The sequence below is a fragment of the Leptodactylus fuscus genome, unplaced genomic scaffold (genome assembly GCF_031893055.1).
Source record: "Leptodactylus fuscus isolate aLepFus1 unplaced genomic scaffold, aLepFus1.hap2 HAP2_SCAFFOLD_635, whole genome shotgun sequence".
NCBI classification, from domain to species: Eukaryota; Metazoa; Chordata; class Amphibia; order Anura; family Leptodactylidae; genus Leptodactylus; species Leptodactylus fuscus.
Window position 1 is genome coordinate 11,553 of NW_027440668.1, and position 61,230 is coordinate 72,782.

Consider the following 61,230-nt stretch of genomic DNA (forward strand, 5'->3'; position numbering starts at 1 on the left):
CACACAGTATTATCCCCCATATTGGCCCCTGCACACAGTATTATGTCCCATAGTAGCCCCTGCACACAGTATTATCTCACATAGTGGCCCCTGCACACAGTATTATGTCCCATAGTGGCCCCTGCACACAGTATTATGTCCCATAGTGGCCCCTGCACACAGTATTATCCCCCATAGTGGTCCCTGCACACAGTATTATGTCCCATAGTGGCCCCTGCACACAGTATTATGTCCCATAGTGGCCCCTGCACACAGTATTATCTCACATAGTGGCCCCTGCACACAGTATTATGTCCCATAGTGGCCCCTCCACACAGTATTATCCCCCATAGTGGTCCCTGCACACAGTATTATGTCCCATAGTGGCCCCTGCACACAGTATTATGTCCCATAGTGGCCCCTGCACACAGTATTATGCCCCATAGTGACCCCTGCACACAGTATTATGCCCCATAGTGGCCCCTGCACACAGTATTATGTCCCATAGTGGCCCCTGCACACAGTATTATGCCCCATAGTGGCCCCTGCACACAGTATTATCCCCCATAGTGGCCCCTGCACACAGTATTATGTCCCATAGTGACCCCTGCACACAGTATTATGTCCCATAGTGGCCCCTGCACACAGTATTATGTCCCATAGTGGCCCCTGCACACAGTATTATGTCCCATAGTGGCCCCTGCACACAGTATTATCCCCCATAGTGGCCCCTGCACACAGTATTATGTCCCATAGTGACCCCTGCACACAGTATTATGTCCCATAGTGGCCCCTGCACACAGTATTATGTCCCATCGTGGCCCCTGCACACAGTATTATGTCCCATAGTGGCCCCTGCACACAGTATTATGTCCCATAGTGGCCCCTGCACACAGTATTATCTCACATAGTGGCCCCTGCACACAGTGTTATGTCCCATAGTGGCCCCTGCACACAGTATTATGTCCCATAGTGGCCCCTGCACACAGTATTATCTCCCATAGTGGCCCCTGCACACAGTATTATCCCCCATAGTGGCCCCTGCACACAGTATTATGTCCCATAGTGGCCCCTGCACACAGTATTATGTCCCATAGCGGCCCCTGCACACAGTATTATGTCCCATAGTGGCCCCTGCACACAGTATTATGTCCCATAGTGGCCCCTCCACACAGTATTATGTCCCATAGTGGCCCCTGCACACAGTATTATGTCCCATAGTGGCCCCTGCACACAGTATTATGTCCCATAGTGGCCCCTCCACACAGTATCATCCCCCATAGTGGCCCCTGCACACAGTATTATGTCCCTTAGTGGCCCGTGCTCACAGTATTATGTCCCATAGTGGCCCCTGCACACAGTATTATGTCCCATAGTGGCCCCTACACACAGTATTATGTCCCATCGTGGCCCCTGCACACAGTATTATGTCCCATAGTGGTCCCTGCACACAGTATTATGCCCCATAGTGGCCCCTGCACACAGTATTATCCCCCATAGTGGCCCTGCACACAGTATTATGTCCCATAGTGGCCCCTGCACACAGTGTTATGCCCCATAGTGGCCCCTCCGCACAGTATTATGCCCCATAGTGGCCACTGCACACACTATTATGTCCCATAGTGGCCCCTGCACACAGTATTATGTCCCATAGTGGCCCCTGCACACAGTATTATCTCACATAGTGGCCCCTGCACACAGTATTATCTCACATAGTGGCCCCTGCACACAGTATCATCCCCCATAGTGGCCCCTGCACACAGTATTATCTCTCATAGTGGCCCCTCCACACAGTATCATCCCCCATAGTGGCCCCTGCACACAGTATCACCCCCCATAGTGGCCCCTGCACACAGTATTATGTCCCATAGTGGCCCCTGCACACAGTATTATGCCCCATAGTGGCCCCTGCACACAGTATTATCTCCCATAGTGGCCCCTCCACACAGTATTATCTCTCATAGTGGCCCCTCCACACAGTATTATGTCCCATAGTGGCCCCTGCACACAGTATTATGTCCCATAGTGGCCCCTGAACACAGTATTATGTCCCATAGTGGCCCCTGCACACAGTATTATGTCCCATAGTGGCCCCTGCACACAGTATTATCTCCCATAGTGGCCCCTCCACACAGTATCGTACCCCATAGTGGCCCCTGCACACAGTATTATGTCCCATAGTGGCCACTGCACACAGTATTATGTCCCATAGTGGCCCCTCCACACAGTATTATGTCCCATAGTGGCCCCTGCACACAGTATTATGTCTCATAGTGGTCCCTGCACACAGTATTATCCCCCATAGTGGCCCCTGCACACAGTATTATCCCCCATAGTGGCCCCTGCACACAGTATTATCTCACATAGTGGCCCCTCCGCACAGTATTATGTCCCATAGTGGCCCCTGCACACAGTATTATCTCCCATAGTGGCCCCTCCACACAGTATCATCCCCCATAGTGGCCCCTGCACACAGTATTATCTCACATAGTGGCCCCTCCGCACAGTATTATGTCCCATAGTGGCCCCTCCACACAGTATCATCCCCCATAGTGGCCCCTGCACACAGTATTATCTCACATAGTGGCCCCTGCATACAGTATTATCTCACATAGTGGATCCTGCATACAGTATTATGTCCTATAGTGGCCCCTGCACACAGTATTATGTCCCATAGTGGCCCCTGCACACAGTATTATCTCACATAGTGGCCCCTGCACACAGTATTATGCCCCATAGTGGCCCCTGCACACAGTATTATCTCCCATAGTGGCCCCTGCACACAATATTATCTCCCATAGTGGCCCCTCCACACAGTATTATCTCTCATAGTGGCCCCTCCACACAGTATCATCCCCCATAGTGGCCCCTGCACACAGTATCACCCCCCATAGTGGCCCCTGCACACAGTATTATGTCCCATAGTGGCCACTGCACACAGTATTATGTCCCTTAGTGGCCCCTGCACACAGTATTATGTCCCATAGTGGCCCCTGCACACAGTATTATGTCCCATAGTGGCCCCTCCACACAGTATCATCCCCCATAGTGGCCCCTGCACACAGTATTATGTCCCATAGTGGCCCCTGCACACAGTATTATGTCCCATAGTGGCCCCTCCACACAGTGTTATGTCCCATAGTGGCCCCTGCACACAGTATTATGTCCCATAGTGGCCCCTGCACACAGTATTATGTCCCATAGTGGCCCCTCCACACAGTGTTATGTCCCATAGTGGCCCCTGCACACAGTATTATGTCCCATAGTGGCCCCTGCACACAGTATTATGTCCCATAGTGGCCCCTGCACACAGTATTATACCCCATAGTGACCCCTGCACACAGTATTATGTCCCATAGTGGCCCCTGCACACAGTATTATGTCCCATTGTGACCCCTGCACACAGTATTATGTCCCATAGTGGCCCCTGCACACAGTATTATGTCCCCATAGTTGCCCCTGCACACAGTATTATGTCCCATAGTGGCCCCTGCACACAGTATTATGTCCCATAGTGGCCCCTGCACACAGTATTATGTCCCATAGTGACCCCTGCACACAGTATTATGTCCCATAGTGGCCCCTACACACAGTATTATGTCCCATAGTGGCCCCTGCACACAGTATTATGTCCCATAGTGGCCCCTGCACACAGTATTATGTCCCATAGTGGCCCCTGCACACAGTATTATGCCCCATAGTGGCCCCTGCACACAGTATTATCCCCCATAGTGGTCCCTGCACACAGTATTATGTCCCATAGTGGCCCCTGCACACAGTATTATGTCCCATAGTGGCCCCTGCACACAGTATTATCTCACATAGTGGCCCCTGCACACAGTATTATGTCCCATAGTGGCCCCTCCACACAGTATTATGTCCCATAGTGGCCCCTGCACACAGTATTATGTCCCATAGTGACCCCTGCACACAGTATTATCTCCCATAGTGGTCCCTGCACACAGTATTATGTCCCATAGTGGCCCCTGCACACAGTATTATGTCCCATAGTGGCCCCTGCACACAGTATTATGTCCCATAGTGGCCCCTGCACACAGTATTATGCCCCATAGTGGCCCCTGCACACAGTATTATCCCCCATAGTGGCCCCTGCACACAGTATTATGTCCCATAGTGGTCCCTGCACACAGTATTATCTCCCATAGTGGCCCCTACACACAGTATTATGTCCCATAGTGACCCCTGCACACAGTATTATGTCCCATAGTGGCCCCTGCACACAGTATTATGTCCCATCGTGGCCCCTGCACACAGTATTATGTCCCATAGTGGCCCCTGCACACAGTATTATCTCACATAGTGGCCCCTGCACACAGTATTATCCCCCATAGTGGCCCCTGCACACAGTATAATCCTCCATAGTGGTCCCTGCACACAGTATTATGTCCCATAGTGGCCCCTGCACACAGTATTATGTCCCATAGTGGCCCCTGCACACAGTATTATGTCCCATAGTGGCCCCTGCACACAGTATTATGCCCCATAGTGGCCCCTGCACACAGTATTATCCCCCATAGTGGCCCCTGCACACAGTATTATGTCCCATAGTGGTCCCTGCACACAGTATTATCTCCCATAGTGGCCCCTACACACAGTATTATGTCCCATAGTGACCCCTGCACACAGTATTATGTCCCATAGTGGCCCCTGCACACAGTATTATGTCCCATCGTGGCCCCTGCACACAGTATTATGTCCCATAGTGGCCCCTGCACACAGTATTATCTCACATAGTGGCCCCTGCACACAGTATTATCTCCCATAGTGGCCCCTACACACAGTATTATGTCCCATAGTGACCCCTGCACACAGTATTATGTCCCATAGTGGCCCCTGCACACAGTATTATGTCCCATCGTGGCCCCTGCACACAGTATTATGTCCCATAGTGGCCCCTGCACACAGTATTATCTCACATAGTGGCCCCTGCACACAGTATTATGTCCCATAGTGGCCCCTCCGCACAGTATTATGCCCCATAGTGGCCCCTGCACACAGTATTATGTCCCATAGTGGCCCCTGCACACAGTATTATGTCCCATAGTGGCCCCTGCACACAGTATTATCTCACATAGTGGCCCCTCCGCACAGTATTATGCCCCATAGTGGCCCCTGCACACAGTATTATGCCCCATAGTGGCCCCTGCACACAGTATTATGTCCCATAGTGGCTGCTGCACACAGTATTATGTCCCATAGTGGCCCCTGCACACAGTATTATGTCCCATAGTGGCCCCTGCACACAGTATTATGTCCCATAGTGGCCCCTGCACACAGTATTATGTCCCATAGTGGCCCCTGCACACAGTATTATGTCCCATAGTGGCCCCTGCACACAGTATTATGCCCCATAGTGGCCCCTGCACACAGTATTATGTCCCATAGTGGCCCCTGCACACAGTATTATCCCCCATATTGGCCCCTGCACACAGTATTATGTCCCATAGTAGCCCCTGCACACAGTATTATCTCACATAGTGGCCCCTGCACACAGTATTATGTCCCATAGTGGCCCCTGCACACAGTATTATCCCCCATAGTGGTCCCTGCACACAGTATTATGTCCCATAGTGGCCCCTGCACACAGTATTATGTCCCATAGTGGCCCCTGCACACAGTATTATCTCACATAGTGGCCCCTGCACACAGTATTATGTCCCATAGTGGCCCCTCCACACAGTATTATGTCCCATAGTGGCCCCTGCACACAGTATTATGTCCCATAGTGACCCCTGCACACAGTATTATCTCCCATAGTGGTCCCTGCACACAGTATTATGTCCCATAGTGGCCCCTGCACACAGTATTATGTCCCATAGTGGCCCCTGCACACAGTATTATGTCCCATAGTGGCCCCTGCACACAGTATTATGCCCCATAGTGGCCCCTGCACACAGTATTATCCCCCATAGTGGCCCCTGCACACAGTATTATGTCCCATAGTGGTCCCTGCACACAGTATTATCTCCCATAGTGGCCCCTACACACAGTATTATGTCCCATAGTGACCCCTGCACACAGTATTATGTCCCATAGTGGCCCCTGCACACAGTATTATGTCCCATAGTGGCCCCTGCACACAGTATTATCTCACATAGTGGCCCCTGCACACAGTATTATGTCCCATAGTGACCCCTGCACACAGTATTATCTCCCATAGTGGCCCCTGCACACAGTATTATCCCCCATAGTGGCCCCTGCACACAGTATTATGTCCCATAGTGGCCCCTGCACACAGTATTATGTCCCATAGCGGCCCCTGCACACAGTATTATGTCCCATAGTGGCCCCTGCACACAGTATTATGTCCCATAGTGACCACTGCACACAGTGTTATGCCCCATAGTGGCCCCTGCACACAGTATTATCTCACATAGTGGCCCCTCCGCACAGTATTTTGCCCCATAGTGGCCCCTGCACACAGTATTATGTCCCATAGTGGCCCCTGCACACAGTATTATGTCCCATAGTGGCCCCTGCACACAGTATTATCTCACATAGTGGCCCCTCCGCACAGTATTATGCCCCATAGTGGCCCCTGCACACAGTATTATGCCCCATAGTGGCCCCTGCACACAGTATTATGTCCCATAGTGGCCCCTGCACACAGTATTATGTCCCATAGTGGCCCCTGCACACAGTATTATGTCCCATAGTGGCCCCTGCACACAGTATTATGTCCCATAGTGGCCCCTGCACACAGTATTATGCCCCATAGTGGCCCCTGCACACAGTATTATGTCCCATAGTGGCCCCTGCACACAGTATTATGTCCCATAGTGGCCCCTGCACACAGTATTATGTCCCATAGTGGCCCCTGCACACAGTATTATGTCCCATAGTGGCCCCTGCACATAGTATTATCCCCCATAGTGGTGCCTGCACACAGTATTATCCCCCATAGTGGCCCCTGCACACAGTATTATGCCCCATAGTGGCCCCTGCACACAGTATTATGTCCCATAGTGGCCCCTGCACACAGTATTATGTCCCATAGTGGCCCCTGCACACAGTATTATCTCACATAGTGGCCCCTGCACACAGTATTATGTCCCATAGTGGCCCCTGCACACAGTATTATGTCCCATAGTGGCCCCTGCACACAGTATTATGCCCCATAGTGGCCCCTGCACACAGTATTATCTCCCATAGTGGCCCCTGCACACAGTATCATCCCCCATAGTGGCCCCTGCACACAGTATTATGTCCCATAGTGGCCACTGCACACAGTATTATCTCTCATAGTGGCCCCTCCACACAGTATTATCTCTCATAGTGGCCCCTGCACACAGTATCACCCCCCATAGTGGCCCCTGCACACAGTATTCTGTCCCATAGTGGCCCCTGCACACAGTATTATCCCCCATAGTGGCCCCTGCACACAGTATTATGTCCCATAGTGGCCCCTACACACAGTATTATGTCCCATAGTGGCCCCTGCTCACAGTATTATGTCCCATAGTGGACCCTGCACACAGTATTATCCCCCATAGTGGCCCCTGCACACAGTATTATGTCCCATAGTGGCCCCTACACACAGTATTATGTCCCATAGTGGCCCCTGCTCACAGTATTATGTCCCATAGTGGCCCCTGCACACAGTATTATGTCCCATAGTGGCCCCTGCACACAGTATTATGCCCCATAGTGGCCCCTCCGCACAGTATTATGCCCCATAGTGGCCCCTGCACACAGTATTATGCCCCATAGTGGCCCCTGCACACAGTATTATGTCCCATAGTGGCCCCTACACACAGTATTATGTCCCATAGTGGCCCCTGCTCACAGTATTATGTCCCATAGTGGCCCCTGCACACAGTATTATGTCCCATAGTGGCCCCTGCACACAGTATTATGCCCCATAGTGGCCCCTCCGCACAGTATTATGCCCCATAGTGGCCCCTGCACACAGTATTATCCCCCATAGTGGCCCCTGCACACAGTATTATCCCCCATAGTGGCCCCTGCACACAGTATTATCTCACATAGTGGCCCCTCCGCACAGTATTATGCCCCATAGTGGCCCCTGCACACAGTATTATGTCCCATAGTGGCCCCTGCACACAGTATTATCCCCCATAGTGGCCCCTGCACACAGTAATATCTCACATAGTGGCCCCTCCGCACAGTATTATGCCCCATAGTGGCCCCTGCACACAGTATTATGTCCCATAGTGGCCCCTGCACACAGTATTATCTCACATAGTGGCCCCTGCACACAGTATTATCTCACATAGTGGCCCCTCCGCACAGTATTATGCCCCATTGTGGCCCCTGCACACAGTATTATGTCCCGTAGTGGCCCCTGCACACAGTATTATCTCCCATAGTGGCCCCTGCACACAGTATCATCCCCCATAGTGGCCCCTGCACACAGTATTATGTCCCATAGTGGCCCCTGCACACAGTATTATCTCCCATAGTGGCCCCTGCACACAGTATTATCTCCCATAGTGGCCCCTGCACACAGTATCATCCCCCATAGTGGCCCCTGCACACAGTATTATCTCCCATAGTGGCCCCTGCACACAGTATTATCTCCCATAGTGGCCCCTGCACACAGTATCACCCCCCCATAGTGGCCCCTGCACACAGTATTATCTCCCATAGTGGCCCCTCCACACAGTATTATGTCCCATAGTGGCCCCTGCACACAGTATCACCCCCCATAGTGGCCCCTGCACACAGTATTATCTCCCATAGTGGCCCCTGCACACAGTATTATCTCCCATTGTGGCCCCTCCGCACAGTATTATGCCCCATAGTGGCCCCTGCACACGGTATTATGCCCCATAGTGGCCCCTGCACACAGTATTATGTCCCATAGTGGCCCCTGCACACAGTATTATGTCCCATAGTGACCACTGCACACAGTGTTATGCCCCATAGTGGCCCCTGCACACAGTATTATCTCACATAGTGGCCCCTGCACACAGTATTATACCCCATAGTGGCCCCTGCACACAGTATTATGCCCCATAGTGGCCCCTGCACACAGTATTATCTCACATAGTGGCCCCTCCGCACAGTATTATGCCCCATAGTGGCCCCTGCACACGGTATTATGCCCCATAGTGGCCCCTGCACACAGTATTATGTCCCATAGTGACCCCTGCACACAGTATTATACCCCATAGTGGCCCCTGCACACAGTATTATGTCCCATAGTGGCCCCTGCACACAGTATTATGTCCCATAGTGGCCCCTGCACACAGTATTATGTCCCATAGTGGCCCCTGCACACAGTATTATCTCCCATAGTGGCCCCTCCGCACAGTATTATGTCCCATAGTGGCCCCTGCACATAGTATTATCCCCCATAGTGACCCCTGCACACAGTATTATGTCCCATAGTGGCCCCTGCACACAGTATTATGTCCCATAGTGGCCCCTGCACACAGTATTATGTCCCATAGTGGCCCCTGCACACAGTATTATCTCCCATAGTGGCCCCTCCGCACAGTATTATGTCCCATAGTGGCCCCTGCACATAGTATTATCCCCCATAGTGGCCCCTGCACACAGTATTATCTCACATAGTGGCCCCTGCACACAGTATTATGTCCCATAGTGGCCCCTGCACACAGTATTATGTCCCATAGTGGCCCCTGCACACAGTATTATGTCCCATAGTGGCCCCTGCACACAGTATTATGTCCCATAGTGGCCCCTGCACACAGTATTATCTCACATAGTGGCCCCTGCACACAGTATTATGTCCCATAGTGGCCCCTGCACACAGTATTATGTCCCATAGTGGCCCCTGCACACAGTATTATGCCCCATAGTGGCCCCTGCACACAGTATTATCTCCCATAGTGGCCCCTGCACACAGTATCATCCCCCATAGTGGCCCCTGCACACAGTATTATGTCCCATAGTGGCCACTGCACACAGTATTATCTCTCATAGTGGCCCCTCCACACAGTATTATCTCTCATAGTGGCCCCTGCACACAGTATCACCCCCCATAGTGGCCCCTGCACACAGTATTATGTCCCATAGTGGCCCCTGCTCACAGTATTATGTCCCATAGTGACCCCTGCACACAGTATTATGCCCCATAGTGGCCCCTGCACACAGTATTATGTCCCATAGTGGCCCCTGCACACAGTATTATGCCCCATAGTGGCCCCTCCGCACAGTATTATGCCCCATAGTGGCCCCTGCACACAGTATTATGCCCCATAGTGGCCCCTGCACACAGTATTATGTCCCATAGTGACTCCTGCACACAGTATTATCCACCATAGTGGCCCCTGCACACAGTATTATGTCCCATAGTGGCCCCTGCACACAGTATTATGTCCCATAGTGGCCCCTGCACACAGTATTATCTCACATAGTGGCCCCTGCACACAGTATTATGTCCCATAGTGGCCCCTGCACACAGTATTATGCCCCATAGTGGTCCCTGCACACAGTATTATGTCCCATAGTGACCCCTGCACACAGTATTATGCCCCATAGTGGCCCCTACACACAGTATTATGTCCCATAGTGGCCCCTGCACACAGTATTATCTCCCATAGTGGCCCCTGCACACAGTATTATGTCCCATAGTGGCCCCTCCACACAGTATTATGTCCCATAGTGGCCCCTGCACACAGTATTATCTCCCATAGTGGCCCCTGCACACAGTATCATCCCCCATAGTGGCCCCTGCACACAGTATCACCCCCCCATAGTGGCCCCTGCACACAGTATCATCCCCCATAGTGGCCCCTGCACACAGTATCACCCCCCATAGTGGCCCCTGCACACAGTATTATGTCCCATAGTGGCCACTGCACACAGTATTATGTCCCATAGTGGCCCCTGCACACAGTATTATGTCCCATAGTGGCCCCTGCACACAGTATTATGTCCCATAGTGGCCCCTGCACACAGTATTATGTCCCATAGCGGCCCCTGCACACAGTATTATCCCCCATAGTGGCCCCTGCACACAGTATTATCCCCCATAGTGGTCCCTGCACACAGTATTATGTCCCATAGTGCCCCCTGCACACAGTATTATGTCCCATAGTGGCCCCTGCACACAGTATTATACCCCATAGTGGCCCCTGCACACAGTATTATGTCCCATAGTGGCCCCTGCACACAGTATTATACCCCATAGTGGCCCCTGCACACAGTATTATGTCCCATAGTGGCCCCTGCACACAGTATTATGTCCCATAGTGGCCCCTGCACACAGTATTATGCCCCATAGTGGCCCCTGCACACAGTATTATGTCCCATAGTGGCCCCTGCACACAGTATTATGTCCCATAGTGGCCCCTGCACACAGTATTATGCCCCACAGTGGCCCCTCCACACAATATTATCTCCCATAGTGGCCCCTCCACACAGTATTATCTCCCATAGTGGCCCCTCCACACAGTATTATGCCCCATAGTGGCCCCTGCACACAGTATTATGTCCCATAGTGGCCCCTGCACACAGTATTATGTCCCATAGTGGCCCCTGCACACAGTATTATACCCCATAGTGGCCCCCGCACACAGTATTATGTCCCATAGTGACCCCTGCACACAGTATTATGTCCCATAGTGGCCCCTGCACACAGTATTATGCCCCATAGTGGCCCCTGCACACAGTATTATGTCCCATAGTGACCCCTGCACACAGTATTATGTCCCATAGTGGCCCCTGAACACAGTATTATGTCCCATAGTGGCCCCTGCACACAGTATTATGCCCCATAGTGGCCCCTGCACACAGTATTATGTCCCATAGTGACCCCTGCACACAGTATTATGTCCCATAGTGGCCCCTGCACACAGTATTATGTCCCATAGTGGCCCCTGCACACAGTATTATGTCCCATAGTGGCCCCTGCACACAGTATTATGTCCCATAGTGGCCCCTGCACACAGTATTATGTCCCATAGCAACCCCTGCACACAGTATCACCCCCCATAGTGGCCCCTGCACACAGTATCATCCCCCATAGTGGCCCCTGCACACAGTATCATCCCCCATAGTGGCCCCTGCACACAGTATCATCCCCCATAGTGGCCCCTGCACACAGTATTATCCCCATAGTGGACACCCATAAACAATTATTATACTCTGGGGTCTTTTCAGACCCCAGAATATAATAATCGGAGACCTAGGGGGAGAAAAACCTAAAAAAAAAAACACTCTGTTACTCACCTATTCACCGCCACTACATACAAAAAAGAACAATTGTTGCTTACCTCTCCATGTTCTCCGGTGTTCTCCATGTTCTCCGGTGTTCTCTCCATGTTCAGACGTCACGTGGCCGGGCCGGCGTCATTGTGCGTTGTGAGTCCGGAGTCACAATGCACACTGACGCCGGCCCGGCCACGTGACGTTATGAAACAGGCCCAAAGCCTTCCGGAACCAGGAAAAGGTAAGAAAGTGGTTTTTGGTTATGTTCCTCACCTTCCCTGGCCCCCCGGAGTACAATGACAGCAACAGCCTCGGGACAGCAGCAGTCAAGTATAGCATCGGGAATTACAAATACATCCGAGGACTGCTGGCTCGATGCTTGTGCCCAGTACATCAATGCCCCCCCATCCTCCTCGTGCTGCCCCCCTGCTCTCCTTACATCTGCCCCGCACCCTCTCCCCGCCACAGCACAAGCATCGAGCCAGCAGTCCTCGGATGTATTTGTAATTCCCGATGCTATACTTGACTGCTGCTGTCCCGAGGCTGTTGCTGTCATTGTACTCCGTACTGTTATTGATGTGTTTCTGTCCGGAAGGAGTCCGCATGAGGACCCACCGGGACGGAATACAAGCACAACTGTAAGCGCTGTGCAGTTCAAGCGCACAGACTATAATGGAATCCGTGTGCTTGCTGCCCACTGCCCGCATGAATAATTCATGGGGCAGTGCGCGGTAAGCAGACGGACTCCATTATAATCTATGGGGTCCGTGCGCTTGAACTGCACAGCGCTTGTATTCCAGTCCGGGAGGGTCCTCATGAGGATTCCTTCCGGACAGAAACACATCAGGGTATGTGAAACTGCCCAAGAGGAGTGATCACTGCTTTACCATTATCACTCTTCTATTCCGTTGACAGCTTCTCCCAGGGCATCGGGAGCGCGCACGTCTTACTAATAAAAGCGTCAAGTAGTCACATGACTTATGGACGCTAGTACCGCCCACAATACTCCTGTATTTGGCGGTACTAAGTCACGGATCTTCCTCTATGATTAAAATTGGTCAAGGATAGGGACTATATATATATGCTGATATATTCCTATTAGTGAGTGAAATTAATTTATAGTAAAAAAAAAAATAAACGTCCAGATGGGAATACCCCTTTAAGCTGTAGCTTCATTTGTGATTGGTCGTCCTTATACTAACAAATACACATGCGTTATAGTAGATGTGTCTGCTGTAGCGGAAGATAATGCTTTTCAAGGGTTGAAGTAGCTCATGCTATGATTGGTCGCTTATAGCTGTATAAATACGCATGCGCCAAAAAATACCCTTGTTCAGCAAAAAGCCAAGCGAGTATAAGTGACGTATGTCAATTCAGTTTCCATTCAGGTCCGCTCCTTGCTATGAGAGGAAGAGGCGGTACTTTTGACTTGAGGACAGAGCTCTGACTGCGATTGGTCGCTCTGTTTTCAATAAGTGCGCATGCGTCAAAATAAAATGGAAGGCAATGCTTTTCAATGGTATTCGTAGCTCGTGCTGCGATTGGTCGCCTTTGACGGAGACAGTGCGCATGCACCAAGAAATATCTCTTCTCAGAGAGTAGCTAAAGGGATACGAGTAATGAGAGTGACGTAGGTCTATTCAGTTCTCATTCAGGTCCGCTCCTGTTTTAAGAGGTGAGAAGGGCGGCACGTGATTGGTGAGACACACCATGTGCCAATTTTGATCAATTGTGTTTAAAGATATTTAAACTTGGAGTTTGATACTATTTGATGTTGCATTTAAGGCTTGAGAAACGCTTCTGATAGCGCGAAACGGCTGTTGCTTCGATACGCCTGTTCATGCATATTCTCCCTTCCTGAAGAATGTTTTTATGAAAATACTGCAATAAAGAATGATGTTTTAAGAAAAAAATTCATCAACGTGGTGAGTGCCCCCCTTTATTTTCTTACCTATTGAAGATGTTCCTGAAAGTCTTTTTGGGTTAGCACCACCTACGATAATGAAACATCCATAGTGATTCACTGTACCGTCTACTCTTAATTGAGTTGCGTGTTCCTTTAAGAAGGAACAGCAGTGCCATCTTTCATCTCCATACTACGACTTACCTGGCTGTGGTCCGTCCGAATCCAAGCCTTAGTGTGAGGCGATATATCGCGCATGCGCGAACTGTGCTGAATGGTTATAGGACGCATGTGCAAGTCATACTTGCGCTTCAACAACCCTCCAGACCTCCATATGGAATAGGAATAACACGATCGTGTCAGTACCTATGATCTAGTAGCGGAATACGCAATACAAGACCCCAAACAGAATTGATTGAGATAGGATTGTTTTAAGAATGTATGATATATATATATATACAAAAAATAATACAATAAAAAACTATAGCCCCATCTTAAGATCATCTGCTAATATACATGCGCAGTGGGGTCTGGGATGCTCGCGGTCTTTTCCAAAGATGCAAGTTGTATGTAGATATATAGAGCACGCGGACGCTATGCAGCACAGACACACTTCTGAGCATTGCAGTCCTGGTGACCACTGAACCACAGCTACAATTTTTACTTTACCACAGAGAAGTTTGTTGAAATATGAGATGTTGAGCCAGGGGTGAACCTACCTGTTTCGCCGCCCAAGGCGGACGACAGAAAGGGGGCGGGGCAGGGCGGAGTGAAGGGGGCATGATGGAGCGGCGTTAGCAGGCAGGGAGAGGACCTGCTATCTGCCTGAGCGTGAGGGGAGGCTCCAGCGGCCTCCCCAATCCACTGCTCGGTGACGCTAAGCCTGGATTAGCCTGGTAAGCAAAAATGCTGCCCTCCCCGAGGCCCTGGCATAGCGCCGCCTGAAGCAGTCGCTTCAGGTCGCCTCATGGGAGGTGCGGCACTGCAGGTCCCCAGGGAGGGCAGGATTTTTTCTTACCTAAGCCAGTCCAGGACAAGCTGTCCTGGACTGGCTTAGCACGGAGCGGTGGATTGGGGAGGCCACTGGAGCAGCGCTGCTCCAGCAGTCTCCCCTCACGCTCAGGCAGAGAGCAGGTCTTGTCCGTGCCTGCTCTCTGCCTGCGAACGGTGCTAAGCCCTGCCCCCTGCGCTAAGCTTTCTGTTGTTCGCTTCGGGCGGCGAAAGGGGCAGGTTCACCCCTGGCGAAGGGACCTGGTCCTTCTACTCAAAACTGTGTATCTCTAGGGGGCTGAGGGACCTGGTCCTTCTACTGAAAACTAGCTATATCTAGGGGGCTGAGGGACCGGGTCCTTCTACTGAAAACTAGCTATATCTAGGGGGCTGAGGGACCGGGTCCTTCTACTGAAAACTAGCTATATCTAGGGGGCTGAGGGACCGGGTCCTTTAGCCCACTAGGATTTAGCATCCTTATATAGAGCCGGCTAAATTCTAGTGGGCGAAGGGACCTGGTCCATCTACTGAAAACTAAGTATCTCTAGGAGGAAATTACAGATTGTCAGGAGTCCAAAGTGGATCAGTGTTCACGTGAACTGGGACCGAGTTGCGATCAAGTCATGCGTCATAGGGCCAATAGATTGGAAACGGTTTCCGCGAACGTCACTGCAGCTCCAAACTGCTGATTAGAGATGAACGAACACTATTTGGAACAGCTGTTCCGAATAGCACGCTCCCATAGAAATGAATGGAAGTGGCCGGCACGAAGACTTTGCCGGCGGCCAGTCGCTTAACCCCCCGCGTGCCGGCTACGTCCATCCACTTCTATAGGAGCGTGCTATTTGGAACGGCTGTTCCGAATAGTGTTCGCTCATCTCTACTGCTGATGAAAGCCCCATGGAATATAAATTGATCAGATAAGGCATCAATAAAATGGACAAAGAACCTGAAAAATGTGTTGGAATACTTTGGCGCTATCCAAAAATATAAATATGAAAATAAAACATTTTTATATTTAATTTAAAAAAAAATTAGATTTCTGTAGATATTACATGTCCTTTAGCCAAATAGGATTTAGCTTTCTTATATAGAGCCGGCTAAAAGCTAGTGGAGAGAAGGAGCTGGTCCCTTAGCCCACTAGGATATAGCCGGCTCTATATAGAACAAGCTAAATCCAAGTGGCCAGGGTTAATTCCAGTTCCTAAACTGTAACTTAGAAAAATAGAGAAAAATAAGCTAGCCACTAAGGGGGCGTTCACACTACCATCGGTGTCCGACAGGTAGTGTCCGCTCCTAGTGTCCGCTCAAAATCTGGCATGGACATTAGGAGCGGACACTCGCTGTGTCCGTGACACCTGTCATTTATTTAAATGGTGGCCGGGTGCGTTCTTTTGCACTCCGTGCCCTTCCTTCTGCCCACATCCCAGACTGGGAGAAGAGGAAACTCTACATCCTACTGGGAGAAGAAGAGGCCACTGTGGAGATCGCTGCCCAATACGTGTCCAGCTGTCACCAAACCAGAGGAAGATGAGACTCCATGGACTGTTATATTTATCCCAATACACCCACCCCACCCCCACCTCCCCATATAGCGGTCACCAACGAAGAGGAAGATGAGACTCCATGGACTGTTATATTTATCCCAATACACCCGCCCCACCGCACCCCCACCTCCCCATATAGCAGTCACCAACTAAGAGGAAGATGAGACTCCACGGACTGTTATACCCCAAACGTCTCTGCAGGAAGACGTTCATGTTGCCGTTGTCGTATAAGCAGCCCCTTTTGGGTTTCATACGTGTGATGTCCGTGCCTTAGAGTCTGCGGTTTTCCCTGTGTTCCGCAGGCATGGTGTGATACGGTTCAATGATTTGTCCTGTTTCCCTTCAGGTCTGCGTTACGAACCTGATGCAACAGATAACTCAGTAAGTCCTGGGCAACTAGAGTCCCCAAGCGCTGAGACAAAAACAGTCCTGGGTGTGCTACGTTACCCTAACCAAAGTGGAACCAGGCACCGGAGTTCTTCACCAGAGGTCGTGATGGTGGGGTTGGACTCCACAAACTGCAGTGAAGGCCTCGGTCTACCCCACACCAGAGCCAGCAGCCATAGTGGCACTGGACACGGAGCGGGCCGGGAGCAGCACAGCGGAGGCCCTGATCCCTCCTAATAGTATGCATATGATTGGCAAGGTCCTATAGTATTAGGATATTGCAGTGAGTCAGATGTTTATGTAGGTGGGGCCTAGCTCCTGTGGGCGTGTATCAAGCCTCTGCCACACCTTTGGGAGACACCAAGGGAACGACGTTTAGGTTTTGTATACTTAATCACCTATTTACTCAATGATTGATTAGCACATACAAGGTTGAAGAAGCACGTACAGTGTGAAGTGCGACATGAAATTAAGGACAGTTTTATGATTAATATTCCCTGGTGAGTGCCCACCTCTTTGTCCATTTATATGTTACTTGCTGTTCTTATATGGGGTGTTGAGCAGGAGGCAGAGTCCTATATTATACGGGGTGTTGATTAGGAGGCAGAGTGTATATTATATGGGGTGTTGATTAGGAGGCAGAGTCCTATATTATACAGGGTGTTGAGCAGGAGGCAGAGTCCTATATTATACGGGGTGTTGAGCAGGAGGCAGAGTCCTGTATTATACGGGGTGTTGAGCAGGAGGCAGAGTCCTGTATTATACAGGGTGTTGAGCAGGAGGCAGAATCCTGAATTATACGGGGTGTTGAGCAGGAGGCAGAGTCCTGTATTATACGGGGTGTTGAGCAGGAGGCAGAGTCCTATATTATATGGGGTGTTGAGCAGGAGGCAGAGTCCTGTATTATACGGGGTGTTGAGCAGGAGGCAGAGTCCTGTATTATACAGGGTGTTGAGCAGGAGGCAGAATCCTGAATTATACGGGGTGTTGAGCAGGAGGCAGAGTCCTGTATTATACGGGGTGTTGAGCAGGAGGCAGAGTCCTGTATTATACAGGGTGTTGAGCAGGAGGCAGAGTCCTGTACTATACGGGGTGTTGAGCAGGAGGCAGAGTCCTATATTATAAGGGGTGTTGAGCAGGAGGCAGAGTCCTGTATTATACGGGGTGTTGAGCAGGAGGCAGAGTCCTATATTATATGGGGTGTTGAGCAGGAGGCAGAGTCCTATATTATATGAGGTGTTGAGTAGGAGGCAGAGTCCTATATTATACGGGGTGTTGAGCAGGAGGCAGAGTCCTATATTATACGGGGTGTTGAGCAGGAGGCAGAGTCCTATATTATACAGGGTGTTGAGCAGGAGGCAGAGTCCTGTATTATACAGGGTGTTGAGCAGGAGGCAGAGTCCTGTATTATACGAGGTGTTGAGCAGGAGGCAGAGTCCTGTATTATACGGGGTGTTGAGCAGGAGGCAGAGTCCTATATTATATGGGGTGTTGAGCAGGAGGTAGAGTTGTATATTATACGGGGTGTTGAGCAGGAGGCAGAGTCCTATATTATACGGGGTGTTGAGCAGGAGGCAGAGTCCTATATTATATGGGGTGTTGAGCAGGAGGTAGAGTTGTATATTATACGGGGTGTTGAGCAGGAGGCAAAGTCCTGTATTATACGGGGTGTTGAGCAGGAGGCAGAGTCCTGTATTATACGGGGTGTTGAGCAGGAGGCAGAGTCCTGTACTATACGGGGTGTTGAGCAGGAGGCAGAGTCCTATATTATAAGGGGTGTTGAGCAGGAGGCAGAGTCCTGTATTATACGGGGTGTTGAGCAGGAGGCAGAGTCCTATATTATATGGGGTGTTGAGCAGGAGGCAGAGTCCTATATTATATGAGGTGTTGAGTAGGAGGCAGAGTCCTATATTATACGGGGTGTTGAGCAGGAGGCAGAGTCCTATATTATATGGGGTGTTGAGCAGGAGGCAGAGTCCTGTATTATACGGGGTGTTGAGCAGGAGGCAGAGTCCTGTATTATACAGGGTGTTGAGCAGGAGGCAGAATCCTGAATTATACGGGGTGTTGAGCAGGAGGCAGAGTCCTGTATTATACGGGGTGTTGAGCAGGAGGCAGAGTCCTATATTATATGGGGTGTTGAGCAGGAGGCAGAGTCCTGTATTATACGGGGTGTTGAGCAGGAGGCAGAGTCCTGTATTATACAGGGTGTTGAGCAGGAGGCAAAATCCTGAATTATACGGGGGGGTTGAGCAGGAGGCAGAGTCCTGTATTATACGGGGTGTTGAGCAGGAGGCAGAGTCCTATATTATATGGGGTGTTGAGCAGGAGGCAGAGTCCTATATTATAAGGGGTGTTGAGCAGGAGGCAGAGTCCTGTATTATACGGGGTGTTGAGCAGGAGGCAGAGTCCTATATTATATGGGGTGTTGAGCAGGAGGCAGAGTCCTATATTATATGAGGTGTTGAGTAGGAGGCAGAGTCCTATATTATACGGGGTGTTGAGCAGGAGGCAGAGTCCTATATTATACGGGGTGTTGAGCAGGAGGCAGAGTCCTATATTATACAGGGTGTTGAGCAGGAGGCAGAGTCCTGTATTATACAGGGTGTTGAGCAGGAGGCAGAGTCCTGTATTATACGGGGTGTTGAGCAGGAGGCAGAGTCCTGTATTATACGGGGTGTTGAGCAGGAGGCAGAGTCCTATATTATATGGGGTGTTGAGCAGGAGGTAGAGTTGTATATTATACGGGGTGTTGAGCAGGAGGCAGAGTCCTATATTATACGGGGTGTTGAGCAGGAGGCAGAGTCCTATATTATATGGGGTGTTGAGCAGGAGGTAGAGTTGTATATTATACGGGGTGTTGAGCAGGAGGCAGAGTCCTGTATTATACGGGGTGTTGAGCAGGAGGCAGAGTCCTGTATTATACGGGGTGTTGAGCAGGAGGCAGAGTCCTGTACTATACGGGGTGTTGAGCAGGAGGCAGAGTCCTATATTATAAGGGGTGTTGAGCAGGAGGCAGAGTCCTGTATTATACGGGGTGTTGAGCAGGAGGCAGAGTCCTATATTATACGGGGTGTTGAGCAGGAGGCAGAGTCCTGTATTATACGGGGTGTTGAGCAGGAGGCAGAGTCCTATATTATACGGGGTGTTGAGTAGGAGGCAGAGTCCTATATTATATGGGGTGTTGAGCAGGAGGCAGAGTCCTGTATTATACGGGGTGTTGAGCAGGAGGCAGAGTCCTATATTATATGGGGTGTTGAGCAGGAGGCAGAGTCCTGTATTATACGGGGTGTTGAGCAGGAGGCAGAGTCCTATATTATAAGGGGTGTTGAGTAGGAGGCAGAGTCCTCTATTATACGGGGTGTTGAGCAGGAGGCAGAGTCCTGTATTATACGGGGTGTTGAGCAGGAGGCAGAGTCCTATATTATACGGGGTGTTGAGCAGGAGGCAGAGTCCTGTATTATACGTGGTGTTGAGCAGGAGGCAGAGTCCTATATTATACGGGGTGTTGAGTAGGAGGCAGAGTCCTGTATTATATGGGGTGTTGAGCAGGAGGCAGAGTCCTGTATTATACGGGGTGTTGAGCAGGAGGCAGAGTCCTGTACTATACGGGGTGTTGAGCAGGAGGCAGAGTCCTATATTATAAGGGGTGTTGAGCAGGAGGCAGAGTCCTGTATTATACGGGGTGTTGAGCAGGAGGCAGAGTCCTATATTATATGGGGTGTTGAGCAGGAGGCAGAGTCCTATATTATATGAGGTGTTGAGTAGGAGGCAGAGTCCTATATTATACGGGGTGTTGAGCAGGAGGCAGAGTCCTATATTATATGGGGTGTTGAGCAGGAGGCAGAGTCCTGTATTATACGGGGTATTGAGAAGGAGGCAGAGTCCTATATTATATGGGGTGTTGAGCAGGAGGCAGAGTCCTGTATAATACGGGGTGTTGAGGAGGAGGCAGAGTCCTATATTATACGGGGTGTTGAGCAGGAGGCAGAGTCCTGTATTATACGGGGTGTTGTGCAGGAGGCAGAGTCCTATATTATACGGGGTGTTGAGTAGGAGGCAGAGTCCTATATTATACGGGGTGTTGAGCAGGAGGCAGAGTCCTATATTATACGGGGTGTTGAGTTGGAGGCAGAGTCCTGTATTATACGGGGTGTTGAACAGGAGGCAGAGTCCTGTATTATACGGGGTGTTGAGTAGGAGGCAGAGTCCTGTATTATACGGGGTGTTGAGCAGGAGGCAGAGTCCTATATTATATGGGGTGTTGAGCAGGAGGCAGAGTCCTATATTATACGGGGTGTTGAGCAGGAGGCAGAGTGTATATCATATGGGGTGTTGAGCAGGAGGCAGAGTCCTGTATTATACGGGGTGTTGAGCAGGAGGAAGAGTCCTATATTATACGGGGTGTTGAGCAGGAGGCAGAGTTCTATATTATACGGGGTGTTGAGCAGGAGGCAGAGTCCTATATTATACGGGGTGTTGAGTAGGAGGCAGAGTCCTATATTATACGGGGTGTTGAGCAGGAGGCAGAGTCCTGTATTATACGGGGTGTTGAGTAGGAGGCAGAGTCCTATATTATACGGGGTGTTGAGCAGGAGGCAGAGTCCTATATTATACGGGGTGTTGAGCAGGAGGCAGAGTGTATATTATACGGGATGTTGAGCAGGAGGCAGAGTCCTGTATTATACGGGGTGTTGAGCAGGAGGCAGAGTCCTATATTATACGGGGTGTTGAGCAGGAGGCAGAGTCCTATATTATACGGGGTGTTGAGTAGGAGGCAGAGTCCTATATTATACGGGGTGTTGAGCAGGAGGCAGAGTCCTATATTATACGGGGTGTTGAGCAGGAGGCAGAGTGTATATTATACGGGGTGTTGAGCAGGAGGCAGAGTTGTATATTATACGGGGTGTTGAGCAGGAGGCAGAGTCCTGTATTATACGGGGTGTTGAGCAGGAGGCAGAGTCCTATATTATACGGGGTGTTGAGCAGGAGGCAGAGTCCTATATTATACGGGATGTTGAGCAGGAGGCAGAGTCCTGTATTATACGGGGTGTTGAGCAGGAGGCAGAGTCCTGTATTATACGGGGTGTTGAGCAGGAGGCAGAGTCCTGTATTATACGGGGTGTTGAGCAGGAGGCAGAGTCCTGTATTATACGGGGTGTTGAGAAGGCAGAGTCCTGTATTATACGGGGTGTTGAGCAGGAGGCAGCGTCCTATATTATATGGGGTGTTGAGCAGGAGGCAGAGTCCTGTATTATACGGGGTGTTGAGCAGGAGGCAGAGTCCTGTATTATACGGGGTGTTGAGCAGGAGGCAGAGTCCTGTATTATACGGGGTGTTGAGCAGGAGGCAGAGTCCTATATTATACGGGGTGTTGAGCAGGAGGCAGAGTCCTGTATTATACGGGGTGTTGAGAAGGCAGAGTCCTGTATTATACGGGGTGTTGAGCAGGAGGCAGCGTCCTATATTATATGGGGTGTTGAGCAGGAGGCAGAGTCCTGTATTATACGGGGTGTTGAGCAGGAGGCAGAGTCCTGTATTATACGGGGTGTTGAGCAGGAGGCAGAGTCCTGTATTATACGGGGTGTTGAGCAGGAGGCAGAGTCCTGTATTATACGGGGTGTTGAGTAGGAGGCAGAGTCCTATATTATACGGGGTGTTGAGTAGGAGGCAGAGTCCTATATTATACGGGGTGTTGAGCAGGAGGCAGAGTCCTATATTATACGGGGTGTTGAGCAGGAGGCAGAGTCCTATATTATACGGGGTGTTGAGCAGGAGGCAGAGTGTATATTATACGGGATGTTGAGCAGGAGGCAGAGTCCTGTATTATACGGGGTGTTGAGCAGGAGGCAGAGTCCTATATTATACGGGGTGTTGAGCAGGAGGCAGAGTCCTGTATTATACGGGGTGTTGAGCAGGAGGCAGAGTCCTGTATTATACGAGGGGTTGAGTAGGAGGCAGAGTCCTGTATTATACGGGGTGTTGAGTAGGAGGCAGAGTCCTGTATTATATGGGGTGTTGAGCAGGAGGCAGAGTCCTGTATTATACGAGGGGTTGAGTAGGAGGCAGAGTCCTGTATTATACGGGGTGTTGAGTAGGAGGCAGAGTCCTATATTATACGGGGTGTTGAGTAGGAGGCAGAGTCCTATATTATACGGGGTGTTGAGCAGGAGGCAGAGTCCTATATTATACGGGGTGTTGAGCAGGAGGCAGAGTCCTGTATTATACGGGGTATTGAGCAGGAGGCAGAGTCCTATATTATATGGGGTGTTGAGCAGGAGGCAGAGTCCTGTATTATACGGGGTGTTGAGCAGGAGGCAGAGTCCTATATTATACGGGGTGTTGAGTAGGAGGAAGAGTCCTATATTATACGGGGTGTTGAGCAGGAGTCAGAGTCCTATATTATACGGGGTGTTGAGTAGGAGGCAGAGTCCTGTATTATACGGGGTGTTGAACAGGAGGCAGAGTCCTGTATTATACGGGGTGTTGAGTAGGAGGCAGAGTCCTGTATTATACGGGGTGTTGAGCAGGAGGCAGAGTCCTATATTATATGGGGTGTTGAGCAGGAGGCAGAGTCCTATATTATACGGGGTGTTGAGCAGTAGGCAGAGTGTATATCATATGGGGTGTTGAGCAGGAGGCAGAGTCCTGTATTATACGGGGTGTTGAGCAGGAGGAAGAGTCCTATATTATACGGGGTGTTGAGCAGGAGGCAGAGTTCTATATTATACGGGGTGTTGAGCAGGAGGCAGAGTCCTATATTATACGGGGTGTTGAGTAGGAGGCAGAGTCCTATATTATACGGGGTGTTGAGCAGGAGGCAGAGTCCTGTATTATACGGGGTGTTGAGTAGGAGGCAGAGTCCTATATTATACGGGGTGTTGAGCAGGAGGCAGAGTCCTATATTATACGGGGTGTTGAGCAGGAGGCAGAGTGTATATTATACGGGATGTTGAGCAGGAGGCAGAGTCCTGTATTATACGGGGTGTTGAGCAGGAGGCAGAGTCCTATATTATACGGGGTGTTGAGCAGGAGGAAGAGTCCTATATTATACGGGGTGTTGAGCAGGAGGCAGAGTTGTATATTATACGGGGTGTTGAGCAGGAGGCAGAGTCCTGTATTATACGGGGTGTTGAGCAGGAGGCAGAGTCCTGTATTATACGGGGTGTTGAGCAGGAGGCAGAGTCCTGTATTATACGGGGTGTTGAGTAGGAGGCAGAGTCCTATATTATACGGGGTGTTGAGTAGGAGGCAGAGTCCTATATTATACGGGGTGTTGAGCAGGAGGCAGAGTCCTATATTATACGGGGTGTTGAGCAGGAGGCAGAGTCCTATATTATACAGGGTGTTGAGCAGGAGGCAGAGTGTATATTATACGGGATGTTGAGCAGGAGGCAGAGTCCTGTATTATACGGGGTGTTGAGCAGGAGGCAGAGTCCTGTATTATACGGGGTGTTGAGCAGGAGGCAGAGTCCTGTATTATACGGGGTGTTGAGCAGGAGGCAGCGTCCTATATTATATGGGGTGTTGAGCAGGAGGCAGAGTCCTGTATTATACGGGGTGTTGAGCAGGAGGCAGAGTCCTGTATTATACGGGGTGTTGAGCAGGAGGCAGAGTCCTGTATTATACGGGGTGTTGAGCAGGAGGCAGAGTCCTGTATTATACGGGGTGTTGAGTAGGAGGCAGAGTCCTATATTATACGGGGTGTTGAGTAGGAGGCAGAGTCCTATATTATACGGGGTGTTGAGCAGGAGGCAGAGTCCTATATTATACGGGGTGTTGAGCAGGAGGCAGAGTCCTATATTATACGGGGTGTTGAGCAGGAGGCAGAGTGTATATTATACGGGATGTTGAGCAGGAGGCAGAGTCCTGTATTATACGGGGTGTTGAGCAGGAGGCAGAGTCCTATATTATACGGGGTGTTGAGCAGGAGGCAGAGTCCTGTATTATACGGGGTGTTGAGCAGGAGGCAGAGTACTGTATTATATGGGGTGTTGAGCAGGAGGCAGAGTTCTGTATTATACGGGGTGTTGAGCAGGAGGCAGAGTCCTGTATTATACGAGGGGTTGAGTAGGAGGCAGAGTCCTGTATTATACGGGGTGTTGAGTAGGAGGCAGAGTCCTATATTATACGGGGTGTTGAGTAGGAGGCAGAGTCCTATATTATACGGGGTGTTGAGCAGGAGGCAGAGTCCTATATTATACGGGGTGTTGAGCAGGAGGCAGAGTCCTATATTATACGGGGTGTTGAGCAGGAGGCAGAGTGTATATTATACGGGATGTTGAGCAGGAGGCAGAGTCCTGTATTATACGGGGTGTTGAGCAGGAGGCAGAGTCCTATATTATACGGGGTGTTGAGCAGGAGGCAGAGTCCTGTATTATACGGGGTGTTGAGCAGGAGGCAGAGTCCTGTATTATACGGGGTGTTGAGCAGGAGGCAGAGTCCTGTATTATACGGGGTGTTGAGCAGGAGGCAGAGTCCTGTATTATACGAGGGGTTGAGTAGGAGGCAGAGTCCTGTATTATACGGGGTGTTGAGCAGGAGGCAGAGTCCTGTATTATACGGGGTGTTGAGCAGGAGGCAGAGTCCTGTATTATACGAGGGGTTGAGTAGGAGGCAGAGTCCTGTATTATACGGGGTGTTGAGTAGGAGGCAGAGTCCTATATTATACGGGGTGTTGAGTAGGAGGCAGAGTCCTATATTATACGGGGTGTTGAGCAGGAGGCAGAGTCCTATATTATACGGGGTGTTGAGCAGGAGGCAGAGTCCTATATTATACGGGGTGTTGAGCAGGAGGCAGAGTGTATATTATACGGGATGTTGAGCAGGAGGCAGAGTCCTGTATTATACGGGGTGTTGAGCAGGAGGCAGAGTCCTGTATTATACGGGGTGTTGAGCAGGAGGCAGAGTCCTATATTATACGGGGTGTTGAGCAGGAGGCAGAGTCCTATATTATACGGGGTGTTGAGCAGGAGGCAGAGTCCTGTTTTATACGGGGTGTTGAGCAGGAGGCAGCGTCCTATATTATAAGGGGTGTTGAGTAGGAGGCAGAGTCCTCTATTATACGGGGTGTTGAGCAGGAGGCAGAGTCCTATATTATATGAGGTGTTGAGTAGGAGGCAGAGTCCTATATTATACGGGGTGTTGAGCAGGAGGCAGAGTCCTATATTATACGGGGTGTTGAGTAGGAGGCAGAGTCCTGTATTATACGGGGTGTTGAGCAGGAGGCAGAGTCCTGTATTATACGGGGTGTTGAGCAGGAGGCAGAGTCCTGTACTATACGGGGTGTTGAGCAGGAGGCAGAGTCCTATATTATAAGGGGTGTTGAGCAGGAGGCAGAGTCCTGTATTATACGGGGTGTTGAGCAGGAGGCAGAGTCCTATATTATATGGGGTGTTGAGCAGGAGGCAGAGTCCTATATTATATGAGGTGTTGAGTAGGAGGCAGAGTCCTATATTATACGGGGTGTTGAGCAGGAGGCAGAGTCCTATATTATATGGGGTGTTGAGCAGGAGGCAGAGTCCTGTATTATACGGGGTATTGAGCAGGAGGCAGAGTCCTATATTATATGGGGTGTTGAGCAGGAGGCAGAGTCCTGTATTATACGGGGTGTTGAGCAGGAGGCAGAGTCCTGTATTATACGGGGTGTTGAGCAGGAGGCAGAGTCCTGTATTATACGGGGTGTTGTGCAGGAGGCAGAGTCCTATATTATACGGGGTGTTGAGTAGGAGGAAGAGTCCTATATTATACGGGGTGTTGAGCAGGAGGCAGAGTCCTATATTATACGGGGTGTTGAGTAGGAGGCAGAGTCCTGTATTATACGGGGTGTTGAACAGGAGGCAGAGTCCTGTATTATACGGGGTGTTGAGTAGGAGGCAGAGTCCTGTATTATACGGGGTGTTGAGCAGGAGGCAGAGTCCTATATTATATGGGGTGTTGAGCAGGAGGCAGAGTCCTATATTATACGGGGTGTTGAGCAGGAGGCAGAGTGTATATCATATGGGGTGTTGAGCAGGAGGCAGAGTCCTGTATTATACGGGGTGTTGAGCAGGAGGAAGAGTCCTATATTATACGGGGTGTTGAGCAGGAGGCAGAGTTCTATATTATACGGGGTGTTGAGCAGGAGGCAGAGTCCTATATTATACGGGGTGTTGAGTAGGAGGCAGAGTCCTATATTATACGGGGTGTTGAGCAGGAGGCAGAGTCCTGTATTATACGGGGTGTTGAGTAGGAGGCAGAGTCCTATATTATACGGGGTGTTGAGCAGGAGGCAGAGTCCTATATTATACGGGGTGTTGAGCAGGAGGCAGAGTGTATATTATACGGGATGTTGAGCAGGAGGCAGAGTCCTGTATTATACGGGGTGTTGAGCAGGAGGCAGAGTCCTATATTATACGGGGTGTTGAGCAGGAGGCAGAGTTGTATATTATACGGGGTGTTGAGCAGGAGGCAGAGTCCTGTATTATACGGGGTGTTGAGCAGGAGGCAGAGTCCTATATTATACGGGGTGTTGAGCAGGAGGCAGAGTCCTATATTATACGGGATGTTGAGCAGGAGGCAGAGTCCTGTTTTATACGGGGTGTTGAGCAGGAGGCAGAGTCCTGTATTATACGGGGTGTTGAGCAGGAGGCAGAGTCCTGTATTATACGGGGTGTTGAGCAGGAGGCAGAGTCCTATATTATACGGGGTGTTGAGCAGGAGGCAGAGTCCTGTATTATACGGGGTGTTGAGAAGGCAGAGTCCTGTATTATACGGGGTGTTGAGCAGGAGGCAGCGTCCTATATTATAAGGGGTGTTGAGCAGGAGGCAGAGTCCTGTATTATACGGGGTGTTGAGCAGGAGGCAGAGTCCTGTATTATACGGGGTGTTGAGCAGGAGGCAGAGTCCTGTATTATACGGGGTGTTGAGCAGGAGGCAGAGTCCTGTATCATACGGGGTGTTGAGTAGGAGGCAGAGTCCTATATTATACGGGGTGTTGAGTAGGAGGCAGAGTCCTATATTATACGGGGTGTTGAGCAGGAGGCAGAGTCCTATATTATACGGGGTGTTGAGCAGGAGGCAGAGTCCTATATTATACGGGGTGTTGAGCAGGAGGCAGAGTGTATATTATACGGGATGTTGAGCAGGAGGCAGAGTCGTGTATTATACGGGGTGTTGAGCAGGAGGCAGAATCCTGTATTATACGGGGTGTTGAGCAGGAGGCAGAGTCCTATATTATACGGGGTGTTGAGTAGGAGGCAGAGTCCTGTATTATACGGGGTGTTGAGCAGGAGGCAGAGTCCTGTATTATACGGGGTGTTGAGCAGGAGGCAGAGTCCTGTATTATACGGGGTGTTGAGCAGGAGGCAGAGTCCTGTATTATACGAGGGGTTGAGTAGGAGGCAGAGTCCTGTATTATACGGAGTGTTGAGTAGGAGGCAGAGTCCTATATTATACGGGGTGTTGAGTAGGAGGCAGAGTCCTATATTATACGGGGTGTTGAGCAGGAGGCAGAGTCCTATATTATACGGGGTGTTGAGCAGGAGGCAGAGTCCTATATTATACGGGGTGTTGAGCAGGAGGCAGAGTGTATATTATACGGGATGTTGAGCAGGAGGCAGAGTCCTGTATTATACGGGGTGTTGAGCAGGAGGCAGAGTCCTGTATTATACGGGGTGTTGAGCAGGAGGCAGAGTCCTATATTATACGGGGTGTTGAGCAGGAGGCAGAGTCCTGTATTATACGGGGTGTTGAGCAGGAGGCAGAGTCCTGTATTATACGGGGTGTTGAGCAGGAGGCAGAGTCCTGTATTATACGGGGTGTTGAGCAGGAGGCAGAGTCCTATATTATACGGGGTGTTGAGCAGGGCATTAACCCCTCTGTTGCCTCGGCCTACGCTGACTGAGGTGCCGTTTCACTGGATGCCGCCATTTTCCTGGTGATCACAGAGTCCCGGAGCACACTCTTGGACTTGTGTTAGGACTGGGCAGCAGGTGAGTTGTGGCCTTGGTATCAGGGTCGCAGCCTCTTCCGCTGTGACTGTTCAGTCCAGCATGCATGAGGTTAAGCCGATAGGCGTGGTCGGTGTGACATTGGTGTCAGCCTATCGGCATCTGGCTTTAGCACCTGGCTGGCGGATCGGTCCCACCTTCCATTTAAGGAGGCTGGTTTGGACACCTAGCGCTCTAGCCTCAATTGTATATGGTGCACGGCCGTGCAAAACATTAGTCGGTCAGAGTCCTGCCTTAGCTAGGTAGGGCATTAGTTAGAATATTGCCCTAGTAATGGCCCAGGGAATTCCTTCCTTGCTCGTCTGAGACCTGTGGTGCTTCTCAGCAGGTGGCTGTGGCAAACGTCTAATGTTACATGTGCTGCGGCTCTGTGTGTGGGCCGGCACTGTTATATGTTTGTCTGTGTCTTATATGTTTGTGTTAGATGGGTCTCCCTTCCGAAATTGTAGCTGTTAGGACCTAGTTCCCACAGGCTGTCAGCTTCCTGGCTGTGCTGTAACAGCAGGTGGGTGCGGCCCAGTATAGTAACTGGGAGCACACGGGCGTTGCGGTGTTTGTCTTGCAGTGGGTTCTGGACTCAGTTGCGGCTGCTCTGTCCTGCAGAGACCTTATAGATTTAGTTTCTGTTGTACCAGATGGTGGAGTTGCCCGGCGGTGACATTACCTGTCGGGCCTTGTTCACACCAGGGTGCTGTGCGGTTCAGGGCCCAGTGGGCTCCGCATGGTTATAGTTTTTTTTTTTTTTTTCCTATAACCTGCTAATGATAACAGCTTGCACCCCATTCCTATAACAGCCTCTGCGGCCTGTCATTCTATACTTTCTAATATGTTCCAGCCGGGCAGCTAAAGGGTGTTTGGTAAAGACCCCCACCAGGGAGGTCAGCTGGGTAATCAAGGCCTGATATAGTCTGTGTGTGAGGACTAGGAGTGTGGCACCACACTGACAGAGCTGACCTCTCCATACCAAACCTACAGAGCAGGTACTGTGCCACCTGCTGTTGTTACCAGAGCGAGAGTCTGGCAGTCGGGCTTCTGTATAGTCAGAATACAGTTTCTTTAGTTATAGTTAGTTCTCAGCCGAGAAGGCTTTTGTTTGTTTGTGCCTTTGCAAAGGCACTGCAAGTGAATAAAGCCTGACCTTGTGTGCAACCCAGTCTCTGTGTCCTCTGTTTCCTGCACTGCTGCAAGCATCTACCTGAGTGATTCTCCACACTGGATTTGCACCCAGCCGTAACTAAACTTGACTAAATAAATAACATATGTCAGCTCACCCACAGATCTTCTGATTTAAAAAGAAAAAAAAAAAATGTCCATTACCTTATGGAGAAAGGAAGGTGCTCGGAAAATTCGGCCTCTCAGCCCAAGGTGTAAGTACAAGCGTCCATGAATTGAAAAAATCCAGCATCTATTCCTTTATATAAAATGTAACTTTTATTATGAAAAAGTTTTCCGGAGCATAAGCCGCTCCATAAAATCAAATACAAGTATAACACGATGGCAGAGATGAAATGACGTCTGACTGACGCAATTCGGGGCGTTATTGTAGCCCCTTAATCATAGTCTGGCAGTCGGGCTTCTGTATAGTCAGAATACAGTTTCTTTAGTTATAGTTAGTTCTCAGCCGAGAAGGCTTTTGTTTGTTTGTGCCTTTGCAAAGGCACCGCAAGTGAATAAAGCCTGACCTTGTGTGCAACCCAGTCTCTGTGTCCTCGGTTTCCTGCACTGCTGCAAGCATCTACCTGAGCGATTCTCCACACTGGATTTGCACCCAGCCGTAACTAAACTTGGGCAGAGGTTGCAGGGACGTCGAGGAACTTCCTTGGACGTGGATTTCCAGGAGCTCCAGGTCAGTGCCTCACAGTACTCTATTTAGCCTGCAATAGGCATGAATGTTTTTTTGCACTGCACACTCACCCTCAGGGCTTTACAGAGACTCCTTGACTTTTACAGGCAGTTTATCCCAAACTTATCTCTTTGTGTCCAACACCAAGCAATCTGTCCTGAAGGTCATTGACTTCTCTGTAGGAGCAGATGCGGTGCTGTACAGGAGAGCAGAGGATACCAGCAGAGATACCAGACTCCATGTGCTGGGATTTCTCCTACGACTTTCAGAGCTCTCCTATAAGTAGTGATGACCTCCTCACAGAGCTCTGGATCTGTCTTAGGATCTGCTCTGATACAATCCTATAAAAAGGAAAAAGGGGGAGAGGCGGAGCGGTGATCTAGTGTTGTACTTTGAACAATTGGGTGTCGTAAGAATTCCACAAAATGGCCTCTTACCTCAAGGTGTTGTGAATCGTCACAACACCTAAACAGCATTCCTATACTCCCCAGATTAGGTGGCAGTAACGCCCCCTTACGCTACCCTTCACATTGTGTAATCAACAAATACAGGATACCCTCAAAGTACAGGACCGATGTGGTGGGGAGGGGTTTGGGCGAAGTGTGCACAAATACGGGCTTGAGCCGTGGTCGTGACTTCTTCAAAACTCTATTAGAAAAACAGCACTACGCGTTTTGGGCAGAGCCCTGTATCAAGTGCAAACAATCACTGGCTGTTTCCTAATAAGGTTCTGAAGAAGTCATGTCCACGACTCAAGCCCGTAACTGTGCGCACTTCGCCCAAACTCCTCCCCACCACATCGGTCCTGTACTAATTCCGGAAAGACTTTCACCATATGGACAATATTCGCTTACAGTATATATGGCCTGACGGCTTACAAAAACGAAGAATTTCCCACAAGAATAAGATTTCTTCGATGGAGATTTTTTTTCTTTCACACGTACAGGAGAACATCACCATGGTTTCCTCACCTGATCAATTCTCTCAGGCTTTACAAATAAAACATTTCCCACATTATATATACGTCGTCTCTCTTGTGTGAATTCTTTCGTGTCTAACAAGACTTGATTGATGTTTGAAACGTTTCCCACATACTGAACATGAATATGGCTCCTCTCCTGTGTGAATTCTCATATGTTTGACAAGACTTGATTTATCCCTAAAACATTTTTCACATTCTGAACATGAATATTGCTTATCCCCTGTGTGAATTCTCTCATGTTTAACAAGAATTGATTTAACTCTGAAACATTTCCCACATTCTGAACATGAATATGGCTTCTCTCCTGTGTGGATTTTCTCATGTATAGCAAGAGTTGCTTTATCCTTATACCATTTCCCACATTCTGGACATGAATAAGGCTTCTCTCCTGTGTGAATCCTCTTATGTTTAACAAGACTTGATGGATCTCTAAAACATTTCCCACATTCTGCACATGGATAGGGCTTTTCACCTGTGTGAATTCTCTCATGTGTAACAAGATGTGCTTTATCTTTAAAACTTTTCCCACATTCTGAGCATGCATATGGCTTCTCTCCAGTGTGGATTTTCTCATGTATAACAAGAGTTGCTTTATCCCTATAACATTTCCCACATTCTGGACATGAATAAGGCTTCTCTCCTGTGTGACTTCTCTCATGTATAACAAGAGTTGCTCTATCTTTGAAACGTTTCCCACATTCTGGACATGAATATGGCTTCTCTCCTGTGTGAATTCTCTCATGTTTAACAAGAGTTGCTTTATCTTTAAAACATTTCCCACATTCTGGACATGAGTATGGCCTCTCTCCTGTGTGTCTTCTCACATGTGTAACAAGATTTGCTTTTTGAGTAAAACATTTCCCACATTCTGAACATAAATATGGCTTCTCTCCTGTGTGAATTTTTTTGTGCATATAAAGATGTGATCTTTGTGTATACCCTTTTCCACATTCCCCACAATGATACTGTTTCCCCTCTTTCTTCCTGGTACTTGTGGTCACAATCTGTGGTTGGTGAGAAGGTTCCTCATGATTCGGGGGATCATATGATGGATCTGTACTGTGACGTCCTGGATGTACATGAGGGGTAATGAGGTTTTCTCCTGAGGAGCGCTCCATCATATCTTCATCTTCTCCTTTACCACTTACTGATAACATGACGTTTTCCTCAGAGATCGCACTGGGATTGTCTGTTAAATAAATAATGAAACCCATATTAATCCTATCAAATTGTGCTGCAGTTTATACTACACTGAAGAGGGAGGAATGGGAGGGGCTACTTAGCCTCCTGTCCGTAATAGTGGGTGGAGCTACGTCCTCTGGTGGTGCCGTCATGGAGGGTTTACCAGAAACCAAAGTACCGGTAAGTCTTAATTCTACCTTTCATAGACTTCATGTCTTCTTATCTCGATTCTTTACAATAAGTGGCCCCACCAGAGATAACACTGTGACTAGAGATCAGCCCTTCTGTATTTTTCTTCTGGTGACATCACTGGCTCCTATTAACCCTTCTGGATCACAGGAACGCAGGACTTCTGGCTTAATCAAACCCTGTGACCTGCGAGACTCTGTGACTGGAGCCTCCATACAAAGACATATCGTTGTATGATATGTCCCTTGGAGGTCGGGGTGCAGTCACCCCCAGAAAATCCTCAGGTGCACAAGGTGAAGGCGCACGTTTCCAGTCCAAACATGGTGCTGTGGGACCAAGGGAAAGGTCCAGACTCATAGGGGACTGGGGTGTCATATTGGGTGTCTACACGATGGGGCTGTCTCCACTAACCACGTCATACCCCCTGCCGAGCACTGCGCTCCTATGGTGAGGAGTTATCACTGTGCATAGGGCTTTATATTTATTTTATAGTTTTTTTTTATTATTTTTTATTCTCCTTTGTTGGTATTTGCCGTATTAGGTCAGTGCTATTTATTGGTACATTATTGTTTTGTATATGCTGATATTATACGGGCTGATATTATACAGTATGTGCTGATATTATACGTGCTGATATTATACGTGCTGATATTAATCGAGCTGATATTATACCGGCTGATATTATACCGGCTGATATTATACCGACTGATATTACACGTGCTGATATTATACCGGCTGATATTATACCGGCTGATATTATATGTGCTGATATTATACCGGCTGATATTAATCGAGCTGATATTATACGTACTGATATTATACCGGCTGATATTATTCTGGCTGATATTAATCGTGCTGATATTATACCGGCTTTTTTTTTTAACCAGTTGTGGTGACCTCACCATTCTAGATGGCGCCATCTTGTCTGTCCTTGTAGTCACCGCCCTGACCAGACTTGTATTTTCCTTCTCAGCTTATTGTGACCGGGGACGATATTCAGTTCTAGATAATCCTCAGCCCTTTCTGACCCTCCGACCCCAAGGGATTGTCCCCGGGGAAGAACCGCAACAAATTATTCCTAGTAATCTGTAGGATCTCCAAGGAGAATAAGAGAGACTTCCCCCAATGTATTCACTAGGACTAATGGCGGGATGGAGACGCTCCTGCCCCAGTCTGACCAGGACCAGAAACTCCTCCCATCTCTATCCAGTAGTCCAGTATTCACACAACGCTCGGCTACAACTTCTGTTTTATGGCTTATAGTTCTGTTCTTAGTTTAATAGCTGGAATTACTTTCTGCCGGAGAGTTACTGGACTGGAGGTCTAAGGGGGAACCGACCTGGAGAAACCTGGGACTTCTCCTTCTCCATTCATGACTCCGTACCTGTGGTAACACCTCCTGGAATCTCCTCCTCCACTTCCCTCTTACACAGGTGATGGCCCCTCATCCTCTCTTCTTCAGCCTCCGCTTTAATATCAGTCACATCTTCTCCCTGATTTCTGGCAATGGCTCCATCTGTAGGAAACACACAGTGATGGGATAGATTGCCATGTGATGGTGAGGAGATGATGGGAGTAGTAGTATCTAGAGGAGAAAGTCTCCGCTCCTTACACTGCTGATCAGTCCAGGAATCCGTCTCCTCTTCTGCTTCTTCTTTAACCTCAACCTTAATATCCATCAGATCTTCACCCTAAACAGGGAAGAAACAATGTAATATCTTTGGTCCAGTCACTTTATGGTCTGAATATAGCGCCCCCTACCTGCTGACTGTCTGGTACATGTATAAGTGCAGGAGCTCCACCCCCTATATAGATGTACCCCAGGACTCAGCAGCGCCATCTACCTGCTGACTGTCTGGTACATGTATGAGTGCAGGAGCTCCACCCCCTATATAGATGTACCCCAGGACTCAGCAGCGCCCCCTACCTGCTGACTGTCTGGTACATGTATGAGTACAGGAGCGGCGAGCTCCACCCCCTATATAGATGTACCCCAGGACTCAGCAGCGCCATCTACCTGCTGACTGTCTGGTACATGTATGAGTACAGGAGCGGCGAGCTCCACCCCCTATATAGATGTACCCCAGGACTCAGCAGCGCCATCTACCTGCTGACTGTCTGGTACATGTATGAGTGCAGGAGCTCCACCCCCTATATAGATGTACCCCAGGACTCAGCAGCGCCATCTACCTGCTGACTGTCTGGTACATGTATGAGTGCAGGAGCTCCACCCCCTATATAGATGTACCCCAGGACTCAGCAGCGCCCCCTACCTGCTGACTGTCTGGGACATTCTCCTCCGGGCAGTCCTGGGAATACAGAGGACTCAGGGGACATCTCTCGGGGGGATTTCTCCTACTGGATCCATCTGTGGAGACACAAACACACAGTGACGAAATACATGAGCTGCTGGAGATCTGTCTATACATCAGACACTTCTGGGGTTACTTATGGGGTGACCCTAATAACTTTCTGTTACACCCCATGTTATGTCGCAGTGAATAGTGCTGTTATTATACTCTGGTGTCTGGGCTGGTTTGGGGTATGACGGGTGCACTGTTGCTCCCAGTTCTCTGCTCCGGCTTCTATGTCTCATTGCCATCAGGGATTATCTATAGATTTGGGGTCCTAGAGATGATAGACAGTGATTGGGGTCCAGACCTCCCCGGTCATGCAGTGGATTATGGCCATCCTCGGGGATCGCCGCAGTGTCACAGCTGAAGGATCCGTTCGGGCTCTAATATCTATGAGTAGGATCTGACAATCCTTCTAGTACTTACTAATAAGCTGCTGCTGCTATCCTGTAGTCCCCTGGTATACAGTCCTATGAAAAAGTTTGGGCACCCCTATTAATCTTAATCATTTTTTTGTTCTAAATATTTTGGTGTTTGCAACAGCCATTTCAGTTTGATATATCTAATAACTGATGGACACAGTAATATTTCAGGATTGAAATGAGGTTTATTGTACTAACAGAAAATGTGCAATATGCAATATACCAAAATTTGACCGGTGAAAAAGTATGGGCACCCTTATCATTTTATTGATTTGAATTCCCCTAACTACTTTTTACTGACTTACTGAAGCACAAAATTGGTTTTGTAACCTCAGTGAGCTTTGAACTTCATAGCCAGGTGTATCCAATCATAAGAAAAGGTATTTAAGGTGGCCAATTGCAAGTTGATCTCCTATTTGAATCTCCTCTGAAGAGTGGCATCATGGGCTACTCAAAACAACTCTCAAATGATCTGAAAACAAAGATTGTTCAACATAGTTGTTCAGGGGAAGGATACAAAACGTTGTCTCAGAGATTTAACCTGTCAGTTTCCACTGTGAGGAACATAGTAAGGAAATGGAAGACCACAGGGACAGTTCTTGTTAAGCCCAGAAGTGGCAGGCCAAGAAAAATATCAGAAAGGCAGAGAAGAAGAATGGTGAGAAGAGTCAAGGACAATCCACAGACCACCTCCAAAGAGCTGCAGCATCATCTTGCTGCAGATGGTGTCACTGTGCATCGGTCAACTATACAGCGCACTTTGCACAAATAGAAGCTGTATGGGAGAGTGATGAGAAAGAAGCCGTTTCTGCACGTACGCCACAAATAGAGTTGCCTGAGGGATGAAAAAGCACATTTGGACAAGGCAGCTTCATTTTGGAAACAAAGATTGAGTTGTTTGGTTATAAAAAAAGGCGTTATGCATGGCGTCCAAAAAGAAACAGCATTCCAAGAAAAACACTTGCTACCCACTGTAAAATTTGGTGGAGGTTCCATCATGCTTTGGGGCTGTGTGGCCAATGCCGGCATCGGGAATCTTGTTAAAGTTGAGGGTCGCATGGATTCCACTCAGTATCAGCAGATTCTTGAGAATAATGTTCAAGAATCAGTGACGAAGTTGAAGTTACGCCGGGGATGGATATTTCAGCAAGACAATGATCCAAAACACCGCTCCAAATCCTCAGGCATTCATGCAGAGGAACAATGACAATGTTCTGGAATGGCCATCCCAGTCCCCAGACCTGAATATCATTGAACATCTGTGGGATGATTTGAAGCGGGCTGTCCATGCTCGGCCACCATCTAACTTAACTGAACTTGAATTGTTTGTCCAAAATCCCTTCATCCAGGATCCAGAAACTGATTAAAAGCTACAGGAAGCGACTAGAGGCTGTTATCTTTGCAAAAGGAGGATCTACTAAATATTAATGTCACTTTTCTGTTGAGGTGCCCATATTTTTGCACCGGTCAAATTTTGGTTTAATGCATATTGCACATTTTCTGTTAGTACAATAAACCTCATTTCAATCCTGAAATATTACTGTGTCCATCAGTTATTAGATATATCAAACTGAAATGGCTGTTATAAACACCAAAATATTTAGAACTAAAAATGATTAAGATTAATAGGGGTGCCCAAACTTTTTCATAGGACTGTATATACTGCTGACCTTGCCATATGTACAATAATGGTCACCTATCATCTGGTTACTTGGATCCCAGCGAGCCCACAATCATTGTGTTGGACAGACGGCTTCTCGCTGGAACTTCTCCCTCTTTCTCCATCTGAGATGTTTCATTTCTTGGTTTTGTATAAAAGTTTCCACAACAAGCGATCGGAGCAAGTTCTCTGTAAGTTTGTACCTGGCGCGGTGTCATAGGGTGGTGTGATTCTGATTGGAAGCGACACCTTAACCCTTTCATCGCCAGGCATGTACACTGTACCTGCTCCCAAGGTGGCATTTCAGTAGCGGAGGACGTACTTAGTACATCCTCCCTACTAATGCCGATATCTCTGGACTGCGTCAACATATCTTGATGCTTTAAAATGCATTTTAAAGAACAGACTCTCATCTTTAAAATGATACCAGGGACTTGCTGATTTTACTTACAGTTTTGGAACGATTCACTGTTGAAAACACTATTTGGCATTGAGATCCAACTGCAGATCTCAATTCCCGACAGCGTTTCAACAGTGAATTTCTCCAAAACTCTACATCCAATCATCGAGTTCTTGATATCATTTTAAAGATGGGATTCTCCTCTTTAAAATGCAATTGAAAGCAGCAAGATATGTTGATGTAGTCCAAAGATATAGAGCTCCAAAGTGTCCCGTCCCCTCCTGTCTAAGCAAGCAATTTGCGATCTAACAAGAAAGGAAGAGGGACACGGAGCAGCCCAGCAGAGAGAGAGAGACAGAGAAACGATCAGACTCTCTGCATAACTTGTATGTGACAGCAGGAGGGGGGTGGCAGGGACTCTATTGTCCCTATTAACCCTTCTCCTGCCAATCAGAGCGTATACTATACATTTGTCTCTGATTGTCACATACAGGTATAATGTGATTCCCCCCTGAGCTTTACTAGTGGGGTATTCTTATGTTATACCTCCTGAACATAACCAGGAAGTTTATTGGCGCTGTGACCCAGACGTTTACCATTGTCCAGGTCGCAGCGCCAAAAAAAAAAGTTGCACCAAACACTTACACAACATATACATAAAGTCTCAAAGTTTACATTTCACCCAATCCCTGTCCTGTCTATACCTGAGCTTTCTACAGTAAAATACGTCTCTAGTGATGTCCGTTACACGCTAAAATAATAGTAATAATGATTATCACTAGAGATGACGTATAGATTGCTAAAATTATTATAGGGGGATGGAAAATAACATTTATATGTAAAGTCCTATTTAATTTGCATGCACAAAATGGGATGGCGCATTTCTGCGATTCTTTAACACCCGCCCCTGTATATATATACATGTGTGGTATATACATGTGTGGTGTGTACTGTATATACATGTGTGGTATGTACTGTGTATATATATATATAGTGTGGTATATATACATGTGTGGTATATACATGTGTGGTGTGTACTGTATATACATGTGTGGTATGTACTGTGTATATATATATATATATATATATATATATATATAGTGTGGTATATATACATGTGTGGTATGTACTGTGTATATATATATATAGTGTGGTATATATACATGTGTGGTATGTACTGTGTATATATATATATAGTGTGGTATATATACATGTGTGGTAAGTATGAACTCCTCACATATTGCAGTTTTATGGACAGTACATTGTGTTTGCAGGCAGGGTTGCTTGAGTCGCACTTTAGTGGCAAATTTGAATTTTTTCGCAATTTTTGCAAACAATCTCTGTTTGCGGCAAAGTTGAATGAAGGTGGTTGTATATATGGACTATTAAATTGTGTTTTTCTATCCGGTATGCTGTGTGCTCTCAATAAAGTTAGATTTTGGTGTCACAGTCACAGTATAGGTGCAGTATAGCTTTATAACATATTAGTGAATTACAGCACAATCCTGCCTGTCTTCTGTAATTGGGTTTCTGGGAGTCCGAGCTCTTGTTGTGGTTGATGTTTGCGGTACATATAGTATATTTACACATTGTATACACCGTACGCTATTACTATAAATGTATTTTGTATATGAATCTGAGATTGAACAGGAGTTTTAGGTGCAAATATGTGTTTTAGGGCATTTTTTCAAAAAATTATTTGTGTTTGTCACAGAGTTGCATGAAGGTGGATGTGGCTATCGATGACCAATTGAGACATTTGTAATCTTCAGGTTGTCTACTTTCAAAAAATATATAGGGTTTAGGGGTTCACTTACTTTTCATGGTCTGTAATCCCTACATTTTATAGGATGAGACTTTTGTAACATTTCCAACTTCAAAGCAAAATTTTGTTCCTTCCAGTTCTGGTGATTTTCTGAAGACACGTGCGTGCGGGTGTAGGCCATAGTGATATGTATATACAGGTGTAGGCCATAGTGATATGTATATACAGGTGTAGGCCATAGTGATATGTATATACAGGTGTAGGCCATAGTGATATGTATATACAGGTGTAGGCCATAGTGATATGTATATACAGGTGTAGTAGGCCATAGTGATATGTATATACAGGTGTAGGCCATAGTGATATGTATATACAGGTGTAGTAGGCCATAGTGATATGTATATACAGGTGTAGGCCATAGTGATATGTATATACAGGTGTAGTAGGCCATAGTGATATGTATATACAGGTGTAGGCCATAGTGATATGTATATACAGGTGTAGGCCATAGTGATATGTATATACAGGTGTAGGCCATAGTTATATGTATATACAGGTGTAGTAGGCCATAGTGATATGTATATACAGGTGTAGGCCATAGTGATATGTATATACAGGTGTAGGCCATAGTTATATGTATATACAGGTGTAGTAGGCCATAGTGATATGTATATACAGGTGTAGGCCATAGTGATATGTATATACAGGTGTAGTAGGCCATAGTGATATGTATATACAGGTGTAGGCCATAGTGATATGTATATACAGGTGTAGGCCATAGTTATATGTATATACAGGTGTAGGCCATAGTGATATGTATATACAGGTGTAGTAGGCCATAGTGATATGTATATACAGGTGTAGGCCATAGTGATATGTATATACGGTGTAGTAGGCCATAGTGATATGTATATACAGGTGTAGGCAATAGTGATATGTATATACAGGTGTAGTAGGCCATAGTGATATGTATATACAGGTGTAGGCCATAGTGATATGTATATACAGGTGTAGGCCATAGTGATATGTATATACAGGTGTAGGCCATAGTGATATGTATATACAGGTGTAGGCCATAGTGATATGTATATACAGGTGTAGGCCATAGTGATATGTATATACAGGTGTAGTAGGCCATAGTGATATGTATATACAGGTGTAGGCCATAGTGATATGTATATACAGGTGTAGCCCATAGTGATATGTATATACAGGTGTAGTAGGCCATAGTGATATGTATATACAGGTGTAGGCCATAGTGATATGTATATACAGGTGTAGCCCATAGTGATATGTATATACAGGTGTAGTAGACCATAGTGATATGTATATACAGGTGTAGGTCATAGTGATATGTATATACGGTGTAGTAGGCCATAGTGATATGTATATACAGGTGTAGGCCATAGTGATATGTATATACAGGTGTAGGTCATAGTGATATGTATATACGGTGTAGTAGGCCATAGTGATATGTATATACAGGTGTAGGCCATAGTGATATGTATATACAGGTGTAGTAGGCCATAGTGATATGTATATACAGGTGTAGGCCATAGTGATATGTATATACAGGTGTAGTAGGCCATAGTGATATGTATATACAGGTGTAGGCCATAGTGATATGTATATACAGGTGTAGGCCATAGTGATATGTATATACAGGTGTAGTAGCCCATAGTGATATGTATATACAGGTGTAGGCCATAGTGATATGTATATACAGGTGTAGGCCATAGTGATATGTATATACAGGTGTAGGCCATAGTGATATGTATATACAGGTGTAGGCCATAGTGATATGTATATACAGGTGTAGGCCATAGTGATATGTATATACAGGTGTAGGCCATAGTGATATGTATATACAGGTGTAGGCCATAGTGATATGTATATACAGGTGTAGTAAGCCATAGTGATATGTATATACAGGTGTAGGCCATAGTGATATGTATATACAGGTGTAGGCCATAGTGATATGTATATACAGGTGTAGGCCATAGTGATATGTATATACAGGTGTAGTAGGCCATAGTGATATGTATATACAGGTGTAGTAGGCCATAGTGATATGTATATACAGGTGTAGGCCATAGTGATATGTATATACAGGTGTAGGCCATAGTGATATGTATATACAGGTGTAGGCCATAGTGATATGTATATACAGGTGTAGGCCATAGTGATATGTATATACAGGTGTAGTAGGCCATAGTGATATGTATATACAGGTGTAGGCCATAGTGATATGTATATACAGGTGTAGGCCATAGTGATATGTATATACAGGTGTAGGCCATAGTGATATGTATATACAGGTGTAGTAGGCCATAGTGATATGTATATACAGGTGTAGGCCATAGTGATATGTATATACAGGTGTAGGCCATAGTGATATGTATATACAGGTGTAGGCCATAGTGATATGTATATACAGGTGTAGTAGGCCATAGTGATATGTATATACAGGTGTAGGCCATAGTGATATGTATATACAGGTGTAGGCCATAGTGATATGTATATACAGGTGTAGCCCATAGTGATATGTATATACAGGTGTAGCCCATAGTGATATGTATATACAGGTGTAGGCCATAGTGATATGTATATACAGGTGTAGGCCATAGTGATATGTATATACAGGTGTAGGCCATAGTGATATGTATATACAGGTGTAGGCCATAGTGATATGTATATACAGGTGTAGGCCATAGTGATATGTATATACAGGTGTAGTAGGCCATAGTGATATGTATATACAGGTGTAGGCCATAGTGATATGTATATACAGGTGTAGTAGGCCATAGTGATATGTATATACAGGTGTAGGCCATAGTGATATGTATATACAGGTGTAGGCCATAGTGATATGTATATACAGGTGTAGGCCATAGTGATATGTATATACAGGTGTAGTAGGCCATAGTGATATGTATATACAGGTGTAGGCCATAGTGATATGTATATACAGGTGTAGGCCATAGTGATATGTATATACGGTGTAGTAGGCCATAGTGATATGTATATACAGGTGTAGGCCATAGTGATATGTATATACAGGTGTAGGCCATAGTGATATGTATATACAGATGTAGGCCATAGTGATATGTATATACAGGTGTAGGCCATAGTGATATGTATATACAGGTGTAGGCCATAGTGATATGTATATACAGGTGTAGTAGGCCATAGTGATATGTATATACAGGTGTAGGCCATAGTGATATGTATATACAGGTGTAGTAGGCCATAGTGATATGTATATACAGGTGTAGGCCATAGTGATATGTATATACAGGTGTAGGCCATAGTGATATGTATATACAGGTGTAGGCCATAGTGATATGTATATACAGGTGTAGCCCATAGTGATATGTATATACAGGTGTAGTAGGCCATAGTGATATGTATATACAGGTGTAGGCCATAGTGATATGTATATACAGGTGTAGGTCATAGTGATATGTATATACAGGTGTAGTAAGCCATAGTGATATGTATATACAGGTGTAGGCCATAGTGATATGTATATACAGGTGTAGGCCATAGTGATATGTATATACAGGTGTAGCCCATAGTGATATGTATATACAGGTGTAGCCCATAGTGATATGTATATACAGGTGTAGCCCATAGTGATATGTATATACAGGTGTAGGCCATAGTGATATGTATATACAGGTGTAGTAGCCCATAGTGATATGTATATACAGGTGTAGGCCATAGTGATATGTATATACGGTGTAGTAGGCCATAGTGATATGTATATACAGGTGTAGGCCATAGTGATATGTATATACAGGTGTAGGCCATAGTGATATGTATATACAGGTGTAGGCCATAGTGATATGTATATACAGGTGTAGTAGGCCATAGTGATATGTATATACAGGTGTAGTAGGCCATAGTGATATGTATATACAGGTGTAGGCCATAGTGATATGTATATACAGGTGTAGGCCATAGTGATATGTATATACAGGTGTAGGCCATAGTGATATGTATATACAGGTGTAGTAGGCCATAGTGATATGTATATACAGGTGTAGTAGGCCATAGTGATATGTATATACAGGTGTAGGCCATAGTGATATGTATATACAGGTGTAGGCCATAGTGATATGTATATACAGGTGTAGGCCATAGTGATATGTATATACAGGTGTAGGCCATAGTGATATGTATATACAGGTGTAGTAGGCCATAGTGATATGTATATACAGGTGTAGGCCATAGTGATATGTATATACAGGTGTAGGCCATAGTGATATGTATATACAGGTGTAGGCCATAGTGATATGTATATACAGGTGTAGGCCATAGTGATATGTATATACAGGTGTAGGCCATAGTGATATGTATATACAGGTGTAGGCCATAGTGATATGTATATACAGGTGTAGTAGGCCATAGTGATATGTATATACAGGTGTAGTAGCCCATAGTGATATGTATATACAGGTGTAGGCAATAGTGATATGTATATACAGGTGTAGCCCATAGTTATATGTATATACAGTGTAGGCCATAGTGATATGTATATACAGGTGTAGGCAATAGTGATATGTATATACAGGTGTAGCCCATAGTTATATGTATATACAGTGTAGGCCATAGTGATATGTATATACAGGTGTAGCCCATAGTGATATGTATATACAGGTGTAGGCCATAGTGATATGTATATACAGGTGTAGGCCATAGTGATATGTATATACAGGTGTAGGCAATAGTGATATGTATATACAGGTGTAGGCCATAGTGATATGTATATACAGGTGTAGGCCATAGTGATATGTATATACAGGTGTAGGCCATAGTGATATGTATATACAGGTGTAGGCCATAGTGATATGTATATATACAGGTGTAGTAAGCCATAGTGATATGTATATACAGGTGTAGGCCATAGTGATATGTATATACAGGTGTAGGCCATAGTGATATGTATATACAGGTGTAGCCCATAGTGATATGTATATACAGGTGTAGGCCATAGTGATATGTATATACAGGTGTAGCCCATAGTTATATGTATATACAGGTGTAGGCCATAGTGATATGTATATATACAGGTGTAGTAAGCCATAGTGATATGTATATACAGGTGTAGGCCATAGTGATATGTATATACAGGTGTAGGCCATAGTGATATGTATATACAGGTGTAGGCCATAGTGATATGTATATATACAGGTGTAGTAAGCCATAGTGATATGTATATACAGGTGTAGGCCATAGTGATATGTATGAACTCAGCAAATGTTGGCCTCTTATTTTTAGGAGGTTTGGTGCAGATAATTTTTTGTTTGGTTTCCACTTTTAACATCTAATTTACATTTTTTCATAAAACATTCACTTTAAATCAAAATGGCATGAAGGTGCCTGTCCGTATACAGTACCAAGTGGCATCCTGACAATGCTGCAGGTGTCTACTGTAAGAAAATATACAGGTATGGGGGGGGGGGTGCTTTTTTAATGTTGCAATTTAGGTTTGATTTGTCCATCTCAAAACTGTGAGAATTGCTCTGGCTACTGGAGGTGCAAAATGTCCAGAGACCCTTGGCAGTGAAAAGGTTAACTCCCAATTTCTACAGTTACAAACGCAAACTAAAGAGGCATCTTATCAGAGCGGCCGATCACAATGTCTAACGTAAACCCTTCCCCCTCCTCTGTCCCCGCCCCCACATTACCCCACATGATATGATGTCATCTCAGGATAACTTTATAGGTCCGAGCTCCATCCACATGTTACAGGACACGACTGGTGACGGCCCATAAAGTCTTATGTCTGTGTAATGACAGTCACCTCTATTACAGAAGTGTCTGACCCCTGTATAAGCAATACCGCCCCTGCTACCTCCTGTGTCCCCCCTCTACCTCATAGATTGTAAGCTCTTGTGTCCCCCCCTCTACCTCATAGAGTGTAAGCTCTTGTGTCCCCCCTCTACCTCATAGAGTGTAAGCTCTTGTGTCCCCCCCTCCTCTACCTCATAGATTGTAAGCTCTTGTGTCACCCCCTCTACCTCATAGATTGTAAGCTCTTGTGTCCCCCCCTCTACCTCATAGATTGTAAGCTCTTGTGTCCCCCCCTCTACCTCATAGACTGTAAGCTCTTGTGTCCCCCCCTCTACCTCATAGAGTGTAAGCTCTTGTGTCCCCCCCTCTACCTCATAGATTGTAAGCTCTTGTGTCACCCCCTCTACCTCATAGATTGTAAGCTCTTGTGTCCCCTCCTCTACCTCATAGATTGTAAGCTCTTGTGTCACCCCCTCTACCTCATAGATTGTAAGCTCTTGTGTCCCCCCCTCTACCTCATAGACTGTAAGCTCTTGTGTCCCCTCCTCTACCTCATAGATTGTAAGCTCTTGTGTCCCCTCCTCTACCTCATAGATTGTAAGCTCTTGTGTCCCCCCCTCTACCTCATAGATTGTAAGCTCTTGTGTCACCCCCTCTACCTCATAGACTGTAAGCTCTTGTGTCACCTCCTCTACCTCATAGATTGTAAGCTCTTGTGTCACCCCCTCTACCTCATAGATTGTAAGCTCTTGTGTCCCCCCCTCTACCTCATAGACTGTAAGCTCTTGTGTCCCCCCCTCTACCTCATAGACTGTAAGCTCTTGTGTCCCCCCTCTACCTCATAGATTGTAAGCTCTTGTGTCCCCTCCTCTACCTCATAGATTGTAAGCTCTTGTGTCCCCCCTCTACCTCATAGACTGTAAGCTCTTGTGTCACCCCCTCTACCTCATAGATTGTAAGCTCCTGTGTCACCCCCTCTACCTCATAGATTGTAAGCTCTTGTGTCCCCTCCTCTACCTCATAGATTGTAAGCTCTTGTGTCCCCCCTCTACCTCATAGATCGTAAGCTCTTGTGTCCCCCCTCTACCTCATAGACTGTAAGCTCTTGTGTCACCCCCTCTACCTCATAGAGTGTAAGCTCTTGTGTCCCCCCCTCTACCTCATAGACTGTAAGCTCTTGTGTCCCCCCTCTACCTCATAGATCGTAAGCTCTTGTGTCCCCCCTCTACCTCATAGACTGTAAGCTCTTGTGTCACCCCCTCTACCTCATAGAGTGTAAGCTCTTGTGTCCCCCCCTCTACCTCATAGACTGTAAGCTCCTGTGTCCCCCCCTCTACCTCATAGATTGTAAACTCTTGTGTCACCCCCTCTACCTCATAGATTGTAAGCTCTTGTGTCACCCCCTCTACCTCATAGATTGTAAGCTCTTGTGTCCCCCCCCCCTCTACCTCATAGATTGTAAGCTCTTGTGTCCCCCCCTCTACCTCATAGAGTGTAAGCTCTTGTGTCACCCCCTCCTCTACCTCATAGATTGTAAGCTCTTGTGTCACCCCCTCTACCTCATAGATTGTAAGCTCTTGTGTCACCCCCTCTACCTCATAGATTGTAAGCTCTTGTGTCCCCTCCTCTACCTCATAGATTGTAAGCTCTTGTGTCACCCCCTCTACCTCATAGATTGTAAGCTCTTGTGTCCCCCCCTCTACCTCATAGACTGTAAGCTCTTGTGTCCCCTCCTCTACCTCATAGATTGTAAGCTCTTGTGTCACCCCCTCTACCTCATAGATTGTAAGCTCTTGTGTCACCCCCTCTACCTCATAGATTGTAAGCTCTTGTGTCCCCTCCTCTACCTCATAGATTGTAAGCTCTTGTGTCCCCCCTCTACCTCATAGATTGTAAGCTCTTGTGTCCCCCCCTCTACCTCATAGACTGTAAGCTCTTGTGTCCCCTCCTCTACCTCATAGAGTGTAAGCTCTTGTGTCACCCCCTCTACCTCATAGATTGTAAGCTCTTGTGTCACCCCCTCTACCTCATAGATTGTAAGCTCTTGTGTCCCCCCTCTACCTCATAGATCGTAAGCTCTTGTGTCCCCCCTCTACCTCATAGATTGTAAGCTCCTGTGTCACCCCCTCTACCTCATAGATTGTAAGCTCTTGTGTCCCCTCCTCTACCTCATAGATTGTAAGCTCTTGTGTCCCCCCTCTACCTCATAGACTGTAAGCTCTTGTGTCACCCCCTCTACCTCATAGATTGTAAGCTCTTGTGTCACCCCCTCTACCTCATAGAGTGTAAGCTCTTGTGTCCCCCCCTCTACCTCATAGACTGTAAGCTCTTGTGTCACCTCCTCTACCTCATAGACTGTAAGCTCCTGTGTCCCCCCCTCTACCTCATAGATTGTAAGCTCTTGTGTCCCCTCCTCTACCTCATAGATTGTAAGCTCTTGTGTCACCCCCCTCTACCTCATAGATTGTAAGCTCTTGTGTCCCCCCTCTACCTCATAGATTGTAAGCTCTTGTGTCACCCCCTCTACCTCATAGAATGTAAGCTCCTGTGTCACCCCCTCTACCTCATAGATTGTAAGCTCTTGTGTCCCCTCCTCTACCTCATAGATTGTAAGCTCTTGTGTCCCCCCTCTACCTCATAGACTGTAAGCTCTTGTGTCACCCCCTCTACCTCATAGATTGTAAGCTCTTGTGTCACCCCCTCTACCTCATAGAGTGTAAGCTCTTGTGTCCCCCCCTCTACCTCATAGACTGTAAGCTCTTGTGTCACCTCCTCTACCTCATAGACTGTAAGCTCCTGTGTCACCCCCTCTACCTCATAGATTGTAAGCTCTTGTGTCACCCCCTCTACCTCATAGATTGTAAGCTCTTGTGTCACCCCCTCTACCTCATAGATTGTAAGCTCTTGTGTCACCCCCTCTACCTCATAGATTGTAAGCTCTTGTGTCACCCCCTCTACCTCATAGATTGTAAGCTCCTGTGTCACCCCCTCTACCTCATAGATTGTAAGCTCTTGTGTCACCCCCTCTACCTCATAGATTGTAAGCTCTTGTGTCACCCCCTCTACCTCATAGATTGTAAGCTCTTGTGTCCCCTCCTCTACCTCATAGATTGTAAGCTCTTGTGTCCCCCCTCTACCTCATAGATTGTAAGCTCTTGTGTCACCCCCTCTACCTCATAGATTGTAAGCTCTTGTGTCCCCTCCTCTACCTCATAGATTGTAAGCTCTTGTGTCCCCCCTCTACCTCATAGAGTGTAAGCTCTTGTGTCACCCCCTCTACCTCATAGAATGTAAGCTCTTGTGTCACCCCCTCTACCTCATAGATTGTAAGCTCTTGTGTCCCCCCTCTACCTCATAGATTGTAAGCTCTTGTGTCCCCTCCTCTACCTCATAGATTGTAAGCTCTTGTGTCCCCCCTCTACCTCATAGATTGTAAGCTCTTGTGTCCCCCCCTCTACCTCATAGATTGTAAGCTCTTGTGTCACCTCCTCTACCTCATAGAGTGTAAGCTCTTGTGTCCCCCCTCTACCTCATAGATTGTAAGCTCTTGTGTCCCCCCCTCTACCTCATAGATTGTAAGCTCTTGTGTCACCCCCTCTACCTCATAGAGTGTAAGCTCTTGTGTCCCCCCTCTACCTCATAGATTGTAAGCTCTTGTGTCCCCCCCTCTACCTCATAGAGTGTAAGCTCTTGTGTCCCCCCTCTACCTCATAGATTGTAAGCTCTTGTGTCCCCCCCTCTACCTCATAGATTGTAAGCTCTTGTGTCACCCCCTCTACCTCATAGAGTGTAAGCTCTTGTGTCACCCCTCTACCTCATAGATTGTAAGCTCTTGTGTCACCTCCTCTACCTCATAGACTGTAAGCTCTTGTGTCACCCCCTCTACCTCATAGATTGTAAGCTCTTGTGTCCCTCCTCTACCTCATAGATTGTAAGCTCTTGTGTCACCCCCTCTACCTCATAGATTGTAAGCTCTTGTGTCCCTCCTCTACCTCAGAGTGTAAGCTCTTGTGTCACCCCTCTACCTCATAGAGTGTAAGCTCTTGTGTCCCCTCCTCTACCTCATAGACTGTAAGCTCTTGTGTCACCCCCTCTACCTCATAGAGTGTAAGCTCTTGTGTCCCCCCTCTACCTCATAGATTGTAAGCTCTTGTGTCACCCCCTCTACCTCATAGAGTGTAAGCTCTTGTGTCCCCCCTCTACCTCATAGATTGTAAGCTCTTGTGTCACCCCCTCTACCTCATAGAGTGTAAGCTCTTGTGTCACCCCCTCTACCTCATAGATCTTGTGTCCCCCCCTCTACCTCATAGACTGTAAGCTCTTGTGTCACCCCCTCTACCTCATAGATTGTAAGCTCTTGTGTCCCCCCTCTACCTCATAGATTGTAAGCTCTTGTGTCACCCCCTCTACCTCATAGAGTGTAAGCTCTTGTGTCACCTCCTCTACCTCATAGATTGTAAGCTCTTGTGTCCCCCCCTCTACCTCATAGATTGTAAGCTCGTGTCACCCCCCTCTACCTCATAGATTGTAAGCTCTTGTGTCACCCCCTCTACCTCATAGATTGTAAGCTCTTGTGTCACCCCCTCTACCTCATAGATTGTAAGCTCTTGTGTCCCCCCCCTCTACCTCATAGAGTGTAAGCTCTTGTGTCACCCCCTCTACCTCATAGATTGTAAGCTCTTGTGTCCCCCCCCTCTACCTCATAGAGTGTAAGCTCTTGTGTCCCCCCCTCTACCTCATAGATTGTAAGCTCTTGTGTCACCCCTCTACCTCATAGATTGTAAGCTCTTGTGACACCCCCTCTACCTCATAGATCTTGTGTCCCCCCCTCTACCTCATAGATTGTAAGCTCTTGTGTCCCCCCTCTACCTCATAGATTGTAAGCTCTTGTGACACCCCCTCTACCTCATAGATCTTGTGTCCCCCCCTCTACCTCATAGATTGTAAGCTCTTGTGTCCCCCCTCTACCTCATAGATTGTAAGCTCTTGTGTCACCTCCTCTACCTCATAGATTGTAAGCTCTTGTGTCACCTCCTCTACCTCATAGATTGTAAGCTCTTGTGTCACCTCCTCTACCTCATAGATTGTAAGCTCTTGTGTCCCCTCCTCTACCTCATAGAGTGTAAGCTCTTGTGTCACCCCCTCTACCTCATAGAGTGTAAGCTCTTGTGTCACCTCCTCTACCTCATAGAGTGTAAGCTCTTGTGTCCCCCCCTCTACCTCATAGATTGTAAGCTCTTGTGTCCCCCCCTCTACCTCATAGATTGTAAGCTCTTGTGTCCCCCCCTCTACCTCATAGATTGTAAGCTCTTGTGTCACCCCCTCTACCTCATAGACTGTAAGCTCTTGTGTCACCCCCTCTACCTCATAGAGTGTAAGCTCTTGTGTCACCCCCTCTACCTCATAGAGTGTAAGCTCTTGTGTCACCCCCTCTACCTCATAGAGTGTAAGCTCTTGTGTCACCCCCTCTACCTCATAGAGTGTAAGCTCTTGTGTCACCCCCTCTACCTCATAGATTGTAAGCTCTTGTATCCCCCCCTCTACCTCATAGATTGTAAGCTCTTGTGTCCCCCCTCTACCTCATAGAGTGTAAGCTCTTGTGTCCCCCCCTCTACCTCATAGATTGTAAGCTCTTGTGTCACCCCCTCTACCTCATAGAGTGTAAGCTCTTGTGTCACCCCCTCTACCTCATAGATTGTAAGCTCTTGTGTCCCCCCTCTACCTCATAGATTGTAAGCTCTTGTGTCACCCCCTCTACCTCATAGATTGTAAGCTCTTGTGTCACCTCCTCTACCTCATAGACTGTAAGCTCTTGTGTCCCCCCTCTACCTCATAGAGTGTAAGCTCTTGTGTCACCCCCTCTACCTCATAGATTGTAAGCTCTTGTGTCACCCCCTCTACCTCATAGATTGTAAGCTCTTGTGTCCCCCCCTCTACCTCATAGAGTGTAAGCTCTTGTGTCCCCCCTCTACCTCATAGAGTGTAAGCTCTTGTGTCACCCCCTCTACCTCATAGATTGTAAGCTCTTGTGTCCCCCCCTCTACCTCATAGAGTGTAAGCTCTTGTGTCCCCCCTCTACCTCATAGATTGTAAGCTCTTGTGTCACCCCCTCTACCTCATAGATTGTAAGCTCTTGTGTCACCCCCTCCTCTACCTCATAGACTGTAAGCTCCTGTGTCACCCCCTCTACCTCATAGACTGTAAGCTCTTGTGTCCCCCCTCTACCTCATAGATTGTAAGCTCTTGTGTCACCCCCTCTACCTCATAGATTGTAAGCTCTTGTGTCACCCCCTCTACCTCATAGATTGTAAGCTCTTGTGTCCCCCCCTCTACCTCATAGAGTGTAAGCTCTTGTGTCCCCCCTCTACCTCATAGAGTGTAAGCTCTTGTGTCACCCCCTCTACCTCATAGATTGTAAGCTCTTGTGTCACCCCCTCTACCTCATAGATTGTAAGCTCTTGTGTCCCCCCCTCTACCTCATAGACTGTAAGCTCCTGTGTCACCCCCTCTACCTCATAGACTGTAAGCTCTTGTGTCCCCCCTCTACCTCATAGATTGTAAGCTCTTGTGTCACCCCCTCTACCTCATAGATTGTAAGCTCTTGTGTCACCCCCTCTACCTCATAGACTGTAAGCTCCTGTGTCCCCCCCCTCTACCTCATAGATTGTAAGCTCCTGTGTCCCCCCCTCTACCTCATAGATCTTGTGTCCCCCCCTCTACCTCATAGAGTGTAAGCTCTTGTGTCACCCCCTCTACCTCATAGACTGTAAGCTCTTGTGTCACCCCCTCTACCTCATAGATTGTAAGCTCTTGTGTCACCCCCTCTACCTCATAGACTGTAAGCTCCTGTGTCCCCCCCCTCTACCTCATAGATTGTAAGCTCCTGTGTCCCCCCCTCTACCTCATAGATCTTGTGTCCCCCCCTCTACCTCATAGATTGTAAGCTCTTGTGTCCCCCCCTCTACCTCATAGACTGTAAGCTCTTGTGTCACCCCCTCTACCTCATAGAGTGTAAGCTCTTGTGTCCCCCCCTCTACCTCATAGACTGTAAGCTCCTGTGTCACCCCCTCTACCTCATAGAGTGTAAGCTCTTGTGTCCCCCCCTCTACCTCATAGATTGTAAGCTCTTGTGTCCCCCCCTCTACCTCATAGATTGTAAGCTCTTGTGTCACCCTCTCTACCTCATAGATTGTAAGCTCTTGTGTCACCCCCTCTACCTCATAGATTGTAAGCTCTTGTGTCACCCCCTCTACCTCATAGACTGTAAGCTCCTGTGTCACCCCCTCTACCTCATAGATTGTAAGCTCTTGTGTCACCCCCTCTACCTCATAGACTGTAAGCTCTTGTGAGCAGGGCCCTCAGTGCCATTGTGTGAAATGACTTTCTCTGTAATGTATCTTTGTCTGTATCTGAACCCTACACATTGTACAGCGCTGCCGAATATGTTGGCGCTATACAAATAACATTTATTATTATTACTTCTGAGCAGCCCGTCCTCTGCCTGAGAGATTTGGCCCTCTCATACCCGCTATGTGACATTTTAGTACAAGGTTCTCTCTGGAGACATCTGATTTTTATTATTTCCTTGTAACATTTTTCTAATAGATCTTTATATTTGCAACGCCTGGAGCGCTCACATACATGGCGGCTGCTCCGTCCTGTTCAGAGGGGAATCTGTAAGAGAAGCCGTGTGATGTCTGCAGCTCCAGAGATCTATACACCGCATGGCTGCAGCTCCAGTGATGTATACACCGCATGGCTGCAGCTCCAGTGATGTATACACGGCATGGCTGCAGCTCCAGTGATGTATACACCGCATGGCTGCAGCTCCAGTGATGTATACACCGCATGGCTGCAGCTCCCTGTGTCCATCATATCATAGATCTACTGAGTACATTGAGAGACACAAAGAGCTGCCGCCCCTGCTCTGCACAGATCACTACTCAGAAGAGGAAGGACCTTATAGTGACATCATCACAGGTCCTGCACCACTAGCAGGGAAGAGACAGAGGCTGTGAAGCAAAAGCAGGAGGAGGGACTTACATAGAAGGACCACAGAGGAGGGCGTGAGGGGTGCACGGGAACGCCCACGGTGCACAGAGGGCTCATTTACATATACGTTTAAAAGGTAATTCATTAAAATGGGGGGGTCTTTTAACAAACGATTAGCAGGACCTGAGTGACCTCTGTAAAGACTAATCAGACATATGTTTATCTAAAATAGCGAAAATCCAGTGATGGAGCCCCTATAAGAAACCTGGGACTTCTCCTTCTCCATTCATGACCCCGTACCTGTGGTAACACCTCCTGGAATCTCCTCCTCCACTTCCCTCTTACACAGGTGATGGCCCCTCATCCTCTCTTCTTCAGCCTCCGCTTTAATATCAGTCACATCTTCTCCCTGATTTGTCAGAGGTCACAATTCAGAAATACAGGAGGGAAATCTAACAGATCAACATAAGAAAGCAGCAAAATCTCTGAGGAGCGGCGAGCTCCACCCCCTATATAGATGTGCCCCAGGACTCAGCAGCGCCATCTACCTGCTGACTGTCTGGTACATGTATGAGTACAGAAGCGGCGAGCTCCACCCCCTATATAGATGTGCCCCAGGACTCAGCAGCGCCCCCTACCTGCTGACTGTCTGGTACATTTATGAGTACAGGAGCGGTGAGCTCCACCCCCTATATAGATGTACCCCAGGACTCAGCAGCGCCATCTACCTGCTGACTGTCTGGTACATGTATGAGTACAGGAGCTCCACCCCCTATATAGATGTACCCCAGGACTCAGCAGCGCCATCTACCTGCTGACTGTCTGGTACATGTATGAGTGCAGGAGCTCCACCCCCTATATAGATGTACCCCAGGACTCAGCAGCGCCATCTACCTGCTGACTGTCTGGTACATGTATGAGTACAGGAGCTCCACCCCCTATATAGATGTGCCCCAGGACTCAGCAGCGCCCCCTACCTGCTGACTGTCTGGTACATGTATGAGTACAGGAGCGGCGAGCTCCACCCCCTATATAGATGTACCCCAGGACTCAGCAGCGCCATCTACCTGCTGACTGTCTGGTACATGTATAAGTACAGGAGCTCCACCCCCTATATAGATGTGCCCCAGGACTCAGCAGCGCCCCCTACCTGCTGACTGTCTGGTACATGTATAAGTACAGGAGCTCCACCCCCTATATAGATGTACCCCAGGACTCAGCAACGCCATCTACCTGCTGACTGTCTGGTACATGTATGAGTGCAGGAGCTCCACCCCCTATATAGATGTACCCCAGGACTCAGCAGCGCCATCTACCTGCTGACTGTCTGGTACATGTATGAGTGCAGGAGCGGCGAGCTCCACCCCCTATATAGATGTACCCCAGGACTCAGCAGCGCCATCTACCTGCTGACTGTCTGGTACATGTATGAGTGCAGGAGCTCCACCCCCTATATAGATGTACCCCAGGACTCAGCAGCGCCATCTACCTGCTGACTGTCTGGGACATGTATGAGTGCAGGAGCTCCACCCCCTATATAGATGTACCCCAGGACTCAGCAGCGCCATCTACCTGCTGACTGTCTGGGACATGTATGAGTACAGGAGCGGCGAGCTCCACCCCCTATATAGATGTGCCCCAGGACTCAGCAGCGCCATCTACCTGCTGACTGTCTGGTACATGTATGAGTACAGGAACGGCGAGCTCCACCCCCTATATAGATGTGCCCCAGGACTCAGCAGCGCCATCTACCTGCTGACTGTCTGGTACATGTATGAGTACAGGAACGGCGAGCTCCACCCCCTATATAGATGTGCCCCAGGACTCAGCAGCGCCCCCTACCTGCTGACTGTCTGGTACATGTATGAGTACAGGAGCTCCACCCCCTATATAGATGTACCCCAGGACTCAGCAGCGCCATCTACCTGCTGACTGTCTGGTACATGTATGAGTACAGGAGCGGCGAGCTCCACCCCCTATATAGATGTACCCCAGGACTCAGCAGCGCCATCTACCTGCTGACTGTCTGGTACATGTATGAGTACAGGAGCTCCACCCCCTATATAGATGTACCCCAGGACTCAGCAGCGCCATCTACCTGCTGACTGTCTGGTACATGTATGAGTGCAGGAGCTCCACCCCCTATATAGATGTACCCCAGGACTCAGCAGCGCCCCCTACCTGCTGACTGTCTGGTACATGTATGAGTACAGGAGCGGCGAGCTCCACCCCCTATATAGATGTACCCCAGGACTCAGCAGCGCCATCTACCTGCTGACTGTCTGGTACATGTATAAGTACAGGAGCTCCACCCCCTATATAGATGTGCCCCAGGACTCAGCAGCGCCCCCTACCTGCTGACTGTCTGGTACATGTATGAGTACAGGAGCGGTGAGCTCCACCCCCTATATAGATGTACCCCAGGACTCAGCAGCGCCATCTACCTGCTGACTGTCTGGTACATGTATGAGTGCAGGAGCTCCACCCCCTATATAGATGTACCCCAGGACTCAGCAGCGCCATCTACCTGCTGACTGTCTGGTACATGTATGAGTACAGGAACGGCGAGCTCCACCCCCTATATAGATGTGCCCCAGGACTCAGCAGCGCCATCTACCTGCTGACTGTCTGGTACATGTATGAGTACAGGAACGGCGAGCTCCACCCCCTATATAGATGTGCCCCAGGACTCAGCAGCGCCCCCTACCTGCTGACTGTCTGGTACATGTATGAGTACAGGAGCTCCACCCCCTATATAGATGTACCCCAGGACTCAGCAGCGCCATCTACCTGCTGACTGTCTGGTACATGTATGAGTACAGGAGCTCCACCCCCTATATAGATGTGCCCCAGGACTCAGCAGCGCCCCCTACCTGCTGACTGTCTGGTACATGTACGAGTACAGGAGCGGCGAGCTCCACCCCCTATATAGATGTACCCCAGGACTCAGCAGCGCCATCTACCTGCTGACTGTCTGGTACATGTATGAGTGCAGGAGCTCCACCCCCTATATAGATGTGCCCCAGGACTCAGCAGCGCCATCTACCTGCTGACTGTCTGGTACATGTATGAGTGCAGGAGCTCCACCCCCTATATAGATGTACCCCAGGACTCAGCAGCGCCATCTACCTGCTGACTGTCTGGTACATGTATGAGTGCAGGAGCTCCACCCCCTATATAGATGTGCCCCAGGACTCAGCAGCGCCATCTACCTGCTGACTGTCTGGTACATGTATGAGTACAGGAGCGGTGAGCTCCACCCCCTATATAGATGTACCCCAGGACTCAGCAGCGCCATCTACCTGCTGACTGTCTGGTACATGTATGAGTGCAGGAGCGGCGAGCTCCACCCCCTATATAGATGTACCCCAGGACTCAGCAGCGCCATCTACCTGCTGACTGTCTGCTACATGTATGAGTACAGGAGCTCCACCCCCTATATAGATGTACCCCAGGGCTATGTCCTGTATATACTATGTCCTGTATATACTATGTCCTGTATATACATGTGGAACTGTGTGTAGACGCGCGTATGTAATCCTCTGGTGTGTGGGACTGTGTGCAGACCGTGTATCTAATCCTCTGATGCGTGTATCTCAGTTTGGATATCAGTGTTGTATTGTGCATGTGGAGTGACCGTGTGTATTGAAGTTGGAATATGAGTGAAAGACTTGCAGGTTTGTATTGGCTAAGGGGGGGGGGGCACTATGTTTGGAATGCTGTATCTCAGCAACGGTACGTCCGAGCGAGTTGGAGCCTCGTCTTAAACCTTCCCGGATACCTGAAGTATCTCTGTACCAAATTTGGTGAAGATCGGTCCAGTCGTTTGGTTCGCATTAGAGAACAGACAGACAGACAGACAGACGGACAAGAATTCATTTTTATAATATATATACTGGTCACTATTATACACTCCCCTTATATATTATATATACTGGTCACTATTATACACCCCCCTTAAATATTATATATACTGGTCACTATTATACACCCCCCCCTTATATATTATATATACTGGTCACTATTATACACCCCCATTATATATTATATATACTGGTCACTATTATACACCCCCCTTATATATTATATATACTGGTCACTATTATACACCCCCTTATATATTATATATACTGGTCACTATTATACACCCCCCTTATATATTATATATACTGGTCACTATTATACACCCCCTTATATATTATATATACTGGTCACTATTATACACCCCCTCCTTATATATTATATATACTGGTCACTATTATACACCCCTTATATATTATATATACTGGTCACTATTATACACCCCCCTTATATATTATATATACTGGTCACTATTATACACCCCCTTATATATTATATACTGGTCACTATTATACACCCCCCTTATATATTATATATACTGGTCACTATTATACACACCCCCCCCCTTATATATTATATATACTGGTCACTATTATACACCCCCCCTTATATATTATATATATTGGTCACTATTATACACCCCCCTTATATATTATATATACTGGTCACTATTATACACCCCCCTTATATATTATATATACTGGTCACTATTATACACCCCCTTATATATTATATATAGTGGTCACTATTATACACCCTCCTTATACATTATATATACTGGTCACTATTATACACCCCCCTTATATATTATATATACTGGTCAATATTATACACCCCCCTTATATATTATATATACTGGTCACTATTATACACCCCCCCCTTATATATTATATATACTGGTCACTATTATACACCCCCTTATATATTATATATACTGGTCACTATTATACACCCCCTTATATATTATATATACTGGTCACTATTATACACCCCCTCCTTATATATTATATATACTGGTCACTATTATACACCCCCCTTATATATTATATATACTGGTCACTATTATACACCCCCCTTATATATTATATATACTGGTCACTATTATACACCCCCCCTTATATATTATATATACTGGTCACTATTATACACCCCCTTATATATTATATATACTGGTCACTATTATACACCCCCCTTATATATTATATATACTGGTCACTATTATACACCCCCTTATATATTATATATACTGGTCACTATTATACACCCCCCTTATATATACTGGTCACTATTATACACCCCCCCGTTATATATTATATATACTGGTCACTATTATACACCCCCCTTATATATTATATATACTGGTCACTATTATACACCCCCTTATATATTATATATACTGGTCACTATTATACACCCCCCCCCCTTATATATTATATATACTGGTCACTATTATACACCCCCCCTTATATATTATATATACTGGTCACTATTATACACCCCCCTTATATATTATATGTACTGGTCACTATTATACACCCCCCTTATATATTATATATACTGGTCACTATTATACACCCCCCCTTATATATTATATATACTGGTCACTATTATACACCCCCCCCCCCTATATATATTATATATACTGGTCACTATTACACACCCCCCTTATATATTATATATACTGGTCACTATTATACACCCCCCCTTATATATTATATATACTGGTCACTATTATACACCCCCCGTTATATATTATATATACTGGTCACTATTATACACCCCCCTTATATATTATATATACTGGTCACTATTATACACCCCCCTTATATATTATATATACTGGTCACTATTATACACACCCCCCCCTTATATATTATATATACTGGTCACTATTATACACCCCCCCCTTATATATTATATATATTGGTCACTATTATACACCCCCCTTATATATTATATATACTGGTCACTATTATACACCCCCCTTATATATTATATATACTGGTCACTATTATACACCCCCTTATATATTATATATAGTGGTCACTATTATACACCCCCCTTATACATTATATATACTGGTCACTATTATACACCCCCCTTATATATTATATATACTGGTCAATATTATACACCCCCCTTATATATTATATATACTGGTCACTATTATACACCCCCCCTTATATATTATATATACTGGTCACTATTATACACCCCCTTATATATTATATATACTGGTCACTATTATACACCCCCCTTATATATTATATATACTGGTCACTATTATACACCCCCTCCTTATATATTATATATACTGGTCACTATTATACACCCCCCTTATATATTATATATACTGGTCACTATTATACACCCCCCTTATATATTATATATACTGGTCACTATTATACACCCCCCCTTATATTATATATACTGGTCACTATTATACACCCCCCTTATATATTATATATACTGGTCACTATTATACACCCCCCTTATATATTATATATACTGGTCACTATTATACACCCCCTTATATATTATATATACTGGTCACTATTATACACCCCCCTTATATATTATATATACTGGTCACTATTATACACCCCCCGTTATATATATATTATATATACTGGTCACTATTATACACCCCCCCGTTATATATTATATATACTGGTCACTATTATACACCCCCCTTATATATTATATATACTGGTCACTATTATACACCCCCCTTATATATTATATATACTGGTCACTATTATACACCCCCCCTTATATATTATATATACTGGTCACTATTATACACCCCCCCCTTATATATTATATATACTGGTCACTATTATACACCCCCCTTATATATTATATATACTGGTCACTATTATACACCCCCCCTTATATATTATATATACTGGTCACTATTATACACCCCCCTTATATATTATATATACTGGTCACTATTATACACCCCCCCCCTTATATATTATATATACTGGTCACTATTATACACCCCCCCTTATATATTATATATACTGGTCACTATTATACACCCCCCCTTATATATTATATATACTGGTCACTATTATACACCCCCCCTTATATATTATATATACTGGTCACTATTATACACCCCCCCTTATATATTATATATACTGGTCACTATTATACACCCCCCCCTTATATATTATATATACTGGTCACTATTATACACCCCCTCCTTATATATTATATATACTGGTCACTATTATACACCCCCCTTATATATTATATATACTGGTCACTATTATACACCCCCCCTTATATATTATATATACTGGTCACTATTATACACCCCCCCTTATATATTATATATACTGGTCACTATTATACACCCCCCTTATATATTATATATACTGGTCACTATTATACACCCCCCCTTATATATTATATATACTGGTCACTATTATACACCCCCCTTATATATTATATATACTGGTCACTATTATACACCCCCCCTTATATATTATATATACTGGTCACTATTATACACCCCCCCTTATATATTATATATACTGGTCACTATTATACACCCCCCCTTATATATTATATATACTGGTCACTATTATACACCCCCCTTATATATTATATACTGGTCACTTTATACACCCCCTTATATATTATATATACTGGTCACTATTTATACACCCCCCCTTATATATTATATATACTGGTCACTATTATACAGCCCCCTTATATATTATATATACTGGTCACTATTATACACCCCCCTTATATATTATATATACTGGTCACTATTATACACCCCCCTTTATATATTATATATACA

The 61,230-nt window shown here is 46.9% G+C and overlaps 1 protein-coding gene across 2 annotated transcripts; it reads right to left on the bottom strand.

The window, feature by feature from the left end:
* Window positions 1-30,410: 30,410 nt before the first annotated feature.
* On the bottom strand, window positions 30,411-54,200 carry LOC142188688 (uncharacterized). 2 transcript variants are annotated; one of them, XM_075261929.1, is made up of 6 exons: window positions 54,185-54,200; window positions 53,847-53,955; window positions 35,428-35,522; window positions 34,767-34,845; window positions 34,539-34,670; window positions 30,412-32,972 (listed from the first exon to the last, which is right to left on the bottom strand). In XM_075261929.1, exons 2-6 carry the CDS (start codon window positions 53,908-53,910, stop codon window positions 31,816-31,818), a joined length of 1,527 nt encoding a protein of 508 aa, XP_075118030.1. In that variant the 5' UTR covers window positions 53,911-53,955; window positions 54,185-54,200; the 3' UTR covers window positions 30,412-31,815. The 2 variants fall into 2 exon arrangements, with proteins under 2 accessions (XP_075118031.1, XP_075118030.1); XM_075261930.1 differs by lacking the exons at window positions 34,767-34,845; window positions 54,185-54,200 and having other exon boundaries at window positions 30,411-32,972; window positions 34,539-34,647; window positions 53,847-53,975.
* Between the last annotated feature and the right edge of the window lie 7,030 nt (window positions 54,201-61,230).

Coding starts and splice junctions, on each gene's coding strand:
- LOC142188688 (XM_075261929.1), bottom strand. CDS start 53,910: ATGAGGGGCCATCACCTGTGTAAGAGGGAAGTGGAGGAGGAGATTCCA. Junction 34,671..34,766: donor TTCCTGGACTGATCAGCAGT/GTAAGGAGCGGA, acceptor TGTTTCCTACAG/ATGGAGCCATTGCCAGAAAT. Junction 32,973..34,538: donor TCCAGGAGGTGTTACCACAG/GTACGGAGTCAT, acceptor TTTATTTAACAG/ACAATCCCAGTGCGATCTCT.